Here is a 72,089-nt window from a genome sequence, read left to right on the forward strand (position 1 = left end):
ATAAAACTTGAACAGTGTATCTAGATCATGGTTGCCATGGTTGCCTTGACACAATGAACATCTGTATCAAGATCATATTTTCTTGGTGGGACAGAGAGAAGCACAAGGCGGGACTCACATTTACAGTAATCCTTGTTTTCCAGGGAGCATACAACCCAGTTTGTCCAGAGCTGTTCATCTTAAGTTTGTTATCCCACCATAATTATAAATAGAACCTCCTTTTTCTCTCAAGAATATCCCACTTTGGATGATAATTTCTGTGACTACCCATTAAGAATATTTAATAACTATAGAAAACTGCTTCTCTATATTTTTTGTATGTTTGAAACATTTTATAACAAAAATATCTTTAAAGTTATCACCTACACAGAACATAGCTGCCAAATGCTCCTACTCTGCTGTTCTAACCATGAATCCCTCTGGGGCCCCTTCCTCCTACGGCGCTTGTGAGGATGAAATGAAATAAGCTCTATGAAGTGCCCAACAGTGACCAACACTGAATAAAATACAGCCACCATAGGTGGCCTTCCCTTATGTTCACCAAACTCCTGATAAGTTATTCGGTGATGTTTTAATCTTAATATTTTATGTAGATTATACATTCATCCGATTCAAAATGCAAAAGGTACAAAAGCGTATACCGTTAAAAGTTTCCCAACCCACTACCAATTATCTCCCTGGAGGCAACTGTTTCCAGATTTTTGAATATCCTTAAAGAATATCATATGTATGGAAAAGAAAGATTATATATTTATATGCATCTGTGTATGCATTTTCCTATGAGAGGCTCACAAAGTCTCCTTGAAGAGATATCATTATTACAAATACCCCTCAATTTACAATGGGGTTATATTCCAATAAACTTATGAAAATATTGTAAGCTGAAAATGCATTTAATACACTTAACCTACTAAACATCATAGCTTAGCTCGGCCTACCTTAAACACTCACATTAACCTACAGTTAGGCAAAATCATCTAACAGAAAGCCCATTTTATAATAAAGTGGGCTTTGAATATCTCATGTAATATAATGAATACTGTACTGAAAGTGGAAAACAGAATGGTTGTATGAGTACTCAAAGTACAGCTTCTGCTGAATGTGTATTGCTTTCAAACTAGCTTAAAGTTGAAAAATCATAAGTCAAAATATTCTAAGTCAGGGATTGTTTGTACTTCTACTTTACATGATGAAATTGAGCCTTGAAAAGATTAAGTGACTCGCCCAAGGTCACACTGGCAGTTAAATAGTGAAACTTGGATCCAAATTGTTCAGTCACTACATGTATTGTCTTGAAATTTGAAAAAGAGGAAGAGGAATTAAACTACTAAATTGAAGGACTATTTTAGGCATAGAAGAAGCAGATGCCTTCATGTCCAAGTGATTGTAAAAAGCCCACTTGCCCCAAAATATGTCTCCTGGTCATATGAAATTCCACCATTTCAGATTTTTACCTGGGGATTTAGAGTAATCTGCTGTTTTCCTAGAGCTCCCCTAAAATAGAAATAGAAAATTTTGGAAGGCTAAATATATGCTAACATTGGAAAACTCATTTTCTCCCCTTCGTAAGGCAAGGTACTGAAGGAGGGGGCCCTACGGGCTGTGCAGGGACATCCTGGAGGCATGGGGAGAAAAAACTGAAAGGCAAGTTTGTATGGAACAAAGAATACCGATCTCAGGATTCTCCCTTGAACCTGCCCTAACTTTGTTCAAATAGACTTAGCCACTGACCTGCTGTCAAAAGACCACAGCCAATCTGACTTGTTTTCAATATAATGATGAATATTGATTTGGTCCCTTCATCCAACATTCTCAGCTGGATCTTTTTTGACCAAGGATATACATTACTAGGTGAGTACAGGCAGTTAATTCTTCCACACGGGACTTCGGAGTTTCTGAGTTAACCAGAATCACCCACCTTAACATCTGCCAGTTTATACCCCAAGTCCTGACCAGTGCCCCCTACCTGCTATGCCTCGTGCTTTCAATAGAGCATAAAATCAGAAATGAAAGATGAAACATCATAGCCAATATCACAGAACTACAAAGGATCCTAAGAAACTGCTAGGTATAATTACACACTAACTAATTGGATCATCTAGAAGAAATAGATAAATTCCCAGACACATAAAACCTACCAAGATTGACTCATGAAGAAATTTAAAAATCTGAACAGACTAATAGCAAGCAAGGAGGTTGAATCAGTAAGAAAATGTCTCCTATCAATGAAAAACCCAAAACCAGATGGCTTCCCAGGTTAATTCTACCAAATATTTTAAGAAGAACTAATACCAGTCCTTCTCAAACTCTTCCAAAAAGCTGCAGTGGAGGGAATACTTCCAAACTCATCTTACAGGGCCAGCATTACCCTGATTCCAAAGCCAGACAAGAACACTACAAGAAAGGAAAATGACAGGCCAATATCCTTGATCTACATAGATGCAAAAATCCTCAACAAAATCCTAGCAAACCAAATTCAATAGCACATTGAAAGAATCATTCACCATGATCATGTCATGGTTCAACATAAGCAAATCAATACATATAATATACCATATTAGAAAAATAAAGGATAGAAACTATATGGCCATCACAATAGATATAGAAAAAGCTTTTGACAAAATTCGAAACCCTTTCATGGTGAAAAAAAAAACACCCAACAGATCACGTATTGAGGGACTGTATCCCAATAAAATAAAGGCCATATATGACAAACCCATAGCTAACACCATAATCAATGGTGAAAAGTTGAAACTTTTCCTCTACCATCAGGAACAAGACAAGGATGCCCACAGACACCACTTCTCAGGGTAATTAGGCAAAAGAAAGAAATAAAAGGCATCCTAATAGGAAAGGAAGAAGTGAAACTGTCTCTACTGACGGCATGATCTTGTTATATATAGAAAACCCTACAAACTTCACTAAAAAAAGGTTAGAACTCAACACAAAGAAGGGAACAATAGACACTGGGGGACTCCAAAGTTGGGAGGGAAGGATGGTGGGAGCAAGGGTTGAAAAACTACCTATCGATTACTATGCTCACAGCTTGGGTGGTGGGATCATTAGAAGCCCAAACCTCAGCACCATGCAATATACCTGTTTAAGAAACCTGTACATCTACCCTCCTGACTCTAAAATGAAACATACAATATTTAAAAAACAAAAACAAATAAATACAATTTGAAAACTGTTAGAAATGAACGGATAGGTGAAATCAGTAACGTTGTAGGATACAAAATCAACATGTAGAGCCTTGAACACAGCAACATCCAGCTGTCTGACACGAAAGTCTCAGGGGCAAGAAAACCTCTATATGAACTCAGAAACAATGAGCTAAGTTGTGTTTATGTCTGAAAGGATGTTAAGAACTTCATTCATGTTACATCAGAGCCAACAGAAAGAACCAACAGGAAACCTGTACCCAACAAACAGAAATGACAAGATGAAGGGAAAGCACAGGTAAGGGCTTACCTTAGAAAGGGCAAGTGATTAGCTCAATATGCAATACAATGTTTGCTCCTGAGCCAAAAATTTGTACAATAATTTGGACATTACTTGCACAACCAGAAAAATCAGCCACTCGTTAGGAAAATGTGTTTCTGTATAAGTCTTAGGACTCAGCTATCTATAATAACATGAAAAGACAATATTTTCATCCAAAATGAGTATTTTTGTTTGTCTTGGCTTGTTATTCTAACGTCAACAGCCTCTAAATAAACTGTTGAAGTACATGATATAACCACCTCTTTCTCCATCTTTCCCATTGCTCCCATAGGGTTTCAGTTGTGCAATTTCACCATTAGCAAAGCTTTTCGCTGAAATCTGGCTTTTCAAAGGGAGAGTATCCAGAAACAGAAGATGCTGATCTGGGAGGCTCTTCCTAATAGAACTGCTGCTTCAGTTTAACTTGAAAAAGCCCACACCCAGTTCCTAATGACAAACATCTGAACACCGGGTCTTCCCATGAGCAAGACCATGCTATGCCTCCTGCTCGCTCTGTTCTATAAGCAACCCACAGATTGCTCCCTGTGAAGAGGAGCCTGCCAGGGGAGCAGCATTCCACCAGACCCTGATCTAGCAAGACATTTCCGTATCAATCCCCCAACCAGCTGGAAGTCCTCCACTGCTCTTGTGTAAAAATCTAACTCATCTCGCTGAATTTCCTGATTTAAAAGTCTAATTCATTTTACCAAAAGTGTGACAGAAGGAAACCAAGTACACCATCTCTCTCTTACCAAACCAAAGCTATTGCATGTGCATTCTGGGGGAAAAACATGGTCCAAATATGTTATGGAGGGGGTGCCAGCCCAGTGTCATCCTCTTACTATTGCCATAGGATCTTGGCTGATGGCATCAGAGGAAAAACAAGTTTATCGATTACTTTCAACCATTAAGCTCACTCCTCCATGAAAAATACGTCACATGTCCAATGTCTCTTATTAAAATAAGCATTGCAAAATATAAAGGAGTCACAGTTTTAAAATGGGACACACGTTCTCTAAGCGGTGAACCACGTTAGAGGTGCACTGTTTACATTGTATAAAGTCCCCTGGAGCCAGGGTTAGGAAGCGCATCTGTTCTTTGGTGTTCTGGGATGAAGGAGAAAGGAAAATGTGCTGCCAGAAGTGAGTGGGAAGGAGCCCATGAGATAAAGGAAGTAAATCCATTTGTTGATTGCAATAATAATGGTAATACACGAAGCTATACATACATACATACATACATACATACATACATGCAAACTTTCACATTTTTTTAAAAAAAGAACTTAAGGCTTCCACTCATGTAATCAGCCCATATGAACTCTCCTGATTAGCTGCAAGGAAAATCTTCCTTTCTCCTTTTTCCTGCACCATCCTGGGCTCCCTTTTGACTTTTTTTTTTTTTAACTTATAAACGATCAGCTCATATTCTGAAGTTTGTAGTCCCCTACCGCCCCCTCTCTCTCTATACGGCTCATTTACATTGGCAGCTGTCGTGCTGCTGGGCATCCTCAAACCCACCAGTTTCCCTTTAATGTTTGAGCAGACAAACATGATCATGCACTAGGCATCACTGTGCCACTCAAAATGCTTTTTTGTTTTTTTTTATTGCATCTGAGAGAAATCTCAAGGTTGCAAACCTGGAGTCAGAATTGTCTCCATGTGTCTCAGTTGGAAGAGTATCGTGTGAAGAAACAAGTTGATTCTACTAATCAAAAGGATTTTTTTTTGATATCAGGTCATCCTCCGAATGAATTTATATTACCGAGTGGAGGGTCACATGAAGAAAATGGTCAAACAGCACCACCTAGAGCAAGAGCTGAGAAGTGCAGCGGAGACGGGCTGTGTCAGGAAAGCAAAGCAAGCTGGGGCCTGGCTTAGCGCTCTCCCCTCTGCTCCTGTCTGCACGGAAAGATTAGGATGACAGTGGCAGGAAGCCTGTGCACCTAGTATGCATCACTTGAAGGGAACACACAGATTCCAGTAAACAGTTGGAAGGAAATGTTAATACCAGGCTCTGCTAAACAATATGAAATGACTCCTAGATGAGACAAGCGACTTTCATCAAAGTTTCCTGATACCTGAAAAGACAGCCCAGGGGATCCTGCACTACATGTGGTGTATGTAAATTAAGCGGGTTTTTTTTCCCCTTTGTAATCAAGGCTCATACACAAACAAAATCACATTTTAGAAACGGCCTATTTCAACTTGTAACTAGCTTGCTTTCAGGGGCTCCAGGTCAAAAAGAAATAGAGCACAAAGACGCTTTCTCCTTAGGGATCATACACAAATTCACTCTGTCCGTTTCTTTCCCACATGGAGCAACAAAGCCATCAGTCCTCTCCATCCACCCATCGGGTCCTTCCTGATTAAAGTGAGATAAATCACAGCCCTCTCTCTCCAGTTGGCAGGCGACAAGAGGGGGATGCTTGCCTCAAGAAGTCCTCCCCATCCCTCTACATTCATGCAAGCCCGAGCGGAGAGATGCAAGAAATTACGGATGCATTTTAATTCCCCAGACCCTGCAATTAAAAATGGAAATTTTTTGGCCACGCGTGTTGGCTCACGCCTGTAATCCCAGCACTTTCAGAGGCCGAGGTCGGCGGATCACCTGGGGTCAGGAGTTCGAGACCAGCCTGGCCAACATGGTGAAACCCTGTCTCTACTAAAACTACAAAAATTAGCTAGGAATGGTGGTGGGCGCCTGCAGTCCCAGCTACTCGGGAGGATGAGGCAGGAGAATCACTTGAACCCGGGAGGCAAAGTTTGCAGTGAGCCAAGATCGCACCACTGCACTCCACTCTGGGTGACAAAGGAAGACTTCATCTCAAAAAATGTTTTTAAAAAATGGAAGTGTTGTTCTTTCATTTGTAAATGTGTTTTGGTAAAAGAGGGGCAGTTTAAGCAACCCTTTCTATTGTCTACATTGTTAAAATTCATCCGACGTGGACTCTTGACTCCGTTTTGCCTGGGCAGACCCAATTCAAGCATTTACAACAGCTATAACCTCCTCAAATCAAAAAGAGGAATCAGCATTATTGCTAAGTTCAAATAAGGTCTTGTTTTATTTCATTTTTATTTTTGAATGCAGCCATTCCTCCAGGTGCTGTCATCAGGTAAGATTGTCAGTCCTGATTAGGTAAAGGTATTATTACAAAATGCAATTCTTAAAAATTCAGTGTCTAACTACACTTTTAATAAGCCTTTCCCCCTCCCCTATGTATTCTCCCTTAGACACCCCTTCTCAAATTTAAAATCACAGAAACTAAAATATGATGCCTAAAGAGAGCCTAGCGACTGCCCAGTCCTCTAATTTGATGAGTGGGAGTACTGAAGCCCAGAGGAGGTCAAGTAATTTGTTCCCAATGTCTTAGATAAGAAGAAAATGACCAGCTGGGAAATCCCACTCATGTCAAGGCAGAGGCACAGGGCCACAGACTGTGGTTGAATTGTGCCACACTCCTACATCCTTCTTTAGGAATCACAGAACATTCCTGTGTTGAGTCGGAGTCACTGACTTCCTTTTCAGGCTGATTGAGTTCTGTCCTTACGGGCTGCGACAAGAAGTTTTGGTATTATGCTACACCAAGACCATTTATCTAGTTCAAGAAATGAGCACAGTCCTTAGAGCCCAGCAACTTTCCCCATGTCCAGTAAATGTAGCTTCTCCATTAGAAGCTGTCAGAATGGAGCCTTCTGGCTCATCTTGATTTTGATTTGTGCAAGAATGAATGGTTGTGCTAAGACAGCTTTCCTAGCTGATAGAGAGCGAAACTTTTTTCTCATAATCTATAAAAAATTAAATTAGAACTTTTTTCTCATAATCTGTGAAAAAATATTAAATTAAATCTGGCTCGTCTTGATTTTGATTTGTGCAAGAATGAATGGTTGGGCTAAGACAGCTTTCCTAGCTGATAGTGAGCAAAACTTTTTTCTCATAATCTATAAAAAAATATTAAATTAGAAGCATAGAGTTTATTTCATGACTTTTATCTTCCTGCAATTTTCTTGTGGGCATAAATGATTTGTTTTTATCCTGCCTGCCCCCCAATCCCTTTTCCAAGCGACTAAAAGAGTATCTAGTGCAAAGTAGAGACTCAAATATTTTTTAATAAACAGTGATCCCAGCCACCCAGTGCATGTGGCCAAATGCCAACCCCATAAATGATCAAACACATCATCTCATTCAGCCAATCAAAATCAAGTGCTACCTATTTTTTTGAGTTTTCATAGCCCTTGGGCATCTGCTTTCTCAGCATTTCCCAAACTTGAGTCATTCTCATCCTGCCTTCCTAATTTTGCTCTGTCAATTATCTCTACTATTATTTATTTCATATATTTTTAAATAGCCCCACTTTTGAAACTTAAATACATGCCTTTTAAAAGGAAGCTTTCTTACTCCTATATATCAAAAGCCATTATTACTTGTTCTAAGTACTCATAACAACATGTTCACAACTATTAAAATTTACTAATGTGCATCCACATACTCTCTAAATTCATGGAGCATCTGCACACACTTTAAGAAACAATTCTGCATTACTCACTCAATTTTCTTGACATCCTTCTGAGGCAGGACAAACCTTGGGCCCAAAGAATTGAGGTAGGAGTCCAAGCAAGTTGCCAGCCACATAAAGGCAAACCTTGGCTCGGAAGTCAGGACTACCAGCCCCTAGGTTATGGTTCATGCTCTTTCCTCTGCTCTCCAGAACCTCCTATCTCCAAGTGTAGTTAGCAGCCCAGATACAGCAGCATCCTCTAGAGACTTGTTAAAAATGCAGAAGCTCAGGCTCCACCCCAGGCCTATGCAGACTGAATCTGCATTTTAACAAGGTCCAGGTAATTCACGTGCACATTAAGTTTGAAAAGGCCTGGTCTAGATCAGCGGTTCTCTAACTTAGCAGCACATTAGAACCATCTGTAGAGACTTTAAAAATACCAGTGCCTGGGCTTCACCTCCCAGAGAATCTGACTTAAGTGTCTGGGGTTTGCCCTGAGTCTAGGTATTTTTAAAATCTCCTCAGCTTATACAAAGCTGGCAGGGCTGGGCACAGTGGCTCATGCCTATAATCGCAGCACTTCGTGAGGCCAAAGTGGGCAGATTGCTTGAGTCCAGGAGTTTGAGACTAGCCTGGGCTAAAACCCCATCCCTACAAAAAAAAATAAAATACAAAAAGTAGTTGGGCATGGTGGTGGCACATACCTGTAGTCCCTGCTACTCAGGAGGCTGAGTCCTCACTTGAACTCAGGAGGTCACGGTCTGGTCAACAGAGCAAGACCCTGTATCAAAACAAACAAACAAACAAACAAAAAACGCTAGCAGCTTACCAGCTAGGGAGGCCTGTAGAGCCAAGTTTTCCAAATGGGGCTACATAGTTGTTCCAGAACTTTAGCTACATCAAAACCACCTGGATGGCTTGTTCAGCTACAGCGGGTCTGGCCATGCCCCTAGAGTTTCCAGCTGAGGGTCTGGAATGAGGCCCGATGATTTGCATTTCTAACAATCTCCAGGTGATGTTGATGCTGTGGGTCCCAGGACCACATTTTGAGAATCTATGCTAAATGAATCGGAGAAGACCAAAGCTCAAACTTATTTCAAGAACTTTTCAAGGCCCACCTGCAAGTTGTAGTGGAAGTAAGCATCTAAGGGTGCAAAAAAGTTTCACTGTAGACTAAGGCCTTTTACCTGAGCTCTCAAATGTTCACATTTCTCTTCTCAACCTAAATAACAAACAGAGAGAGGCTCTCCACAAGAAAAAGATATTCGTTTGGAAACAGAGCCTTGCAATAGAAACAGGCAAGCCAGAGTAAACTATATGCATATTCACGCAGGTAAAGGAAGACAAAAGAAAAAATGAGGAAGATTATATGATCATTTGGAAATGATTATCCTTGGCTACAAAGATCAATAACAAAGGTGATGCCAGGCCCAGGTTGGACAGGCAGTTGTTGGGCAAATATCCTTCAGAAGCATTGTTGTGTGCAAAGTTGCAATGGGCTTTGTGCAAGATTGTGTTTTTTGCAGTCTTCTGTGATAAGTTTTTGTTATCAGGCATACAAGCCCAAGAATCCTTTTTTGCATGGCCTTCCCTGGCTCTATTTGTCAGGGTTTTGGTTAGGGGAGGGGTATTTTTAACACTCTCAATGTAAAAAATGCCATAAGGTAGGTACCCCAATTGCTTGTTTCGTCTTCATAAAATAACTTTTCCACCCGAACAAAGTCTACACATAAATTGTAAAAATACACTGGCATGCAGTCCCTGGAAAAGTCTGGAGTCATTCTCGGGGTTCCCACCCAGGTGGGCAAGCGTAGCCACCACAGATAAACCCAAAGTAGGGGTGCCCGCTGGGGTTCGGCGGCAGGCAGTGGCCCTGGTTCTGATATTTGGCTGAAAACACAGCTCCTCTTTGTCACCCTCAGGACATTTCAGCTATTTCCTAGATAATAATCTCACTTCACCCAGCACAAAACAGGCACATGATCATGTCACTCTGACCTGGTTTGAGTCCAAGGAGACTTTTGTTTTTAAAATAATTTAGGTTAGTAATTAAAATATGAACTTTGGGCCAGGAGTGGTGGCTCATGCCTATAATCCCAGCATGTCGTGAGGCCAAAGTGGGCAGATTTCTTGAGTCCAGGAGTTTGAGACTAGCCTGGGCTAAAACTCCATCCCTACAAATAAAATAAAATACAAAAAGTAGTTGGGCATGGTGGTGGCACATACCTGTAGTCCCAGCTACACAGGAGGCTGAGTCCTTGCTTGAACCCAGGAGGTCACGGTCTGGTCAACAGAGCAAGACTCTGTATCAAAACAAACAAACAAACAAACAAAAATGCTAGCAGCTTACCTGCTAGGGAGGCCTGTAGAGCCAAGTTTTCCAAATGGGGCTACATAGTTGTTCCAGAACTTTAGCTGCATCAAAACCACCTGGAAGACTTGTTCAGCTACAGAGGGTCTGGCCATGCCCCTAGAGTTTCCAGCTGAGGGTCTGGAATGAGGCCCGATGATTTGCATTTCTAAAAATCTACAGGTGATGCTGATGCTGTGGGTCCCGGGACCACATTTTGAGAATCTATGCTAAATGAATCGGAGAAGACCAAAGCTCAAACTTATTCCAAGAACTTTTCAAGGCCCACCTGCAAGTTGTAGTGGAAGTAAGCATCTAAGGGTGCAAAAATTTCACTGTAGACTAAGGCCTTTTACCTGAGCTCTCAAATGTTCACATTTCTCTTCTCAACCTAAATAACAAACAGAGAGAGGCTCTCCACAAGAAAAAGATATTCGTTTGGAAACAGAGCCTTGCAATAGAAACAGGCAAGCCAGAGTAAACTATATGCATATTCACGCAGGTAAAGGAAGACAAAAGAAAAAATGAGGAAGATTATATGATCATTTGGAAATGATTATCCTTGGCTACAAAGATCAATAACAAAGGTGATGCCAGGCCCAGGTTGGACAGGCAGTTGTTGGGCAAATATCCTTCAGAAGCATTGTTGTGTGCAAAGTTGCAATGGGCTTTGTGCAAGATTGTGTTTTTTGCAGTCTTCTGTGATAAGTTTTTGTTATCAGGCATACAAGCCCAAGAATCCTTTTATGCATGGCCTTCCCTGGCTCTATTTGTCAGGGTTTTGGTTAGGGGAGGGGTATTTTTAACACTCTCAATGTAAAAAATGCCATAAGGTAGGTAACCCAATTACTTCTTTCATCTTCATAAAATAATTTTTCATAAAATCTCTGTAAACGTGGAAATGTCTACACAGATTTCTGTATAAACGTGGAAATATCTACACCGCTATCTCTGTAAAACTGTAAACATTTACAATGATATCTGTATAAACATGGAAGTATTTACACTGCCGTCTCTATAAACATGGAAATATCTACAATGCTATCTCTATGAAGATGGAAATATCTACAACGTAATCTCTATAAACATGGAAATATCTACACCGCTATCTCCATAAACATGGAAATCCTTACACCGCTATCTGTGTAAACATGAAAATAGTTACACCGCTATCTGAATAAATATGGAAATATATACACCGCTATCTCTATAAACATGGAAATATCTGCACCGCTATCTGTATAAACATGGAAATATCTACATCGCTATCTCTATAAACATGGAAATATCGACACCACTATCTCTGTAAACATGGAAATATCTACACCGCTGTCTGTATCAACATGAAAATATCTGCATCGCTATCTCTATAAACATAGAAATATCTACACCGCTGTCTGTATAAACATGGAAATATCTACACCGCTATCTCTATAAACATGCAAATATCTACACCGCTGTCTCTATAAACATGGAAATATCTCCACTGCTATCTGTATAAACATGAAAATATGTACACTGCTGTCTGTATAAACATGAAAATAACTACAACACTATCTCTATAAACATGAAAATATTTACACTGCTATCAATATAAACATGGAAATATTTACACCGCTATCTTTATAAACCTGGAAATATTTACACCTATATCTCTATAAACATAGAAATATCTACACCACTATCTCTATAAACATGGAAATATCTACACCGCTATCTCTAAAAACATGGAAATATCCACTCCGCTGTCTGTATAAACATGAAAATACCTACACCGCTATCTCTATAAACATAGAAATATCTACACCGCTGTCTGTATAAACATGGAAATATCTACACCGCTATCTGTTTAAACATGGAAATATATACACAGCTGTCTCTATAAACATGGAAATATCTACACCGCTATCTCTATAAACGTGGAAATATCTACACCACAATCTAAACGTGGAAATATCTACACCGCTATCCATATAAACTTGGAAATACCGGCACCACTATCTCTATAAGCGTGAAAGTATCTACACCGCAAAGGGCATGAACGTGGAAATAACTACACCGCTATCTCTGTAAATGTACAAAAATCTACATCGCTTTCTGAATAAACGTGGAAATCTCTACACCGCTATCTCTGTAAACGTGTAAACATTTACACTGCTCTCTATATAAACATGGAAATATTTACACAGCCATCTTTATAAACATGGAAATATCTACACGGCTCTCTCTATAAACATGGAAATAACTACACCACAATCTCTATAAACATGGAAATATCTACACCACAATCTGTATAAACATGGAAATATCAACACAGCTATCTGAATAAACATGGAAATATCTACACCGCTGTCTCTATAAGCGTGAAAATATCTACACCGCAAACTGTATGAACGTGGAAATATCTACACCGCTATCTCTGTAAATGTAGAAAAATCTACATCGCTATATGTATAAACGTGGAAATGTCTACACCGCTATCTCTGTAAACGTGTAAACATTTACACTGCTCTCTGTATAAACATGGAAATATTAACAATGCCATCTTTATAAACATGGAAATAACTACACTGCTCTCTCTATAAACATGGAAATATCTACACCGCTATCTCTATAAACATGGAAATATTTACACTACAATCTGTATAAACATGGAAATATCTACACAGCAATCTGAATACACATGGAAATATCTACACCGCCGACTGTATAGACATGGAAATATCTACAGAGCTATCTGTTTAAACATGGAAATATCTACACCGCTATCTCTATAAACATGGAAATAACTACACCGGTATCTCTATAAACATGGAAATATCTACACCGCAATCTCTATAAACATGGAAATATCTACAACGCTGCCTCTATAAACATGGAAATATCTTCACCGCTATCTGCATAACCCTGGAAATATCTACACCACTATTTCTATAAACATGGAAATATGTACACTGCTATCTGTATAAACATGGAAATATCTTCACTGCTATCTGTATAAACATGGAAATGTCTTCACCACTATCTGTAAAAACATGGAAATATCTACACCGCTATCTGTATAAACATGGAAGTATCTTCACTGCTATCTCTATAAACATGGAAATATCTTCACCGCTATCTGTATAAACATGAAAATATCTACACCGCTATCTCTATAAACACGGAAATTACTACAGCGCCATCTGTAGGAACATGGAAATATCTACACAGATATCTATATAAACATGGAAATATCTACACCGCCATTTGTATAAACATGGAAATAGCTACACTTCTATCTGTGTAAACGTGGAAATATCTACACCGCTATCTCTAAAAACGTGTAAACATTTACACGGCTATCTTCATAAACCTGGAAATATTTACACCACTATCTCTTTAAACATGGAAATGTTTACACCGATATCTGCATAAACATGGAAATATTAATAATGCTATCTCTATAAACATGGAAATATTTACACCAATATCTCTATAAACATGGAAATATCTACATCGATATCTCTATAAACATGGAAATATCTACACTGCTATGTCTATAAACATAGAAATATCTTCACCGCTGTCTGTATAAACATGGAAACATCTACACCGCTATCTGTATAAACATGGAAATATCTACAACGCAGTCTCCATAAACATGGAAATATCTACCCCGCTATCTGTATATACATGAAAATATCTACACCCCTGTCTCTATAAACATGGAAATACCTACACTGCTATCTCTATAAACATGCCAATATCTACACCGCTGTCTCTATAAACATGGAGATATCTACACCGCTATCCCTATAAACATGAAAATATCTACCCTGCTGTCTCTATAAACATGGAAATATCTACAATGCTATCTCTATAAACGAGGAAATATCTACACCGGAGTCTCTGTAAACATGGAATTATCTACACTGCTATCTCTGTAAACGTGGAAATATCTACACCGCTGTCTGTATAAACATGAAAATATCTAAACCGCTATTTCTATAAACATAGAAATACCTTCACCGCTGTCTGAATAAACATGGAAACGTCTACACTGCTATCTGTATAAACATGGAAATATCTACACTGCTGTCTCATTTAACATGGAAATAACTACATCGCTATCTGTATAAACATGGAAATATCTACATTTTTGTCTCTATAAACATGGAAATATCTACACCGCTATCTCTATAAACATGCAAATATCTACAACACTGTCTCTATAAACATGGAATTATCTACACCGCTATCTCTATAAACATGGAAATATCTACACAACTGTCTGTATAAACATGAAAATATCTATACTGCTATCTCTATAAACATAGAAATATATACACCACTGTCTGTATAAACATGGAAATATCTACACCGGTATCTGTATAAGCATGGAAATATCTACACCGCTGTCTCTATAAACATGGAAATATCTACACCGCTATCTGTATAAACATGGAAATATCTACACCGATGTCTCTATAAACATGGAAATATCTACACCGGTGTTTCTATAAACATGGAAATATCTACACAGTCATCTGTATGAATATGGAAATATCTACACCACCATCTCTATAAACATGGAAATATCTACACTGCCATCTGTATACACATGGAAATATCTACACAGCCATCTGTATAAACATGGAAATATCTACACCGCTATCTCTATACACAGGGAAATGCCTACACCGCTATATCTATAAACATGGAAATAACTACAACACAATCTGTGTAAACATGGAAATATCTACACCGCTACCTGTATAAACATGGAAATATCTACACCGCTATCTCTATAAACATGGAAATGTCTACGCCGCCATCTCTATAAACATGGAAATATCTATACCGCCATCTCTATAAAAATGAAAACATCTGCACCGCCGTGTCCATAAATATGGAACTGTCTTCACTGCCGTCTCTGTAAACATGGAAATATCTACACCGCTATCTGTATAAACATGGAAATATCTACACTGCCATCTGTATAAAGCTGTAAATATCTACACCGCCATCACCATAAACATGGAAATATCTGCACCGCCATCTGTATAAACATGGAAATATCTACACCACCATCTCTATAAACATAGAAATATCTACACTGCCATCTGTAGAAAGATGGAAAAGTCTGCACCGCAATCTGTATAAACAAGAAAGTATCTACACCGCCATCTGTATAAACATGGAAATATCTACATTGCCATCTGTATACATAGGGAAATATCTACACTGCCGTCTGTATAAACATGGAAATATCTACACAGCCGTCCTTATAAACATGGAAACATCTGCGCCGCTATCTCTATACACATGGAAATTCTTACACCGTTATCTCTATAAACATGTAAATATCTACATGGTAATCTCTATAAACATGGAAACAGCTACACCGCCATCTCCATAAACATGAAAATATCTACACCGCCATCTCCATAAACATCGAACTATCTACACCGCCATCTGTGTAAACATGGAATTATCTACACTGCTATCTCTATAAACATGGAAATATCTACACCGTCATCTGTATAAAGATGCAATTAACTACACCGTGAGCTGTATAAACATGGAAATATCTACACCGCCATCTCTGTAAACATGGAAATATCTACACCGCTATCTGTGCAAAGATGGAAATATCTACACTGTAATCGGTGCAAATATGGAAATATCTACACCGCTATCTCTATAAACATGGAAATATCTACCCTGCAATGTCTATAAATATGGCAATATCTCCACCGCAATCTCTATAAAAGTGATAATATCTACACCGCCATCTCCATAAACATGGAACTATCTACACCGCCGTCTGTGTAAACATGGAAATATCTACACCGCTATCTGTATAAACATGGAAATATCTACATTGCCATCTGTATAAACATGGAAATATCTACACTGCCATCTGTATAAAGATGGAAATATCTACACCGCGATCTGTATAAACATGGAAATATCTACACCGCTTTCTGTGCAAAGATGGAAATATCTACACCGCAATCTGTGCAAATATGGAAATTTCTACACCGCCATCTCTATAAAAATGGAAATATCTGCACAGCTATCTGTATAAACATGGAAATATATACACCTCTATCTGTATAAACATGGAAATATCTACACCGCTTTCTCTATAAACATGCAAAACCCTACACCGATCTCTGTATAAACATGGAAATATCTACACTGCCATCTGTGGAAAGATGGAAATATCTACAACACGATCTTTATAAACATGGAAATATCTACACCACCATCTGTATAAACATGGAAATATCTACACCTCCATTTGTATAAACATTGAAATATCTACACAGCCATCTGTATACACATGGAAATATCTATATCGCTATCTTTATAAACATGGAAATAGCTCCATCGCTATCTGTATAAACATGGAATTATCTCCACCGCTATCTATATAAACGTGGAAATATCTACACCGCTATCTGTATAAATATGGAAATATCTAAATCGCTATCTCTATAAACATGGAAATGTCTACACCACCATCTCTATTAACATGGAAATGTCTATACTGCCATAAGTATACACATGGAAATATCCACACAGCCATCAGTATAAGCATGGAATCTTCTGCACCGCTATCTCTATTCACATGGAAATACCTACACCGCTATCTCTATAATCATGGAAATATCTACACCACAATCTCTATAAAAATGGAAATATCTACACCGCCATCTCTATAAACATGGAAATATCTACACCGCCATCTCTATTAACATGGAAATATCTACACTGCCATTTCTATAAACATGAAAATATCTACAACGCCATCTCCATAAACATGGAACTATCTACATCGCCATCTGTGTAAACATGGAAATACCTACACAGCTATCTGTGTAAACATGGAAATATCTACACTTCTATCAGTGTAAGGATGGAAATATCTACACCGCAATCTGTGCAAAGATGGAAATATCTACACTGCTCTCTGTGTAAACATGGAAATATCTACACCGCTATCTGTATAAACATTGAAATATATACACCGCTATCTATAAAAACATGGAAATATCTACACCGCAATCTCTATAAACATGGAAATATCTACACCGCCATCTGTATAAACATGGAAATAGCTAAACCTCCATCTATATAAACATGGAAATATCTACACTGCCATCTGTATACACATGGAAATATCCACACAGCCATCTGTATAAACAAGGAATTATCTCCAAGGGTATCTGTATAAACATGGAAACATCTACACCGCTATCTGTATAAAAGTGGAAATATCTACACCACTATCTGTATAAACATGGAAAAATCTACAAAGCTTTCTCTGTAAACATGAAAATATCTACACCGCTATCAGTGTAAAAATGGAAATATCTACACCAAAGTCTGTGTAAAGATGGAAACATCTACATCGCAATCTCTGCAAATATGGAATTATCTACACCGCTATCTCTATAAACATGGAAATATCTGCACCGCTATCTGTATAAAGATGGAAATATCTACACCGCTATCTCTATAAACATGGAAATATCTACACCTCCATCTGAGTAAACATGGAAATATCTACACCGGTATCTGTATAAACTTGGAAATATCTACACCGCTATCTGTATAAACCTGGAAATATCTACACCGCTATATCTATAAACATGGTAATATATACACTGCCATCTCTACAAAGATGGAAAAATCTACACCGCCATCTACATAAACAAGGAAATATCTACATCGCCATCTATATAAACATGGAGATAAGTACACCACCATCTGTATAAACATGGAAATATCTGCACTGCCCTATGAAGAAAGATGGAAATATCTACTCCGCGATATGTATAAACATGGAAATATCAACCCCGCTATCTGAATAAACATGGAAGTATCTACAACGTTATGTGTATAAACATGGAAATATCTACACCATGATCTGTATAAATATGGAAATAGGCACACATTTCTCTGTATAAAGATGGAAATATCTACAACGCTATCTGTATAAACTTGGAAATATCTACACTGCTATCTGTATAAACATGAAAATACCTACATCGCTATCTGTATAAATATGGAAATATCAACAGAGCCATCGGTATAATAATGGAAATATTTAACCTGCTATCTGTATAAACATGGAAATATCTACACCGCTATCCCAATAAACATGAAAATATCAACACCGCTATCTGTATCAACATGGAAATATCTACACTGCTATCTATATAAACGTGGAAATATCTACACCGCTGTCACTATAAACATAGAATTACCTACAACGCTCTCTCTATAAACATGGAAATATATACACCGTCATCTCTATAAACTTGGAAATATCTACAGTGCCATCTGCATAAACATGGAAATATCTACATCGCCATCTTTATAAACATGGAAATATCTACACCGCCATCTGTTTAAACAAGGAAATATCTGCACTGCCATCTGTATAAACATGGAAATATCTACACCGCGATCTGTGTAAACATGGGAATATCTACACCGCTATCTGTATAAACATGGAATACCAACACCGCTATCTATAAAAACGTGGAAATATCTACACCGCTATCTGTATAAACATGGGAATATCTACACCGCTATCACTAGAAACATGGAAATAGCTACACCGCTATCTCTATAAACATGGAAACATCCACACCGCACTCTCTATAAACATGGAAACATCTACACTGCCATCTCCATAAACATGGAACTGTCTATACCGCCATCTGTATAAACATGGAAATATCTACAACGCTGTCTGTATAAACATGGAAATATCTACACCGCTATCTGTATAAACGTGGAAATAGCTACACCGCTATCTGCATAAATATGGAAATATCTACACCGCTATCTCTATAAACATAGAAATATCCTCAACGCTATCTGTATAAACATGGCAATATCTACAGCCCTATGTCTATAAACATGAAAATATCTACACCGCTATCAGTATAAACATGGAAATACCTACACCGCCTTCTCTATAAACATGAAAATAACTACACCGCCATCTGCATAACCATGGAAATATCTACACCGCTATCAGCATAAACATGGAAATATCTACACTGTCATCTGTAAAAACATGGAAATATCAACACCGCCATCTGTATAAACATGGAAATATCTACACCGCTATAGGTATAAACATGCAAATATGTACACCGCGCTCTGTATAAATATGAAAATATCTACACTGTTGTCTTTATAAACATGGAATTACCTACACCACGATCGGTATAAACATGGAAATAACTACACCACTATCTGTATAAACATGGAAATATATACAATGCTATCTCTATAAACATAGAAATATATTCACCGCTATCTGTATAAATATGAAAAGATCTCAACCGCCATCTTTATAAACATTGAAATATCTGCACTGCCATCTGTAGAAACATGGAAATATCTACACCGCGATCTGTATAAACATGGAAATATCTACAATGATGTCTGCGTAAACATGATAATATCTACACCATGATCTGTATAATCATGGAAATAGATACGGCGCCCTCTGTAAAAAGATGGAAATACATGGAAAGCTATCTGTATAAACCTGGAAATATCTACAACGCTATCAGTATAAATATGGAAATATTTACACCGCTATCTCTATAAACATGGAAATATCTACACCGCTATCTGCATAAACATGGAAATATCTACACTGCTATCTCTAAAAACATGGAAATATCTACACCGCTATGTGTATAAACATGGAAATATCTCCATTGCTATCTGTATAAACATAGGAATATCTACTCCCCTATCTGTATAAACATGGAAATACCTACAACGCTATCTGTATAAACATGGAAATATCTACAATGCTAACTGTGTAAACATGGAAATATCTACAACGATATTTGTGTAAACATGGAAATATCTACACCGCTATCTCTGTAAACATGAAAATATCTACACTGCCATCTCCATAAACATGGAACTATCTACACCGCCATTTGTATAAACATGGAAATATCTACACCACCATATGTATAAACATGGAAATATCTATACCGCTATCTGTATAAACATGGAAATATCTACACCGCTGTCTCTATAAACATGGAAATATCTACACCGCTATATCAGTAAACATGGAAATATCTACACAACCATCTATATAAACAAGGAAATATCTACACTGCCATCTATATAAACATGGAAATATCGACACAGTCATCTGTATTAACAAGGAAATATCTACAGTTCCATTTGCATAAACATGGAATATCTACACTGCCATCTATACACACATGTAAATATCTGCATCGCGTGCTGTATAAACATGGAAATATCTACACCGCTATCTGTATAAACATGGAAATACCAACACCGCTATCTATATAAACATGGTAATATCTACATCACTATCGGTATAAACATGGAAATATGTACTTCGCTATCTCTATAAACATGGAAATACCTTCACCGCTATCTCTATAAACATGGAAATACATACACCGCTATCTCTATTAACATGGAAATATCTACACCGACATCTCTATAAACATGGAAATATCTACACCGCCATCTACATAAACAAGGAAATACCTACACCGCCATCTATATAAACGTGAAAATATGTGCACCGATATCTCTATAAACATGGAAATATCAACACTGCCATCTGTAAAAACATGGAAATGTCTACAAAGTCATCTGTATAAACATGGAAGTATCTACACCACCATCTGTATAAACATGGAAATAACTACACTGATATCTGTATACACATGGAAATATCTACACAGCCATCTGTATAAACAAGGAAATATGTACACCGCTATCTCTATAAACATGGAAATAACTACACAGCTATCTCTATAAACATGGAAATATCTACACGGTGATCTCTATAAACATGGAAATATATACACCGCTATCCCTATAAACATGGAAATCTATACACCGCCATCTCTATAAACATGTAAATATCTACACCGACATCTACATAAACAAGGAAATATCTACACCGCCATCTACATAAACTTGGAAATATCTACACCGCCATCTGTATCAACATGGAAATAACTACAGCGCCATCTCTATAAACATGGAAATATATACTCCGCTATCTCCATAAACATGGAAATATCTACAACGCTATCTGTATAAACATGGAAATATCTACACCATGATCTGTATAAACATGGAAATATCTACACCGTTATCTGTATAAACATGGAAATATCTACAACGCTATCTGTTTAAACATGGACATATCTACACCGCGATCTGTATAAACATGGAAATATCAACACCGCGATCTCCATAAACATGGAAATATCTACACCGCCCTCTGTATAAACATTGAAATATCTACGCCGTTATCTCTATAAACATGGAAGTACCTACACTGCCATCTGTAAAACATGGCAATATATACACAGTCATCTGTATAAACATGGAAATATCTACACCACCATCTGTATAAACATGGAAATACCTACACTGCCTTCTGTATTCACCTGGAAATACCTACAAATCCATCTCTATAAACATGGAAATATCTACACCACTATCTATATAAACATGGAAATATCTACACCAATATCTCTATAAACATGGAAATATCTACACCGCCATGTCTATAAACATGAAAATATCTACACTGCCATCTCCATAAACATGGAACTATCAACACCGCCATCTGTATAAACAGGGAAATATCTACATTGCCCTCTGTATAAAGATGTAAATATCTACAACGCGACCTGTATAAACCTGGATATATCTACACCGCTATCCATATAAACATGGAAATACCAACACCGCTATCTGTACAAAAATGGAAATATCTACACTGCCATCTGTAAAACATGGCAATATATACACAGTCATCTGTATAAACATGGAAATATCTACACCACAATCTGTACAAACATGGAAATACCTACAGTGCCATCTGTATAAACATGGAAATATATACACCGTGATCTGTATAGACATGGAAATATCTACACCGCTATCTGTATAAACATGGAAATAACTACACCACTATCTGTATAAACACGGAAATATTTACAACGCTATCTGTGTAAACATGGAAATATCTACACCGCTATCTGTGTAAACATAGAAACATCTATACCGCTATCTGTGTATAGAGGTCAATATCTACACCGGTATCAGTGTAAAGATGGAAATGTCTACTCCGCTATCTGTGTAAAGATGGAAATATCTACACGGCTGTCAGTGTAAAGATGGAAATATCAACACCGCCACCTGTATAAATATGGAAATACCTTCACCGCCATCTGTATATACATGGAAACTTCTATACTGCCATCAGAATAAAGATAGAAATAACAACACCGCTATCTGTATAAACAAGGAACTATCTACACAGTCATCTGTATAAACAAGGAAATATCTTCACTGCCATCGGTAGAAAAATGGAAATATCTACACCGTGATCTGCATAAACATGGAAATATCCACACCGATATCTCTATAAACATGGAAATATCTACAAAGCTATCTGTATAAACATGGAAATATCTACACCATGATCTGTATAAACATGGAAATATCTACACCCCTATCTGTATAAACATGGAAATATCTACAACGCTATCTGTATAAACATGGAAATAACTACACTGAGATCTGCATAAGCATGGAAATATGTACACCGCTATCTGTATAAACATGGAAATATCTGCACCGCGATCTCCATAAACTTGGAAATATCTACACTGATCTGTATAAACATGGAAATATCTACGACTCTATCTCTATAAACATGGAAATACCTACGCTGCTATCTGTAAAAACATGGAAATATCTACAGATTCGTGTGTATAAACATGGAAATATCTACCCCATCATCTGTATAACCATGGAAATACCTACACTGCCTTCCGTATACACATGGAAATATCTACACAGCCATCTGTATAAACATGGAAATAACTACACCGCTATCTCTATAAACATGCAAATACCTACTCAGCTATCTCTATAAACATGGAAATATCTACACCGCCATCTGTGAAAACATGGAATTATCTACACCGCTATCTGTATAAGCGTGGAATTATGTACACCAGTGTCTGTATAAATAAGGAAATATCTACACCGGTATCTCTATAAACATGGAAATATCGACATCGTCATCTGTATAAACATGGAAATATCTACACCGGCATCTGCATAACCATGGAAATATCTACCACGCCATCGGTATAAACATGGAAATATCAACAAGGACATCTGTATAAACATGGAAATATCTACACCACGATCTGTATAAACCTGGAAATAACTACACCGCTATCTGTATAAACCTGGAAATATCAACACCGCTATCTCTATAAACATGGAAATATATAGACCGCTATCTGTATAAATATGGAAATATCTCAACCGCTATCTCTGTAAACATGGAAATATACACACCGCTATCTGTATAAATATGGAAATATCTCAATCGCTATCTCTATAAACATTGAAATAACTTCACTGCCATTTGTAGAAAGATGGAAATATCTACACCGCGATCTGTAGAAACATGGAAATATCTACACCGCTACATGTATAAACATAGAAATATCTGCACCGCTATCTTTATAAACATGGAAATATCTATACCACGATCTGTATAAACATGGAAATATTTACACCGCTCTCTGTATAAACATGGAAATATCTACACCGCTATCTCTATAGACATGGATATATGTACACTGCCATGTGTATGAACTTGGAAATACCTACACTGTCATCTGTATAAACATGGAAATATCTACAGCTTCTTCTGCATAAACATGGAAATATCTACAGCGCCATCTGTAAAACATGGAAATATCTACAGAGCCATCTGTATAAATATGGAAATATCTACACCGCTATATGTGTAAACATGGAAATAAATTCACCGCTATCCCTATAAACTTGGAAATGTCAACACCGCTATCTGTATAAACATGGAAATATCTACCACGCTATCTGTATAAACATGGAAATATCTACACCGCTGTCACTATAAACATGGAAATACCTACACAGCCATCTCTGTAAACATGGAAATATCTACACCGCCATCTCTATAAACATGGAAATATCTCCACCGCCATCTCTATAAACTTGGAAATATCTACATTTCCATCTACATAAACATGGAAATATCTACACCGCCATCTGTGTAAACATGGAAATATCTACACCGCCATCTGTGTAAACATGGAAATATCTACATTGCCATCTGTATAAACATGGAAATATCTACATTGCCATCTGTATAAACATGGAAATATATACACCGTGAGCTGTAAAAACATGGAAATATATACACCGCTATCTGTATAAACATGGAAATATCTACACCACTTTCTCTATAAACATGGAAATACCTGCACCGCTATGTGTATAAAGATGGAAATTTCTCCACTGTTATTTGTGTAAACATAGAAATATCTACACCGCTGTGTGTATAAACATGGAGATACCTACACCGCTAACTGTATAAACTTGGAAATATCTACACCACAATCTGTATAAATAAGGAAATATCTACACCGCTATCTCTATAAATATGGAAATATCTACACCGCTATCTGTGTAAACATGGAAATATCTACACCGCTATCTGTATAAACATGGAAATATCTACACCGTCATCTGTATAAACATGGAAATACCTACACCGCTATCTGTATAAACATGGAATTTCTACAACGCTATGTGTATATACATGGAAATATCTCCACTGCTATCTGTATAAACATAGAAATATCTACAGCACTTTCTGTATGACAATGGAGATACCTGCACCGCTATCTCTATAAACATGGAAATATGTACACCGCTATCTGTGTAAACATGGAAATATCTACAACTCTATCTCTATAAACATGGAAATTTATACACCACAATCTCTATAAACATAGAAATATCTACAGCACTATCTGTATGAACATGGAGATACCTGCACCGCTATCTGTATAAACATGGAAATACATACACAGTCATCTGTATAAACATGGAAATATCTACACCGCCATCTGTATAAACATTCAAATATCTACACTGCCATCTGTATAAACATGGAAATATCTACTCAGCCACCTCTATAAACATGGAAATAGCTACAACGCCACCTGTATAAAAATGGAAATACCCACACCGCTATCTGCATAAACAGGGAAATATGTACACTGCCATCTATAAAAACATGGAAATATCTACACAGTCATTTGTAAACATGGAAATATCTATAGAGCCATCTGTATAAATATGTAAATATCTACACCGCAATCTCTATAAACATGGAAATACCTACACCGCTATCTCTATAAACATGGAAATATCTACACTGTCATCTCTATAAACTTGGAAATATCTACAATGCCATCTCTATAAACATGGAAATATCTACACCGTCATTTGCATAACGATGGAAATATCTACACCGCAATCTGTATAAACATGGAAATATCTACACCGCTATCTGTAAACATGGAAATATATACACTGCGATCTGTATAAACATGGAAATATCTACACTGCTATCTGTATAAACATGGAAATAACTACACGGCAATCTGTATAAACTTGGAAATATCTCAACCGCTATCTCTATAAACATTGAAATATCTACACTGCCATCTGTAGAAAGATGGAATTATCTACACCGCGATCTGTATAAACATGGAAATATCTACACCGCTATCTGTGTAAACCTGGAAATATCTACAATGTTATCTGTATAAACATGGAAATATCTACAAAACGATCTGTATAAACATGGAAATATGTACAGCGCTCTATATATAAAGATGGAAATAACTACACGGCTATCTGTATAAACATGGAAATATCTACACGGCTATCTGTGTAAACATGGACATATCTACACAGTCATCTGTATAAACATGGAAATATCTACACTGCCATCTGTATTAACATGGAAATATCTACAGAGCCCTCTGTATTAACATGGAAATAGCTGCACAGCCATCTGTATATACATGGAAATATCTACTGCGACATCTGTATAAACATGGAAATATCTACACCATGATCTGTATAAACATGGAAAAATCTACACCGCTATCTTTATAAACATGGAAACATCTACACCGCTATCTGTATAAACATGGAAATAGCTACACCGCGATCTATATAAACATGGAAATACGTACACTGCTATCTGCATAAACATGGAAATGCCTACACAGCGATCTGTATAAACATAGAAATAACTACACCGCTATCTGTATAAACATGGAAATATCTACACCGCTATCTCTATAAACATTGAAATATATACACCGCTACCTGTATAAACTGGGAAATATCTCAATCGCTATCTCTATAAACATTGAAATATCTACACTGCCATATGTAGAAAGATGGAAATATCTACACCGCGATCTGTATAAACATGGAAATATTTACACCGCTTTCTGTATTAACATGGAAATATCTTCAATGTTATTTGTATAAATATTGAAATATCTACACCATGATCTGTATAACCATGGAAATATGCACAGCGCTCTCTGTAAAGATGGAAATAACTACACGGCTATGTGTATAAACATGGAAATATCTACACGGCTATCTGTATAAACATGGAAATATCTACACTGCTATCTGTATAAATATGGAAATATTTACATCTCTATCTCTATAAACATGGAAATATCTACACAGCCATCTGTATTAAAATGGAAATATCTACACAGCCCTCTGTATTAACATGGAAATAGCTGCACAGACATGGAAATATCCACACCGCTATCTGTATAAACATGGAAATATCTATACGGCTATCTCTATAAACAACGCAATAGCTACAACGCTATGTGTATAAACATGGAAATATCTCCACTGCTATATGTATAAACATAGAAATATCTACTCCGCTATCTCTATAAACATTGAAATACCTACACCGCTATCTGTATAAACATGGAAATATCAACACCGCTATCTCTATAAACATGGAAATACCTACAACGCCATCTCTATAAACATGGAAATATCTACAACACTATCTCTATAAACATGGAAATATCTGCACCGCCATCTCTATAAACATGAAAATACCTACACCGCCGTCTCCATAAACATCTACCTATCTACACCGCCATCTGTGTAAACATGGGAATATCTACACTGCTATCTCTATAAACATGGAAATGTCTACACCGCTATCCATATAAACATGGAAATATCTGGATGGCTATCTCTAAAAAAATGGAAATATCTAAACAGCCATCTGTATAAACATGGAAATATGAACATCGCTATCTGTATAAACATCGGAAAATCTCCACCGCTATCTGAATAAACATGGAAACAAATACACCGCTATCTGTATAAACATGGAAATATCTACACCGCTATCTGTAAACATGGAAATATCTACAATGCTATCTGCATAAACATGGAAATATCTCCACCGATATCTGTATAAACTTGGAAATATCTACACCGCTATCTGCAAAAATATCTACACCACAATCTGTGCAAATATGGAAATATCTACACCGCTATCTCTATAAACATTGGAAAATCTGCACCGCTATCTGTATAAACATGGAAATACCTACACCGCCATCTGTATAAGCTTAGAAATATCTACACCGCCATCTGTAGAAAGATGGAAATGTCTACACCGTGATCTGTATAAACATGGAAATATCTCCACCGCTACCTATATAAACATGGATATATCTACACCGCTATCTGTATAAACATGGATATATCTACACCACGATCTGAATAAACATGGAAATATCTACAGTGCTACCTGTATAAACATGGAAATATCTACACCACTATCTGTAGAAACATGGAAATATCTACACCACCATCTCTATAAACATGGAAATATCTACACCGCTATCTGTATAAACTTGGAAATATCTACACAGCTATCTGCATAAACACGGAAATAGCTACACCGCTATCTGTAAAAATATGGAAATATCTACACCACGATCTGTATAAACATGGAAATATCTACTGCGCTACCTGTATAAACATGGAAATATCTACACCACTATCTGCAGAAACATGGAAATAACAACACCACGATCTCTATAAACATGGAAATATCTACACCACTATCTGTATAAACATGGAAATACCTACACTGCTGTCTGTATAAACACGGAAATATCTACATCGATATCTGTATAAGTATGGAAATATCTACACCACGATGTGTATAAACATGGAAATATCTGCACCGCTATCTGCATAAACATGGAAATATCTACAATGCTATCTGTATAAACATGGAAATATCTACACCGCTATCTGTATAAACATGGAAATATCATTATCGCTATCTCTATAAACATGGAAATATCTCCACCGATATCTGTGTAAACATGGAAATATCTACACCGCTCTCTCTATAAACATGGAAATGCCTACACCGCTATCTCTATAAACATGGATATACTTACACCGCTATCTGAAAAAACATGGAAATATATACACCGCTATCTCTATAAACATGGAAATACTTACACCGCTATCTGTATATACATGGAAATATCTACACAGTCATCTGTATAAACATGGAAATATCTACACTGCCATCTGTATACACGTGGAAATATCTATATCGCTGTCTCTATAAAAATGGAAATATCTACATCGCAATCTGTATAAACATGGAAATATCTCCACTGCTATCTGAATAAACATGGAAATAACTATACCGCTATCTGTATAAATATGGAAATATCTACACCGCTCTCTCTATAAACATGGAAATGTCTACACCGCTATCTCTGTAAACATGGAAATACCTACACTTCTATCTGTATAAACATGGAAATATCTACCCCGCTATCTGTATAAACTTGGAAATATCTACCCCGCTATCTGTGTAAAGATGGAAATGTCTAAACCGCATTCTGTACAAAGATGGAAATATCTACACCGCTATGTGTGTAAAAATGGAAATATCTACACCGCAATCTGTGGAAAGATGGAAATATCTACAACGCTCTCTGTGTAAACATGGAAATATCTAGAGAGGTATCTGTGTAAACATGGAAATATCTACACCACTAGTTGTGTGAAGATGGAAATATCTACACCGCAATCTCTGCAAACATGGAAATATCTCCACCGCTATCTCTGCAAACATGGAAATATCTGCACGGCTGTCTGTATAAACTTGGAAATATCTACACCGCTACCTCTATAAACATGGAAATATCTACACCACCATCTGTATAAACATGGAATTATCTACACAGTCGTCTGTATAAACATGGAAATATGTACACCAGCATCTCTATCAACATTGAAATATCTACACTGACATCTGTATACACATGGAAATACGTACACAGCCATCAGTATAAACATGGAAACATCTGCACCACTATCTCTATAAACATGGAATTACCTACAACCCTATCTCTATAAACAAGGAAATATCTACACCGCAATCTCTATAAAAATTAAAATATCTACAACGCCATCTCCATAAACATGGAAATATCTACAACGCCATCTGTGTAAACATGGAAATATCTACACCTATACCTGTATAAACATGGAAATATCTACACCGCTATCTGTATAAATATGGAAATACCTACACCGCTCTCTGCATAAAAATGGAAATGTCTACATCGCTATCTGAATGAACATGGAAATATCTACATGGCTATCTCTATAAACATGGAAATATCTACACCTCCATCTGTATAAACATGGAAATATCTACACTGCCATCTGTATGCACTTGGAAGTATCTACACAGCCATCTGTATAAACATGGAAATACCTACACCACTATCTCTATAAGCATGGAACTACCTACCCCGCTATCGCTATAAACATGGAAAAATCTACAACGCTATCTGTATAAACATGGAAATATCTGCACTGCTATCTGTATGAACTTGGAAATATATACACCACCATCTGTATAAAGACGGAAATATTTCCACCGTTATCTGTATAAACATGGACATATCTCCACGGCTATCTGTATAAACATGGGAATATCTACACCACTATCTGTTTAAACTTGGAAATATCTACAACACTATCTGTATAAACATGGAAATATCTACACCGCTATCTGTGTAAGGATGGAAATATGTACACCGCTATCTGTGTAAAGAAGGAAATATCTACACTGCAGTCTGTGCAAATATGGAAATATCTACACCGCTATCTCAGTAAACATGGAAATATCTACCCTGCTATCTGTATAAACATGGAAATACCTACACCGCTATCTGTACAAATATGGAAATAACTACACCACGATCTGTATAAACATGGAAATATCTACATGGCTATCTCTATAAACATGGAAATATCTACACCGCCATATGTATAACCATGGATATACCGACACAGTCATTTGTATAAACATGGAAATATCTACACCACTATCTGTATAAACATGGAAATATCTACACTGCCATCTGTATAAACATGGAATTACCTACATATCCATCTCTATAAACATGGAAATATCTACACCGCTATCTGTATAAACATGGAAATAGCCCCACCACTATCTGTATAAACATGGGAATGTCTACACCTCCATCTGTATAAACATGGAAATATCTACACTGCCTTCTGTATACACTTGGAAATATCTACACAGCCATCTGCATAAACATGGAAACATCTACACCGATATCTCTATAAATAAGGAAATATCTACACTGCTATCTCTATAAACATGGAAAATCTACACCGCTATCTCTATACAAATGGAAATACCTACACCCCTATCTGTATAAACATGGAAATATATAAACCGCCATTTGTATTAACATGGAAATATCTCCAACGCTATCTGTATAAAGATGGAAATATCTCCACCCCTATCTTTATAAGCAAGGAAGTATTTACACCGCTATGTGTATAAACATGGAAATATCTACAACGCTATCAGTATAAACATGGAAATATCTCCACCGATATCTGTATAAACATGAAAATATCTACATCGCTATCTGTATAAACATGGAAATATCTACCAAGCCATCTGTGTAAACATGGAAATATCTACACCGCTATGTCTATAAACATGGAAATAGCTACACCGCTATCTGTATAAACATGGAAATATCTACAGCGCTATCTGTATAAACATGGAAATATCTACACCGCTATCTGTATAAACATGCAAATATCTACAACGCTATCTGTATAAACTTGGAAATATCTTCACCGCTATCTGAATAAAAATGAAAATCTCTACACCGCCATTTGTATAAATGTGGAAATGTCTACATAGCCATCTGTATAAACACGGAAATATCTCCACTGCTATCGGTATAAAGATGGAAATCTCTGCACTGCCGTCTGTATAAAGATGGAAATATCTACACCGCGATACTAATAAACATGGAAATATCTACACCTCTACCTGTATAAACATGGAAATATCTACACTGCTATCTGTATAAGCATGGAAGTATCCGCACCGCTATCTGTATAAACATGGAAATATCTACACTGCTATCTCTATAAACATGGAAATATCTACAACGCCTTCTGTATAAACATGGAAATATCTACACAGTCATCTATATAAACATGGAGATATCTACACCACCATCTCTGTAAACATTGAAATATCTACACGGCCATCTGTATACACATGGAAATAACTAAACAGCCGTCAGTATAAACATGGAAACATCTGCACCGCTATCTCTATACACATGGAAATACCCACAACGCTATCTCTATAAACATGGAAATATCTACACCGCAATCTCTATAGAAATGGAAATATCTACAATGCCATCTGTATAAACATGAAAATATCAAAACCGTCATCTCCATAAACATGGAACTATCTACACTGCCATCTGTGTAAACATGGAAATATCTACACCGCTATCTATATAAACATGAAAATATCTACACTACCATCTGTATTAAGATGGAAATATCTACTCCGCGAGCTGAATAAAAATGGAAATATCTACACCGCTATCTGAATAAACATGGAAATACCAACACTGCTATCTGTATAAACATGGACATATGTATGCAGCTATCTGTATAAACATGGAAATATCTCCACCACTATCTCTGTAAACATGGAAATACCTACACCGCCATCTCTATAAACTTTGAATTATGTACACCGCTATCTCTATAAACATAGAAAAATCTACTCCGCCATCTGTATAAACATGGAAATATCTACACCGCCATCAGTATAAACATGGAAATATCTACACCACCATTTGTATAAACATAGAAATATCTACCCAGCCATCTCTATAAATATGGAAATATCTACACCTCTACCTGAAAAACATGGAAATATCAACACCGCTATCTGTATAAATTTGGAAATATCTACACTGCTATCTGTATAAACATGGACATATCTCCATCGCTATCTGTATAAACATGGGAATATCTACACCATTATCTGTATAAACTTGGAAATATCTACAACACTATCTGTGTAAACATGGAAATATCTAAACAGCTGTCTGTAAAAACCTGGAAATACCTACATGGCTATCTCTATAAACATGGAAATATCTACACTGCAATCTGTATAAACATGGAAATATCTACTCAGACATCTCTATAAACAAGGAAATATCTACACCGCTATCTGTATATACATGGGAATAGCCACACCGCTATCTGTATAAACATGGAAATATCTACACCGCCATCTGTAAAAACATGGAAATATCTACACAGTCATTTTTATAAAAATGGAAATATCTACACCTCCATCTGTATAAACATGGAAATATCTACACTGCCATCTGTATACACATGGAAATATCTACACTTCCATCTGTATAAACATGGAAATATCTACAATGCCATCTGTATACACATGGAAATATCTACACACCCATATGTATAAACATGGAAATATCTACACGCTATTTCTATAAACATGGAAATACCTACACCTCTATCTGTATAAACATGGAAATATCTACACCGCCATCTGTAAAAACATGGAAATATCTACACAGTCATTTGTATAAAAATGGAAATATCAACACCTCCATCTGTATAAACATGGAACTATCTACACTGCCATCTGTATACACATGGAAATAACTACCAAGCCATCTGTATAAACATGGAAATATCTACACCACTATCTCTATAAATATGGAAATACCTACACCGCTATCTGAATGAACATAGAAATATCTACACCGCTATCTGTATAAACATGCAAATATCTACAACGCTATCTGTATAAACTTGGAAATATCTTCACCGCTATGTGAATAAACATGGAAGTCTCTACACCGCCATTTGTATAAACGTGGAAATGTCTACATCGCCATCTGTATAAACACGGAAATGTCTCCACCGCTATCTTTATAAACATGGAAATCTCTGCACTGCTGTCTGTATAAAGATGGAAGTATCTACACCGCGATACTAATAAACATGGAAATATCTACACCTCTACCTGTAGAAACATGGAAGTATCTACACCGCTATCTGTAAAACATGGAAACATCTACACCACTATCTGTCTAAACTTTGAAATACGTTCACCGCTATCTGTATAAACATGGAAATATCTACACTGCCATCTGTATTAACATGGAAATACCTCCACTACTATCTGTATAAACATGGAGATATCTCCACCGCTATCTGTATAAACATGGAAATATCTACACAGCTATCTGTATAGACATGGAAATATCTCCACCGCTACCTGTAAAAACATGGAAACATGTACATCGCTATCTGTATAAACACCGAAATATCTACAACGCTATCTGTAAAGACATGCAAATATCTACAATGCTACGTATGTGAACATGGAAATATCTACACCGCTATCTTTGTAAACATGGAAATATCTACACCGCTATCTGTGTAAAGATGGAATTATCTACACCGCAATCTGTGCAAAGATGGAAATATCTACACCGCTATCTCTATCAACATGGAAATATCTGCACCACTACCTGTATAAACATGGAAGTATCTACACTGCTATCTCTATAAAGATGGAAATATCTACACCGCCATCTGTATAAAGATGGAAATATCTACACTGCCATCTCTAAAACATGGAAGTATCTACACAGCCATCTCTACAAACATGGAAATATCTACACCGCTATCTGTATAAACATGGAAATAGCCACCCCGCTATCTGTATAAACATGGAAATATCTACACCGCCATTTGTAAAAACATGGAAATATCTACACTGCCATGTGTATACACATGGAAATATCTACACAGCCATCTGTATAAACATGGAAATATCTACACCGCTATTTCTATAAACATGGCAATATCTACACCGCTATCTGTATAAACATGGAAATATCTACAGCGCTATCTCTATAAACATGGAAATATCTACACCGCTATCTGTATAAACATGGAAATATCTACACCGCTATCTGTATAAACTGGGAAATATCTTCACCGCTATCTGTATAAACACGGAAATATCTACACCGCCATCTGTATAAACGTGGAAATATCTACATCGCCATCTGTATAAACATGGAAATATCTCCACCGATATCTGTATAAACATGGAAATATCTGCACTGCTGTCAGTATAAAGATGGAAATATCTACACCACGATACGTATAAACTTGCAAATAGGTACACCTCTACCTGTATAAACATGGAAATATCTACACTTCTATCTGTATAAATATGGAAATATCTACACCGCTATCTCCCTAAACATGGAAATGTCTACATCGCTATCTGTATTAACATGGAAATATCTACATGGCTATCTCAATAAACATGGAAACATCTACACTGCCTTCTATATAAACATGGAAATAACTACACAGTCATCTGTATAAACATAGAAATATCTACAACAGTATCTGTATAAACATGGAAATATCTACACTGCCATCTGTATAAACATGGAAATATCTACACAGCCATCTCTATAAACTTGGAAATATCTACACCGCTATCTGCATATACATGGAAATAGCTACACCGCTATCTGTATAAACATGGAAATAACTACAACGCCATCTGTAAACTCATGGAAATATCTACACAGTCATCTGTATAAACATGTAAATATCTACACCTCCATCTGTATATACATGGAAATATCTACACTGCCCTCTGCATACTCATGGAATTATGTACACAGCCATCTGTATAAACATGGAAATATCTACACTGCCATTTGTATACACATGGAAATATCTATATCGTTATCTGTATAAACATGGAAATATCTACATCGCAATCTGTATAGACTTGGAAATATCTCCACCGCTATCTGTATAAACATATAAATATCTACACCGCTATCTACATAAATATGGAAATATCTACACCGCTATCTCTATAAACATGGAAAAGGCTACACCGCAGTCTCTATAAACATGGAAATACCTACAATTCTATCTGTATAAACATGGAAATATCTTCACCGCTATCTGTATAATCTTGGAAATATCTACATCGCTATCTGTGTAAAAACGGAAATGTCTACACCGGAATCTGTGCAAAGATGGAAATATCTACACCGCTATCTGCGTAAAGGTGGAAATAACTACACCGCAATCTGTGCAAAGATGGAAATATCTACACCGCTATCTGTGTAAACATGGTAATATCTACACCGCTATCTGTATAAACATGGGAATATATACACCGCTATGTGTATAAACATGGAAATATATACACCTCCATCTGTATAAACATGGAAATATCTACACCGCTATCTTAATAAACATGGAAATATCTACATCGCTATCTGTATAAATAGGGAAATATCTACACCAATACCTCTTTAAACATGGAAATGTCTACACCGCTATCTGTATAAACATGGAAATATCTCCACTGATATCTGTCTAAACATGGAAACATCTACACCCCTATCTGTATAAACATGGAAATATCTACACTGCTATCTGTATAAACATGGAAATATCTACAACGCTATCTGTGTAAACATGGGAATAACTACACAGCTATCTGTGTAAACATGGAAATATCTACACCACTAGCAGAGTAAAGATGGAAATATCTGCACCGCAATCTCTGCAAATAGGGAAATATCTACACCGCTATCTCTATAAACATGGAAATATCTGCACCGCTATCTGTATAAACATGGAAATATCTACACCACTATCTCTATAAAAATGGAAATATCTACACCGCCATCTGTATAAACATGGGAATATCTACACAGTCATCAGTATAAACATGGAAATATCTACACCACCATGTCTATAAACATGGAAATATCTACACTACCATCTGTATAAACATGGAAATATCTTCGCTGCTATCTCTATAAACTTGGAAATACCTACACCGCTATCTGTATAAACATGGGAATATCTACACTGCCATCTGTATAAACATGGAAATATCTACACAGCCATCAGTATAAACTTGGAAACACCTGCACCGCTTTCTCTATACACATGGAACTACCTACACCGCCGTCTCTATAAACATGGAAATATCTACATCGCAATCTGTATAAAAGTTAAAATATCTACACCGCCATGTCTATAAACATGAAAATATCTACAACGCCATCTTCATAAACATGGAACTATCTACACTGCCATCTGTGTAAACATGGAAATATCTACACCGCAATCTGTATAAACATGGAAATATCTACACAGCCATCTGTATACATTTGGAAATAACTACACCGCGAGCTGTATAAACATGGAAATATGTTCACCGCTAGCTGTATAAACATGGAAACCCCAACACCGCCATCTGTACAAACATGTAAATATCTACACAGTCATCTGTATAAACATGGAAATATCTACACTGACATCTGTATACACATGGAAATATCTATATCGCTAACTGTATAAACATGGAAATATCTACACCGACATCTGTATAAACATGTAAATATCTACACCGCCATGTGTATAAACAGAGAAATATCTACACTGCCATCAGTACAAACATGGAAATATCTACACCGCTGTCTGTATAAACTTGGAAATAACTACACCGCTATCTGTGTAAAGATGGAAATATCTACGCCGCAATCTGTGCAAAGGTGGAAATATCTACACTGCTATCTGTGTAAAGATGGAAATATCTACACCGCTATCTGTATAAACGTGGGAATAACTACACCACTATCTGTATAAATATGGAAATGTCTACACTGCCTTCTGTATAAATATGGAAATACTTACATAGCCATCTCTGTAAACATGGAATTGTCTACACCGCTATCTGCATAAACATGCAAATAGCCACACCTCTATCTGTATAAATATGGAAATATCTACTCCTCCAACTGTATAAACCTGGAAATATCTACACTGCCATCTGTATACATATGGAAATACGTACACAGCCATCTGCATAAACTTGGAAATATCTACACCGTTATCTCTATAAATATGGAAATATCTACACTGCTATCTGTATAAACATAGAAATATCTAAACCGCTATCTCTATAAACTTGGAAATATGTACACCGCTATCTGTATAAACATGGAAATATCTACACCGCCATCTGTATTTACATGGAAATATCTCCACCGCTATCTGTTTAAACATGGAAATATCTCCCCCGCTATCTGTATAAAAATGGAAATATTTACACCGCTATCTGTATAAACATGGAAATATCTACACCGCTATCAGTATAAACATGGAAATATCTCAACCGCCATCTGTATAAACATGGAAATATCTACACAGTCATCTGTATAAACATGGAAATAACTACAACCCCTTCTCTATTAACATGGAAATATCTACACTGCCATCTTTATACACATGGAAATATCTACACAGCCATCAGTATAAACATGGAAACATCTGCACCGCTATCTCTATACACATGGAAACACCTACACCGCTATCTCTATAAACATGGAAATATCTTCACCACAATATCTATAAAAATGGAAATATCTACACCACCATCTCTATAAACATGAAAATATCTACACTGCCATCTCCATAAACATGGAACTATCTACACCGGATCTGTGTAAACATGGAAATATCTACACCGCTATCTGTATAAACATGGAAATATCTACACCGCCATCTCTATAAAATGAAAATATCTACACCGCGAGCAGTATGAACATGGAAGTATCTTCACCGTTATCTGTATAAACATGGAAATACCAACACCGCTATCTGTATAAACATGGAAATATCTACAACACTATCTGTGTAAAGATGGAAATATCTACACGGCAATCTGTGCAAAGAAGGAAATATCTACACTGCTGTCCCTATAAACATGGAAATCACTGCACCGCTATCTGTATATTCATGGAAATATCTACACTGCCATCTGTATACACATGGAAATATCTACACAGTCATCTGTATAAACATGGAAATATCTACACCACCATCTCTATAAACATGGAAATATCTACACTGCATCTGTCTACATGGGGAAATATCTACACAGCCATCAGTATAAACATGGAAACATCTGCACCGCTCTATCTATACACATGGAAATATCTAAACCGCTATCTCTATAAACATGGAAATATCTACACCGCAATATCTATAAAAATGGAAATATCTACACCGCCATCTCTATAAACATGGAACTATCTACACCGCCATCTGTGTAAACATGGAAATATCTACAGCGCTATCTGGATAAACATGGAAATATCTGCACTGCCGTCTTTGTAAAGATGGAAATATCTACACCGCGAGCTGTATAAATACGGAAGTATCTACATCTCTACCTGTATAAACATGGAAATACCAACACTGCTATCTGTATAAATATGGAAATATGTACACCGCTGTCTCTATAAACATGGAAATGTCTACACCACTATCTATATAAACATGGAAATATCTACAACGCTATGTATATAAACATGGAAATATCTACATTGCTATCTACAAACATGGAAATATCTACACCGCCGTCTGTATAAACATGGAAATACCTACGCAGTCATCTTTATAAACATGGAAATATCTACACCACAATCTGTATAAACATGGAAATTTCTACACCACTACCTGTATAAACATGGAAATATCTGCACCGCTATCTCAATAAATATGGTAATATCTACACTGCTATCTCTATAAATATGGAAATGTCTACACCGCTATCTGTATAAACATGGAAATATCTAAACCACTATCTCTATAAACATGGAAATATCTAAAACGCTATCTGTGTAAACATGGAAATATCTACACCGCTATCTGTATGAACTTGGAAATATCTACACCACCATCTGGATAAACATGGAAATATCTCCACCGCTCTCTGTATAAACATGGAAATATCTCCACCGCTATCTGTATAAACAAGGAAATATCTCCACCGCTATCTGTATAAACATGGAAATACCTACACCAATATCTGTATGAACTTGGAAATATCTACACCACCATCTGGATAAACATGGAAATATCTCCACCGCTATCTCTATAAACATGGAAATATCTACACCACTATCAGTATAAACTTAGAAATATCTACAACACTCTCTGTGTAAACATGGAACTCTCTACATATCTATCTGTGTAAACATGGAAATATGTACACCGCTGTCTGTGTAAAGATTGAAATATCTAAACCACAGTCTGTGCAAATATGGAAATATCTACACCGCTTTCTCAGTAAACATGGAAATATATACCCCGCTAACTGTATAAACATGGAAATATCTACACCTCTATCTGTATAAACATGGAAATATCTACACCACGATCTGTATAAACATGGAAATATCTTACACCGATATCAGTATAAACATGGAAATATGTACACCGCCATTTGTATAAACGTGGAAGTATCTGCAACGCCATCTGTATAAACACGGAAATATCTCCACCGCTATCCGTATAAACATGGAAATATCTGCACTTCCGTCTGTATAAATATGGAAATATCTACACCGCGATACGCATAAACATGGAAATATCTACACCTCTACCTGTATAAACATGGAAATATCTACACCGCTATCTGTATAAATATGGAAATATCTACACTGCTATCTCCATAAACATGGGAATGTCTACATCGCTATCTGTATAAACATGGAAATATCTACACTGCCATTTTTATAAATTTGAAAATATCTACACCGCCATCTCCATAAACATGGAAATATCTACACCGCCATCTGTGTAAACATGGAAATATCTACAACGCTATCTCTATAAACATGGAAGTATCTACACTACCATCTCTATAAAGATGGAAATATCTACACCGTGAGTTTATAAACATGGAAATATATACACCGCTATCTGTATAAACATGGAATAGCAACACCGCTATCTGTATAAACATGGAAATATCTACACCGCTATCTGTATAAACATTTAAATATCTATGAGTCTCTCAGTGTAAATATGGAAATATCTACACTGCTATCTGTATAAACATGGAGATATCCACACCGCTATCTCTATAAACATGGAAATATCTACACCGCTATATCTATAAACATCAAAATATATACACCGCCATCTCTATAAACATGGAAAAATCTACACCGCCATCTACATAAACAAGGAAATACCTACACTGCCATCTATATAAACATGGAAATATCTACACTGCCATCTGCATGAACATGGAAATATCTACACTGCCATCTGTAGAAAGATGGAAATATCTACACTGCGATCAGTATAAACATGGAAATATCTACAACGTTATCTGTATAAACATTAAAATATCTACACTATGGTCTGTATAAACATGGAAATATGTACAGCACTCACTGTATAAAGATGGAAATATCTACACCGCTATCTGTATAAACAAGGAAATATCTACACCGCTATCAGTATAAATATTGATATATTTACACCGCTATCTCTATAAACATGGAAATAACTACACCGCTGTCTGTATAAACATGGAAATATCTACACCGCTATCTCTATAAACATGGAAATATCTACACCGCTGTCTGTATAAACATGGAAATATCTACTCCGCTATCTCTATAAACATGGAAATATCTACACCGCTATCTGCATAAACATTGAAATATCTACAAAGTCATCTGTATAAACAAGGAAATATCAATACTGCCATCTGTAAAAACATGGAAATGTCTACAAAGTCATCTGTAGGAACATGAAAGTATCTACACCACCATCTGTATAAAAATGGAAATATCTACACTGACATCAGTATACACATGGAAATACCTACACAGCCATGTGTATAAACATGGAAATACCTACACCGCTATCTCTATAAACATGGAAATAACTACACAGCTATCTCTATAAACATGGAAATATCTACACTGCGATCTCTATAAACATGGAAATATATACAATGCTATCCCTATAAACATGGAAATATATACACCGCTATCTCTATAAGCATGGAAATATCTACACCGCCATCTGTATCAACATGGACAAACCTACACCGCCATCTGTATAAACATGGAAATTTCTACACTGCCATCTGTAGAAAGATGGAAATATCTACACCGCGATCTGTATAAACTTGGAAATATCTACAAGGCTCTCTGTATATACAGGGAAATATCTACAACGCTATCTGTGTAAACATGGAAATATCTGCATCGATTTCTGTGTAAGCATGGAAGCATCTACACCGCTATCTTTGTAAAGATGGAAATATCTACAATGCAATCAGTGTGAAGATGGAAATATCTACACCGCTATCTGTGTAAACATGGAAATATCTTCACCGCTATCTGTGTAAACATGGAAATATCTACACCGCCATCTGTATAAACATGGAAATATCTACAACGCCATCTCTATAAACATGGAAATATCTACACAGCCATCTGTATAAACTTGGAAATATCTACGCCGCTATCTCTAAAAACATGGAAAAGCCTACACCGCTATCTGTATAAACATGGAAATATCTACAGCGCTATCTGTATAAACATGGAAATATCTATACCACTATCTGTATAAACATGGAAATATCTACACCACTATCTCTATAAACATGCAAATATCTACAACGCTATCTATGTAAACATCAAAATATCTGCACCGCAATCTGTGTAAACATGGAAATATCTACACCGCTATCTGTGTAAAGATGGAAATATCTACACTGCAATCTGTGAAAAGATGGAAATATCTACACCGCTATCTCTATAAACATTGAAATATCTGCGGCGCTATCTGTACAAACATGGAAATATCTACACTGCTATCTCTATAAACATGGAAATATCTACACCGCCATCTGTATACACATGGAAATATCTACACCGTCATCTGTATAAACATGGAAATATCTACACCACCGTCTCTATAAACATGGACATATCTGCACTGCCAGCTGTATACACATGGAAATATCTACACAGACATCAGTATAAACATGGAAACATCTGCACCGCTATCTCTTTACACATGGAAATACCTACAATGCTATCTCTATAAACATGGAAATATCTACATCGCAATCTCTATAAAAACGGAAATATCTACACCACCATCTCTATAACATGGAAGTATCTAGACCGCCAACCATGTAAACATGGAAATATCTACACCGCTATCTGTATAAACATGGAAGTATCTACACAGCCATCTCTATAAACATGGAAATATTTTCACTGCTATCTGTATAAACATTGAAAGAGTTACAGCGCTATCTGTATAAACATGGAAATATCTACACCGCCATCTGTAAAAACATGGAAATATCTACACAGTCATTTGTATAAATATGGAAATATCTACACCTCCATCTGTATAAACATGGAAATATCTACACCGCCATCAGTATAAACATGGAAATATCTACACCACCATTTGTATAAACATAGAAATATCTACCCAGCCATCTCTATAAATATGGAAATATCTACACCTCTACCTGAAAAACATGGAAATATCAACACTGCTATCTGTATAAATTTGGAAATATCTACACTGCTATCTGTCTAAACATGGACATATCTCCATCGCTATCTGTATAAACATGGGAATATCTACACCATTATCTGTATAAACTTGGAAATATCTACAACACTATCTGTGTAAACATGGAAATATCTAAACAGCTATCTGTATAAACCTGGAAATACCTACATGGCTATCTCTATAAACATGGAAATATCTACACTGCAATCTGTATAAACATGGAAATATCTACTCAGACATCTCTATAAACATGGAAATATCTACACCGCTATCTGTATATACATGGGAATAGCCACACCGCTATCTGTATAAACATGGAAATATCTACACCGCCATCTGTAAAAACATGGAAATATCTACACAGTCATTTTTATAAAAATGGAAATATCTACACCTCCATCTGTATAAACATGGAAATATCTACACTGCCATCTGTATACACATGGAAATATCTACACTTCCATCTGTATAAACATGGAAATATCTACAATGCCATCTGTATACACATGGAAATATCTACACACCCATATGTATAAACATGGAAATATCTACACGCTATCTCTATAAACATGGAAATACCTACACCGCTATCTGTATAAACATGGAAATATCTACACCGCCATCTGTAAAAACATGGAAATATCTACACAGTCATTTGTATAAAAATGGAAATATCAACACCTCCATCTGTATAAACATGGAACTATCTACACTGCCATCTGTATACACATGAAAATAACTACCAAGCCATCTGTATAAACATGGAAATATCTACACCACTATCTCTATAAATATGGAAATACCTACACCGCTATCTGAATGAACATAGAAATATCTACACCGCTATCTGTATAAACATGCAAATATCTACAACGCTATCTGTATAAACTTGGAAATATCTTCACCGCTATGTGAATAAACATGGAAATCTCTACACCGCCATTTGTATAAACGTGGAAATGTCTACATCGCCATCTGTATAAAAACGGAAATATCTCCACCGCTATCTGTATAAACATGGAAATCTCTGCACTGCTGTCTGTATAAAGATGGAAGTATCTACACCGCGATACTAATAAACAAGGAAATATCTACACCTCTACCTGTATAAACATGGAAATATCTACACCGCTATCTGTAAAACATGGAAACATCTACACCACTATCTGTCTAAACTTTGAAATACGTTCACCGCTATCTGTGTAAACATGGAAATATCTACACTGCCATCTGTATTAACATGGAAATACCTCCACTTCTATCTGTATAAACATGGAGATACCTCCACCGCTATCTGTATAAACATGGAAATATCTACACAGCTATCTATATAAACATGGAAATATCTACACAGCTATCTGTATAGACATGGAAATATCTCCACCGCTACCTGTAAAAACATGGAAACATGTACACTGCTATCTGTATAAACACCGAAATATCTACAACGCTATCTGTATAAACATGCAAATATCTACAATGCTATGTATGTAAACATGGAAATATCTACACCACTATCTTTGTAAACATGGAAATATCTAAACCGCTATCTGTGTAAAGATGGAATTATCTACACCGCAATCTGTGCAAAGATGGAAATATCTACACCGCTATCTCTATAAACATGGAAATATCTGCACCACTACCTGTATAAACATGGAAGTATCTACACTGCTATCTCTTTAAACATGGAAATATCTACACCGCTATCTGTGTAAAGATGGAATTATCTACACCGCAATCTGTGCAAAGATGGAAATATCTACACCGCTATCTCTATAAACATGGAAATATCTGCACCGCTATCTGTAAAAACATGGAAATATCTACACAGTCATTTCTATAAAAATGGAAATATCTACACCTCCATCTGTATAAACATGGAAATATCTACACTGCCATCTGTATACACATGGAAATATCTACACTTCCATCTGTATCAACATGGAAATATCTAAAATGCCATCTGTATACACATGGAAATATCTACACACCCATATGTATAAACATGGAAATATCTACATGCTATCTCTATAAACATGGAAATACCTACACCACTATCTGTATAAACATGGAAATATCTACACCGCCATCTGTAAAAACATGGAAATACCTACACAGTCATTTGTATAAAAATGGAAATATCAACACCTCCATCTGTATAAACATGGAACTATCTCACTGCCATCTGTATACACATGGAAATATCTACCAAGCCATCTGTATAAACATGGAAATATCTACACCGCTATCTCTATAAATATAGAAATACCTACACCGCTATCTGTATGAACATAGAAATATCTACACCTCTATCTATATAAACATGCAAATATCGACAACGCTATCTGTATAAACTTGGAAATATCTTCACCGCTATCTGAATAAACATGGAAATCTCTACACCGCCATTTGTATAAACATGGAAATGTCTACATCGCCATCTGTATAAACACGGAAATATCTCCACCGCTATCTGTATAAACATGGAAATCTCTGCACTGCTGTCTGTATAAAGATGGAAGTATCTACACCGCGATACTAATAAACATGGAAATATCTACACTTCTACCTGTAGAAACATGGAAGTATCTACACCGCTATCTGTAAAACATGGAAACATCTACACCACTATCTGTCTAAACTTTGAAATACGTTCACCGCTATCTGTATAAACATGGAAATATCTACACTGCCACCTGTATTAACATGGAAATACCTCCACTACTATCTGTATAAACATGGAGATATCTCCACCGCTATCTGTATAAACATGGAAATATCTACACAGCTATCTGTATAGACATGGAAATATCTCCACCGCTACCTGTAAAAACATGGAAACATGTACATCGCTATCTGTATAAACACCGAAATATCTACAACGCTATCTGTAAAGACATGCAAATATCTACAATGCTACGTATGTAAACATGGAAATATCTACACCGCTATCTTTGTAAACATGGAAATATCTACACCGCTATCTGTGTAAAGATGGAATTATCTACACCGCAATCTGTGCAAAGATGGAAATATCTACACCGCTATCTCTATCAACATGGAAATATCTGCACCACTACCTGTATAAACATGGAAGTATCTACACTGCTATCTCTATAAAGATGGAAATATCTACACCGCCATCTGTATAAAGATGGAAATATCTACACTGCCATCTCTAAAACATGGAAGTATCTACACAGCCATCTCTACAAACATGGAAATATCTACACCGCTATCTGTATAAACATGGAAATAGCCACCTCGCTATCTGTATAAACATGGAAATATCTACACCGCCATTTGTAAAAACATGGAAATATCTACACTGCCATGTGTATACACATGGAAATATCTACACAGCCATCTGTATAAACATGGAAATATCTACACCGCTATTTCTATAAACATGGCAATATCTACACCGCTATCTGTATAAACATGGAAATATCTACAGCGCTATGTCTATAAACATGGAAATATCTACACCGCTATCTGTATAAACATGGAAATATCTACACCGCTATCTGTATAAACTGGGAAATATCTTCACCGCTATCTGTATAAACACGGAAATATCTACACCGCCATTTGTATAAACGTGGAAATATCTACATGGCCATCTGTATAAACATGGAAATATCTCCACCGATATCTGTATAAACATGGAAATATCTGCACTGCTGTCCGTATAAAGATGGAAATATCTACACCACGATACGTATAAACTTGCAAATAGGTACACCTCTACCTGTATAAACATGGAAATATCTACACTTCTATCTGTATAAATATGGAAATATCTACACCGCTATCTCCCTAAACATGGAAATGTCTACATCGCTATCTGTATTAACATGGAAATATCTTCATGGCTATCTCAATAAACATGGAAACATCTACACTGCCTTCTATATAAACATGGAAATAACTACACAGTCATCTGTATAAACATAGAAATATCTACAACAGTATCTGTATAAACATGGAAATATCTACACTGCCATCTGTATAAACATGGAAATATCTACACAGCCACCTCTATAAACTTGGAAATATCTACACCGCTATCTGCATATACATGGAAATAGCTACACCGCTATCTGTATAAACATGGAAATAACTACAACGCCATCTGTAAACTCATGGAAATATCTACACAGTCATCTGTATAAACATGTAAATATCTACACCTCCATCTGTATATACATGGAAATATCTACACTGCCCTCTGCATACTCATGGAATTATCTACACAGCCATCTGTATAAACATGGAAATATCTACACTGCCATTTGTATACACATGGAAATATCTATATCGTTATCTGTATAAACATGGAAATATCTACATCGCAATCTGTATAGACTTGGAAATATCTCCACCGCTATCTGTATAAACATATAAATATCTACACCGCTATCTACATAAATATGGAAATATCTACACCGCTATCTCTATAAACATGGAAAAGGCTACACCGCAGTCTCTATAAACATGGAAATACCTACAATTCTATCTGTATAAACATGGAAATATCTTCACCGCTATCTGTATAATCTTGGAAATATCTACATCGCTATCTGTGTAAAAACGGAAATGTCTACACCGGAATCTGTGCAAAGATGGAAATATCTACACCGCTATCTGCGTAAAGATGGAAATAACTACACCGCAATCTGTGCAAAGATGGAAATATCTACACCGCTATCTGTGTAAACATGGTAATATCTACACCGCTATCTGTATAAACATGGGAATATATACACCGCTATGTGTATAAACATGGAAATATATACACCTCCATCTGTATAAACATGGAAATATCTACACCGCTATCTTAATAAACATGGAAATATCTACATCGCTATCTGTATAAATAGGGAAATATCTACACCAATACCTCTTTAAACATGGAAATGTCTACACCGCTATCTGTATAAACATGGAAATATCTCCACTGATATCTGTCTAAACATGGAAACATCTACACCCCTATCTGTATAAACATGGAAATATCTACACTGCTATCTGTATAAACATGGAAATATCTACAACGCTATCTGTGTAAACATGGGAATAACTACACAGCTATCTGTGTAAACATGGAAATATCTACACCACTAGCTGAGTAAAGATGGAAATATCTGCACCGCAATCTCTGCAAATATGGAAATATCTACACCGCTATCTCTATAAACATGGAAATATCTGCACCGCTATCTGTATAAACATGGAAATATCTACACCACTATCTCTATAAAAATGGAAATATCTACACCGCCATCTGTATAAACATGGGAATATCTACACAGTCATCAGTATAAACATGGAAATATCTACACCACCATGTCTATAAACATGGAAATATCTACACTACCATCTGTATAAACATGGAAATATCTTCGCTGCTATCTCTATAAACTTGGAAATACCTACACCGCTATCTGTATAAACATGGGAATATCTACACTGCCATCTGTATAAACATGGAAATATCTACACAGCCATCAGTATAAACTTGGAAACACCTGCACCGCTTTCTCTATACACATGGAACTACCTACACCGCCGTCTCTATAAACATGGAAATATCTACATCGCAATCTGTATAAAAGTTAAAATATCTACACCGCCATGTCTATAAACATGAAAATATCTACAACGCCATCTTCATAAACATGGAACTATCTACACTGCCATCTGTGTAAACATGGAAATATCTACACCGCAATCTGTATAAACATGGAAATATCTACACAGCCATCTGTATACATTTGGAAATAACTACACCGCGAGCTGTATAAACATGGAAATATGTTCACCGCTAGCTGTATAAACATGGAAACCCCAACACCGCCATCTGTACAAACATGTAAATATCTACACAGTCATCTGTATAAACATGGAAATATCTACACTGACATCTGTATACACATGGAAATATCTATATCGCTAACTGTATAAACATGGAAATATCTACACCGACATCTGTATAAACATGTAAATATCTACACCGCCATGTGTATAAACAGAGAAATATCTACACTGCAACCAGTACAAACATGGAAATATCTACACCGCTGTCTGTATAAACTTGGAAATAACTACACCGCTATCTGTGTAAAGATGGAAATATCTACGCCGCAATCTGTGCAAAGGTGGAAATATCTACACTGCTATCTGTGTAAAGATGGAAATATCTACACCGCTATCTGTATAAACGTGGGAATAACTACACCACTATCTGTATAAATATGGAAATGTCTACACTGCCTTCTGTATAAATATGGAAATACTTACATAGCCATCTCTGTAAACATGGAATTGTCTACACCGCTATCTGCATAAACATGCAAATAGCCACACCTCTATCTGTATAAATATGGAAATATCTACTCCTCCAACTGTATAAACCTGGAAATATCTACACTGCCATCTGTATACACATGGAAATACGTACACAGCCATCTGCATAAACTTGGAAATATCTACACCGTTATCTCTATAAATATGGAAATATCTACACTGCTATCTGTATAAACATAGAAATATCTAAACCGCTATCTCTATAAACTTGGAAATATGTACACCGCTATCTGTATAAACATGGAAATATCTACACCGCCATCTGTATTTACATGGAAATATCTCCACCGCTATCTGTTTAAACATGGAAATATCTCCCCCGCTATCTGTATAAAAATGGAAATATTTACACCGCTATCTGTATAAACATGGAAATATCTACACCGCTATCAGTATAAACATGGAAATATCTCAACCGCCATCTGTATAAACATGGAAATATCTACACAGTCATCTGTATAAACATGGAAATAACTACAACCCCTTCTCTATTAACATGGAAATATCTACACTGCCATCTTTATACACATGGAAATATCTACACAGCCATCAGTATAAACATGGAAACATCTGCACCGCTATCTCTATACACATGGAAACACCTACACCGCTATCTCTATAAACATGGAAATATCTTCACCGCAATATCTATAAAAATGGAAATATCTACACCACCATCTCTATAAACATGAAAATATCTACACTGCCATCTCCATAAACATGGAACTATCTACACCGGATCTGTGTAAACATGGAAATATCTACACCGCTATCTGTATAAACATGGAAATATCTACACCGCCATCTCTATAAAATGAAAATATCTACACCGCGAGCAGTATGAACATGGAAGTATCTTCACCGTTATCTGTATAAACATGGAAATACCAACACCGCTATCTGTATAAACATGGAAATATCTACAACACTATCTGTGTAAAGATGGAAATATCTACACGGCAATCTGTGCAAAGAAGGAAATATCTACACTGCTGTCCCTATAAAAATGGAAATCTCTGCACCGCTATCTGTATATTCATGGAAATATCTACACTGCCATCTGTATACACATGGAAATATCTACACAGTCATCTGTATAAACATGGAAATATCTACACCACCATCTCTATAAACATGGAAATATCTACACTGCCATCTGTCTACATGGGGAAATATCTACACAGCCATCAGTATAAACATGGAAACATCTGCACCGCTCTATCTATACACATGGAAATATCTAAACCGCTATCTCTATAAACGTGGAAATATCTATACCGCAATATCTATAAAAATGGAAATATCTACACCGCCATCTCTATAAACATGGAACTATCTACACCGCCATCTGTGTAAACATGGAAATATCTACATGCTATCTGGATAAACATGGAAATATCTGCACTGCCGTCTTTGTAAAGATGGAAATATCTACACCGCGAGCTGTATAAATACGGAAGTATCTACATCTCTACCTGTATAAACATGGAAATACCAACACTGCTATCTGTATAAATATGGAAATATGTACACCGCTGTCTCTATAAACATGGAAATGTCTACGCCACTATCTATATAAACATGGAAATATCTACAACGCTATGTATATAAACATGGAAATATCTACATTGCTATCTACAAACATGGAAATATCTACACCGCCGTCTGTATAAACATGGAAATACCTACGCAGTCATCTTTATAAACATGGAAATATCTTCACCACAATCTGTATAAACATGGAAATTTCTACACCACTACCTGTATAAACATGGAAATATCTAAACCGCTATCTGTATAAACATAGAAATAGCTACATGACGATCTGTATAAACACGGAAATATCTACACCGCTATCTGTATAAACATGGAAATATCTACACCGCTATCAGTATAAACATGGAAATATCTGCACCGCTATCTCAATAAATATGGTAATATCTACACTGCTATCTCTATAAATATGGAAATGTCTACACCGCTATCTGTATAAACATGGAAATATCTAAACCACTATCTCTATAAACATGGAAATATCTAAAACGCTATCTGTGTAAACATGGAAATATCTACACCGCTATCTGTATGAACTTGGAAATATCTACACCACCATCTGTATAAACATGGAAATATCTCCACCGCTCTCTGTATAAACATGGAAATATCTCCACCGCTATCTGTATAAACATGGAAATATCTCCACCGCTATCTGTATAAACATGGAAATACCTACACCAATATCTGTATGAACTTGGAAATATCTACACCACCATCTGGATAAACATGGAAATATCTCCACCGCTATCTCTATAAACATGGAAATATCTACACCACTATCAGTATAAACTTAGAAATATCGACAACACTCTCTGTGTAAACATGGAACTCTCTACATATCTATCTGTGTAAACATGGAAATATGTACACCGCTGTCTGTGTAAAGATTGAAATATCTAAACCACAGTCTGTGCAAATATGGAAATATCTACACCGCTTTCTCAGTAAACATGGAAATATATACCCCGCTAACTGTATAAACATGGAAATATCTACACCTCTATCTGTATAAACATGGAAATATCTACACCACGATCTGTATAAACATGGAAATATTTTACACCGATATCAGTATAAACATGGAAATATGTACACCGCCATTTGTATAAACGTGGAAGTATCTGCACCGACATCTGTATATACACGGAAATATCTCCACCGCTATCCGTATAAACATGGAAATATCTGCACTTCCGTCTGTATAAATATGGAAATATCTACACCGCGATACGCATAAACATGGAAATATCTACACCTCTACCTGTATAAACATGGAAATATCTACACCGCTATCTGTGTAAATATGGAAATATCTACACTGCTATCTCCATAAACATGGGAATGTCTACATCGCTATCTGTATAAACATGGAAATATCTACACTGCCATTTTTATAAATTTGAAAATATCTACACCGCCATCTCCATAAACATGGAAATATCTACACCGCCATCTGTGTAAACATGGAAATATCTACAACGCTATCTCTATAAACATGGAAGTATCTACACTACCATCTCTATAAAGATGGAAATATCTACACCGTGAGTTTATAAACATGGAAATATATACACCGCTATCTGTATAAACATGGAATTGCAACACCGCTGTCTGTATAAACATGGAAATATCTACACCGCTATCTGTATAAACATTTAAATATCTATGAGTCTCTCAGTGAAAATATGGAAATATCTACACTGCTATCTCTATAAACATGGAGATATCCACACCGCTATCTCTATAAACATGGAAATATCTACACCGCTATATCTATAAACATCAAAATATATACACCGCCATCTCTATAAACATGGAAAAATCTACACCGCCATCTACATAAACAAGGAAATACCTACACTGCCATCTATATAAACATGGAAATATCTACACTGCCATCTGCATGCACATGGAAATATCTACACTGCCATCTGTAGAAAGATGGAAATATCTACACTGCGATCAGTATAAACATGGAAATATCTACAACGTTATCTGTATAAACATTAAAATATCTACACTATGGTCTGTATAAACATGGAAATATGTACAGCACTCTCTGTATAAAGATGGAAATATCTACACCGCTATCTGTATAAACAAGGAAATATCTACACCGCTATCAGTATAAATATTGATATATTTACACCGCTATCTCTATAAACATGGAAATAACTACACCGCTGTCTGTATAAACATGGAAATATCTACACCGCTATCTCTATAAACATGGAAATATCTACACCGCTGTCTGTATAAACATGGAAATATCTACTCCGCTATCTCTATAAACATGGAAATATCTACACCGCTATCTGCATAAACATTGAAATATCTACAAAGTCATCTGTATAAACAAGGAAATATCAATACTGCCATCTGTAAAAACATGGAAATGTCTACAAAGTCATCTGTAGGAACATGAAAGTATCTACACCACCATCTGTATAAAAATGGAAATATCTACACTGACATCAGTATACACATGGAAATACCTACACAGCCATGTGTATAAACATGGAAATACCTACACCGCTATCTCTATAAACATGGAAATAACTACACAGCTATCTCTATAAACATGGAAATATCTACACTGCGATCTCTATAAACATGGAAATATATACAATGCTATCCCTATAAACATGGAAATATATACACCGCTATCTCTATAAGCATGGAAATATCTACACCGCCATCTGTATCAACATGGACAAACCTACACCGCCATCTGTATAAACATGGAAATTTCTACACTGCCATCTGTAGAAAGATGGAAATATCTACACCGCGATCTGTATAAACTTGGAAATATCTACAAGGCTCTCTGTATATACAGGGAAATATCTACAACGCTATCTGTGTAAACATGGAAATATCTGCATCGATTTCTGTGTAAGCATGGAAGCATCTACACCGCTATCTTTGTAAAGATGGAAATATCTACAATGCAATCAGTGTGAAGATGGAAATATCTACACCGCTATCTGTGTAAACATGGAAATATCTTCACCGCTATCTGTGTAAACATGGAAATATCTACACCGCCATCTGTATAAACATGGAAATATCTACAACGCCATCTCTATAAACATGGAAATATCTACACAGCCATCTGTATAAACTTGGAAATATCTACGCCGCTATCTCTAAAAACATGGAAAAGCCAACACCGCTATCTGTATAAACATGGAAATATCTACAGCGCTATCTGTATAAACATGGAAATATCTATACCACTATCTGTATAAACATGGAAATATCTACACCACTATCTCTATAAACATGCAAATATCTACAACGCTATCTATGTAAGCATCAAAATATCTGCACCGCAATCTGTGTAAACATGGAAATATCTACACCGCTATCTGTGTAAAGATTGAAATATCTACACCGCAATCTGTGAAAAGATGGAAATATCTACACCGCTATCTCTATAAACATTGAAATATCTGCGGCGCTATCTGTACAAACATGGAAATATCTACACTGCTATCTCTATAAACATGGAAATATCTACACCGCCATCTGTATACACATGGAAATATCTACACCGTCATCTGTATAAACATGGAAATATCTACACCACCGTCTCTATAAACATGGACATATCTGCACTGCCAGCTGTATACACATGGAAATATCTACACAGACATCAGTATAAACATGGAAACATCTGCACCGCTATCTCTTTACACATGGAAATACCTACAATGCTATCTCTATAAACATGGAAATATCTACATCGCAATCTCTATAAAAACGGAAATATCTACACCACCATCTCTATAACATGGATGTATCTAGACCGCCAACCATGTAAACATGGAAATATCTACACCGCTATCTGTATAAACATGGAAGTATCTACACAGCCATCTCTATAAACATGGAAATATTTTCACTGCTATCTGTATAAACATTGAAAGAGTTACAGCGCTATCTGTATAAACATGGAAATATCTACACCGCCATCTGTAAAAACATGGAAATATCTACACAGTCATTTGTATAAATATGGAAATATCTACACCTCCATCTGTATAAACATGGAAATATCTACACCGCCATCAGTATAAACATGGAAATATCTACACCACCATTTGTATAAACATAGAAATATCTACCCAGCCATTTCTATAAATATGGAAATATCTACACCTCTACCTGAAAAACATGGAAATATCAACACCGCTATCTGTATAAATTTGGAAATATCTACACTGCTATCTGTCTAAACATGGACATATCTCCATCGCTATCTGTATAAACATGGGAATATCTACACCATTATCTGTATAAACTTGGAAATATCTACAACACTATCTGTGTAAACATGGAAATATCTAAACAGCTATCTGTATAAACCTGGAAATACCTACATGGCTATCTCTATAAACATGGAAATATCTACACTGCAATCTGTATAAACATGGAAATATCTACTCAGACATCTCTATAAACATGGAAATATCTACACCGCTATCTGTATATACATGGGAATAGCCACACCGCTATCTGTATAAACATGGAAATACCTACACCGCCATCTGTAAAAACATGGAAATATCTACACAGTCATTTTTATAAAAATGGAAATATCTACACCTCCATCTGTATAAACATGGAAATATCTACACTGCCATCTGTATACACATGGAAATATCTACACTTCCATCTGTATAAACATGGAAATATCTACAATGCCATCTGTATACACATGGAAATATCTACACACCCATATGTATAAACATGGAAATATCTACACGCTATCTCTATAAACATGGAAATACCTACACCGCTATCTGTATAAACATGGAAATATCTACACCGCCATCTGTAAAAACATGGAAATATCTACACAGTCATTTGTATAAAAATGGAAATATCAACACCTCCATCTGTATAAACATGGAACTATCTACACTGCCATCTGTATACACATGGAAATAACTACCAAGCCATCTGTATAAACATGGAAATATCTACACCACTATCTCTATAAATATGGAAATACCTACACCGCTATCTGAATGAACATAGAAATATCTACACCGCTATCTGTATAAACATGCAAATATCTACAACGCTATCTGTATAAACTTGGAAATATCTTCACCGCTATGTGAATAAACATGGAAATCTCTACACCGCCATTTGTATAAACGTGGAAATGTCTACATCGCCATCTGTATAAACACGGAAATATCTCCACCGCTATCTGTATAAACATGGAAATCTCTGCACTGCTGTCTGTATAAAGATGGAAGTATCTACACCGCGATACTAATAAACAAGGAAATATCTACACCTCTACCTGTATAAACATGGAAATATCTACACCGCTATCTGTAAAACATGGAAACATCTACACCACTATCTGTCTAAACTTTGAAATACGTTCACCGCTATCTGTGTAAACATGGAAATATCTACACTGCCATCTGTATTAACATGGAAATACCTCCACTTCTATCTGTATAAACATGGAGATATCTCCACCGCTATCTGTATAAACATGGAAATATCTACACAGCTATCTATATAAACATGGAAATATCTACACAGCTATCTGTATAGACATGGAAATATCTCCACCGCTACCTGTAAAAACATGGAAACATGTACACTGCTATCTGTATAAACACCGAAATATCTACAACGCTATCTGTATAAACATGCAAATATCTACAATGCTATGTATGTAAACATGGAAATATCTACACCACTATCTTTGTAAACATGGAAATATCTACACCGCTATCTGTGTAAAGATGGAATTATCTACACCGCAATCTGTGCAAAGATGGAAATATCTACACCGCTATCTCTATAAACATGGAAATATCTGCACCACTACCTGTATAAACATGGAAGTATCTACACTGCTATCTCTTTAAACATGGAAATATCTACACCGCTATCTGTGTAAAGATGGAATTATCTACACCGCAATCTGTGCAAAGATGGAAATATCTACACCGCTATCTCTATAAACATGGAAATATCTGCACCGCTATCTGTAAAAACATGGAAATATCTACACAGTCATTTCTATAAAAACGGAAATATCTACACCTCCATCTGTATAAACATGGAAATATCTACACTGCCATCTGTATACACATGGAAATATCTACACTTCCATCTGTATCAACATGGAAATATCTAAAATGCCATCTGTATACACATGGAAATATCTACACACCCATATGTATAAACATGGAAATATCTACATGCTATCTCTATAAACATGGAAATACCTACACCACTATCTGTATAAACATGGAAATATCTACACCGCCATCTGTAAAAACATGGAAATACCTACACAGTCATTTGTATAAAAATGGAAATATCAACACCTCCATCTGTATAAACATGGAACTATCTCACTGCCATCTGTATACACATGGAAATATCTACCAAGCCATCTGTATAAACATGGAAATATCTACACCGCTATCTCTATAAATATAGAAATACCTACACCGCTATCTGTATGAACATAGAAATATCTACACCGCTATCTATATAAACATGCAAATATCGACAACGCTATCTGTATAAACTTGGAAATATCCTCACCGCTATCTGAATAAACATGGAAATCTCTACACCGCCATTTGTATAAACATGGAAATGTCTACATCGCCATCTGTATAAACACGGAAATATCTCCACCGCTATCTGTATAAACATGGAAATCTCTGCACTGCTGTCTGTATAAAGATGGAAGTATCTACACCGCGATACTAATAAACATGGAAATATCTACACCTCTACCTGTAGAAACATGGAAGTATCTACACCGCTATCTGTAAAACATGGAAACATCTACACCACTATCTGTCTAAACTTTGAAATACGTTCACCGCTATCTGTATAAACATGGAAATATCTACACTGCCATCTGTATTAACATGGAAATACCTCCACTACTATCTGTATAAACATGGAGATATCTCCACCGCTATCTGTATAAACATGGAAATATCTACACAGCTATCTGTATAGACATGGAAATATCTCCACCGCTACCTGTAAAAACATGGAAACATGTACATCGCTATCTGTATAAACACCGAAATATCTACAACGCTATCTGTAAAGACATGCAAATACCTACAATGCCACGTATGTAAACATGGAAATATCTACACCGCTATCTTTGTAAACATGGAAATATCTACACCGCTATCTGTGTAAAGATGGAATTATCTACACCGCAATCTGTGCAAAGATGGAAATATCTACACCGCTATCTCTATAAACATGGAAATATCTGCACCACTACCTGTATAAACATGGAAGTATCTACACTGCTATCTCTATAAAGATGGAAATATCTACACCGCCATCTGTATAAAGATGGAAATATCTACACTGCCATCTCTAAAACATGGAAGTATCTACACAGCCATCTCTACAAACATGGAAATATCTACACCGCTATCTGTATAAACATGGAAATAGCCACCCCGCTATCTGTATAAACATGGAAATATCTACACCGCCATTTGTAAAAACATGGAAATATCTACACTGCCATGTGTATACACATGGAAATATCTACACAGCCATCTGTATAAACATGGAAATATCTACACCGCTATTTCTATAAACATGGCAATATCTACACCGCTATCTGTATAAACATGGAAATATCTACAGCGCTATCTCTATAAACATGGAAATATCTACACCGCTATCTGTATAAACATGGAAATATCTACACCGCTATCTGTATAAACTGGGAAATATCTTCACCGCTATCTGTATAAACACGGAAATATCTACACCGCCATTTGTATAAACGTGGAAATATCTACATCGCCATCTGTATAAACATGGAAATATCTCCACCGATATCTGTATAAACATGGAAATATCTGCACTGCTGTCAGTATAAAGATGGAAATATCTACACCACGATACGTATAAACTTGCAAATAGGTACACCTCTACCTGTATAAACATGGAAATATCTACACTTCTATCTGTATAAATATGGAAATATCTACACCGCTATCTCCCTAAACATGGAAATGTCTACATCGCTATCTGTATTAACATGGAAATATCTACATGGCTATCTCAATAAACATGGAAACATCTACACTGCCTTCTATATAAACATGGAAATAAATACACAGTCATCTGTATAAACATAGAAATATCTACAACAGTATCTGTATAAACATGGAAATATCTACACTGCCATCTGTATAAACATGGAAATATCTACACAGCCATCTCTATAAACTTGGAAATATCTACACCGCTATCTGCATATACATGGAAATAGCTACACCGCTATCTGTATAAACATGGAAATAACTACAACGCCATCTGTAAACTCATGGAAATATCTACACAGTCATCTGTATAAACATGTAAATATCTACACCTCCATCTGTATATACATGGAAATATCTACACTGCCCTCTGCATACTCATGGAATTATCTACACAGCCATCTGTATAAACATGGAAATATCTACACTGCCATTTGTATACACATGGAAATATCTATATCGTTATCTGTATAAACATGGAAATATCTACATCGCAATCTGTATAGACTTGGAAATATCTCCACCGCTATCTGTATAAACATATAAATATCTACACCGCTATCTACATAAATATGGAAATATCTACACCGCTATCTCTATAAACATGGAAAAGGCTACACCGCAGTCTCTATAAACATGGAAATACCTACAATTCTATCTGTATAAACATGGAAATATCTTCACCGCTATCTGTATAATCTTGGAAATATCTACATCGCTATCTGTGTAAAAACGGAAATGTCTACACCGGAATCTGTGCAAAGATGGAAATATCTACACCGCTATCTGCGTAAAGATGGAAATATCTACACCGCAATCTGTGCAAAGATGGAAATATCTACACCGCTATCTGTGTAAACATGGTAATATCTACACCGCTATCTGTATAAACATGGGAATATATACACCGCTATGTGTATAAACATGGAAATATATACACCTCCATCTGTATAAACATGGAAATATCTACACCGCTATCTTAATAAACATGGAAATATCTACATCGCTATCTGTATAAATAGGGAAATATCTACACCAATACCTCTTTAAACATGGAAATGTCTACACCGCTATCTGTATAAACATGGAAATATCTCCACTGATATCTGTCTAAACATGGAAACATCTACACCCCTATCTGTATAAACATGGAAATATCTACACTGCTATCTGTATAAACATGGAAATATCTACAACGCTATCTGTGTAAACATGGGAATAACTACACAGCTATCTGTGTAAACATGGAAATATCTACACCACTAGCTGAGTAAAGATGGAAATATCTGCACCGCAATCTCTGCAAATATGGAAATATCTACACCGCTATCTCTATAAACATGGAAATATCTGCACCGCTATCTGTATAAACATGGAAATATCTACACCACTATCTCTATAAAAATGGAAATATCTACACCGCCATCTGTATAAACATGGGAATATCTACACAGTCATCAGTATAAACATGGAAATATCTACACCACCATGTCTATAAACATGGAAATATCTACACTACCATCTGTATAAACATGGAAATATCTTCGCTGCTATCTCTATAAACTTGGAAATACCTACACCGCTATCTGTATAAACATGGGAATATCTACACTGCCATCTGTATAAACATGGAAATATCTACACAGCCATCAGTATAAACTTGGAAACACCTGCACCGCTTTCTCTATACACATGGAACTACCTACACCGCCGTCTCTATAAACATGGAAATATCTACATCGCAATCTGTATAAAAGTTAAAATATCTACACCGCCATGTCTATAAACATGAAAATATCTACAACGCCATCTTCATAAACATGGAACTATCTACACTGCCATCTGTGTAAACATGGAAATATCTACACCGCAATCTGTATAAACATGGAAATATCTACACAGCCATCTGTATACATTTGGAAATAACTACACCGCGAGCTGTATAAACATGGAAATATGTTCACCGCTAGCTGTATAAACATGGAAACCCCAACACCGCCATCTGTACAAACATGTAAATATCTACACAGTCATCTGTATAAACATGGAAATATCTACACTGACATCTGTATACACATGGAAATATCTATATCGCTAACTGTATAAACATGGAAATATCTACACCGACATCTGTATAAACATGTAAATATCTACACCGCCATGTGTATAAACAGAGAAATATCTACACTGCAACCAGTACAAACATGGAAATATCTACACCGCTGTCTGTATAAACTTGGAAATAACTACACCGCTATCTGTGTAAAGATGGAAATATCTACGCCGCAATCTGTGCAAAGGTGGAAATATCTACACTGCTATCTGTGTAAAGATGGAAATATCTACACCGCTATCTGTATAAACGTGGGAATAACTACACCACTATCTGTATAAATATGGAAATGTCTACACTGCCTTCTGTATAAATATGGAAATACTTACATAGCCATCTCTGTAAACATGGAATTGTCTACACCGCTATCTGCATAAACATGCAAATAGCCACACCTCTATCTGTATAAATATGGAAATATCTACTCCTCCAACTGTATAAACCTGGAAATATCTACACTGCCATCTGTATACACATGGAAATACGTACACAGCCATCTGCATAAACTTGGAAATATCTACACCGTTATCTCTATAAATATGGAAATATCTACACTGCTATCTGTATAAACATAGAAATATCTAAACCGCTATCTCTATAAACTTGGAAATATGTACACCGCTATCTGTATAAACATGGAAATATCTACACCGCCATCTGTATTTACATGGAAATATCTCCACCGCTATCTGTTTAAACATGGAAATATCTCCCCCGCTATCTGTATAAAAATGGAAATATTTACACCGCTATCTGTATAAACATGGAAATATCTACACCGCTATCAGTATAAACATGGAAATATCTCAACCGCCATCTGTATAAACATGGAAATATCTACACAGTCATCTGTATAAACATGGAAATAACTACAACCCCTTCTCTATTAACATGGAAATATCTACACTGCCATCTTTATACACATGGAAATATCTACACAGCCATCAGTATAAACATGGAAACATCTGCACCGCTATCTCTATACACATGGAAACACCTACACCGCTATCTCTATAAACATGGAAATATCTTCACCGCAATATCTATAAAAATGGAAATATCTACACCACCATCTCTATAAACATGAAAATATCTACACTGCCATCTCCATAAACATGGAACTATCTACACCGGATCTGTGTAAACATGGAAATATCTACACCGCTATCTGTATAAACATGGAAATATCTACACCGCCATCTCTATAAAATGAAAATATCTACACCGCGAGCAGTATGAACATGGAAGTATCTTCACCGTTATCTGTATAAACATGGAAATACCAACACCGCTATCTGTATAAACGTGGAAATATCTACAACACTATCTGTGTAAAGATGGAAATATCTACACGGCAATCTGTGCAAAGAAGGAAATATCTACACTGCTGTCCCTATAAACATGGAAATCTCTGCACCGCTATCTGTATATTCATGGAAATATCTACACTGCCATCTGTATACACATGGAAATATCTACACAGTCATCTGTATAAACATGGAAATATCTACACCACCATCTCTATAAACATGGAAATATCTACACTGCCATCTGTCTACATGGGGAAATATCTACACAGCCATCAGTATAAACATGGAAACATCTGCACCGCTCTATCTATACACATGGAAATATCTAAACCGCTATCTCTATAAACGTGGAAATATCTACACCGCAATATCTATAAAAATGGAAATATCTACACCGCCATCTCTATAAACATGGAACTATCTACACCGCCATCTGTGTAAACATGGAAATATCTACAGCGCTATCTGGATAAACATGGAAATATCTGCACTGCCGTCTTTGTAAAGATGGAAATATCTACACCGCGAGCTGTATAAATACGGAAGTATCTACATCTCTACCTGTATAAACATGGAAATACCAACACTGCTATCTGTATAAATATGGAAATATGTACACCGCTGTCTCTATAAACATGGAAATGTCTACACCACTATCTATATAAACATGGAAATATCTACAACGCTATGTATATAAACATGGAAATATCTACATTGCTATCTACAAACATGGAAATATCTACACCGCCGTCTGTATAAACATGGAAATACCTACGCAGTCATCTTTAGAAACATGGAAATATCTACACCACAATCTGTATAAACATGGAAATTTCTACACCACTACCTGTATAAACATGGAAATATCTAAACCGCTATCTGTATAAACATAGAAATAGCTACATGACGATCTGTATAAACACGGAAATATCTACACCGCTATCTGTATAAACATGGAAATATCTACACCGCTATCAGTATAAACATGGAAATATCTGCACCGCTATCTCAATAAATATGGTAATATCTACACTGCTATCTCTATAAATATGGAAATGTCTACACCGCTATCTGTATAAACATGGAAATATCTAAACCACTATCTCTATAAACATGGAAATATCTAAAACGCTATCTGTGTAAACATGGAAATATCTACACCGCTATCTGTATGAACTTGGAAATATCTACACCACCATCTGTATAAACATGGAAATATCTCCACCGCTCTCTGTATAAACATGGAAATATCTCCACCGCTATCTGTATAAACATGGAAATATCTCCACCGCTATCTGTATAAACATGGAAATACCTACACCAATATCTGTATGAACTTGGAAATATCTACACCACCATCTGGATAAACATGGAAATATCTCCACCGCTATCTCTATAAACATGGAAATATCTACACCACTATCAGTATAAACTTAGAAATATCTACAACACTCTCTGTGTAAACATGGAACTCTCTACATATCTATCTGTGTAAACATGGAAATATGTACACCGCTGTCTGTGTAAAGATTGAAATATCTAAACCACAGTCTGTGCAAATATGGAAATATCTACACCGCTTTCTCAGTAAACATGGAAATATATACCCCGCTAACTGTATAAACATGGAAATATCTACACCTCTATCTGTATAAACATGGAAATATCTACACCACGATCTGTATAAACATGGAAATATCTTACACCGATATCAGTATAAACATGGAAATATGTACACCGCCATTTGTATAAACGTGGATGTATCTGCACCGACATCTGTATAAACACGGAAATATCTCCACCGCTATCCGTATAAACATGGAAATATCTGCACTTCCGTCTGTATAAATATGGAAATATCTACACCGCGATACGCATAAACATGGAAATATCTACACCTCTACCTGTATAAACATGGAAATATCTACACCGCTATCTGTGTAAATATGGAAATATCTACACTGCTATCTCCATAAACATGGGAATGTCTACATCGCTATCTGTATAAACATGGAAATATCTACACTGCCATTTTTATAAATTTGAAAATATCTACACCGCCATCTCCATAAACATGGAAATATCTACACCGCCATCTGTGTAAACATGGAAATATCTACAACGCTATCTCTATAAACATGGAAGTATCTACACTACCATCTCTATAAAGATGGAAATATCTACACCGTGAGTTTATAAACATGGAAATATATACACCGCTATTTGTATAAACATGGAATTGCAACACCGCTATCTGTATAAACATGGAAATATCTACACCGCTATCTGTATAAACATTTAAATATCTATGAGTCTCTCAGTGTAAATATGGAAATATCTACACTGCTATCTCTATAAACATGGAGATATCCACACCGCTATCTCTATAAACATGGAAATATCTACACCGCTATATCTATAAACATCAAAATATATACACCGCCATCTCTATAAACATGGAAAAATCTACACCGCCATCTACATAAACAAGGAAATACCTACACTGCCATCTATATAAACATGGAAATATCTACACTGCCATCTGCATGAACATGGAAATATCTACACTGCCATCTGTAGAAAGATGGAAATATCTACACTGCGATCAGTATAAACATGGAAATAACTACAACGTTATCTGTATAAACATTAAAATATCTACACTATGGTCTGTATAAACATGGAAATATGTACAGCACTCTCTGTATAAAGATGGAAATATCTACACCGCTATCTGTATAAACAAGGAAATATCTACACCGCTATCAGTATAAATATTGATATATTTACACCGCTATCTCTATAAACATGGAAATAACTACACCGCTGTCTGTATAAACATGGAAATATCTACACCGCTATCTCTATAAACATGGAAACATCTACACCGCTGTCTGCATAAACATGGAAATATCTACTCCGCTATCTCTATAAACATGGAAATATCTACACCGCTATCTGCATAAACATTGAAATATCTACAAAGTCATCTGTATAAACAAGGAAATATCAATACTGCCATCTGTAAAAACATGGAAATGTCTACAAAGTCATCTGTAGGAACATGAAAGTATCTACACCACCATCTGTATAAAAATGGAAATATCTACACTGACATCAGTATACACATGGAAATACCTACACAGCCATGTGTATAAACATGGAAATACCTACACCGCTATCTCTATAAACATGGAAATAACTACACAGCTATCTCTATAAACATGGAAATATCTACACTGCGATCTCTATAAACATGGAAATATATACAATGCTATCCCTATAAACATGGAAATATATACACCGCTATCTCTATAAGCATGGAAATATCTACACCGCCATCTGTATCAACATGGACAAACCTACACCGCCATCTGTATAAACATGGAAATTTCTACACCGCCATCTGTAGAAAGATGGAAATATCTACACCGCGATCTGTATAAACTTGGAAATATCTACAAGGCTCTCTGTATATACAGGGAAATATCTACAACGCTATCTGTGTAAACATGGAAATATCTGCATCGATTTCTGTGTAAGCATGGAAGCATCTACACCGCTTTCTTTGTAAAGATGGAAATATCTACAATGCAATCAGTGTGAAGATGGAAATATCTACACCGCTATCTGTGTAAACATGGAAATAGCTTCACCGCTATCTGTGTAAACATGGAAATATCTACACCGCCATCTGTGTAAACATGGAAATATCTACAACGCCGTCTCTATAAACATGGAAATATCTACACAGCCATCTGTATAAACTTGGAAATATCTACGCCGCTATCTCTGAAAACATGGAAAAGCCTACACCGCTATCTGTATAAACATGGAAATATCTACAGCGCTATCTGTATAAACATGGAAATATCTATACCACTATCTGTATAAACATGGAAATATCTACACCGCTATCTCTATAAACATACAAATATTTACAACGCTATCTATGTAAACATCAAAATATCTGCACCGCAATCTGTGTAAACATGGAAATATCTACACCGCTATCTGTGTAAAGATGGAAATATCTACACCGCAATCTGTGAAAAGATGGAAATATCTACACCGCTATCTCTATAAACATTGAAATATCTGCGGCGCTATCTGTACAAACATGGAAATATCTACACTGCTATCTCTATAAACATGGAAATATCTACACCGCCATCTGTATACACATGGAAATATCTACACCGTCATCTGTATAAACATGGAAATATCTACACCACCGTCTCTATAAACATGGACATATCTGCACTGCCAGCTGTATACACATGGAAATATCTACACAGACATCAGTATAAACATGGAAACATCTGCACCGCTATCTCTTTACACATGGAAATACCTACAATGCTATCTCTATAAACATGGAAATATCTACATCGCAATCTCTATAAAAACGGAAATATCTACACCACCATCTCTATAACATGGAAGTATCTAGACCGCCAACCATGTAAACATGGAAATATCTACACCGCTATCTGTATAAACATGGAAGTATCTACACAGCCATCTCTATAAACATGGAAATATTTTCACTGCTATCTGTATAAACATTGAAAGAGTTACAGCGCTATCTGTATAAACATGGAAATATCTACACCGCCATCTGTAAAAACATGGAAATATCTACACAGTCATTTGTATAAATATGGAAATATCTACACCTCCATCTGTATAAACATGGAAATATCTACACTGACATCTGTATACACATGGAAATACCTACACATCCATCTGTATAAACATGGAAATATCTACACCGCTATCTCTATAAACATGGAAAAGCCTACATCGCTATCTGTATAAACATGGAAATATCTACAGCGCTAACTGTATAAACATGGAAATATCTACACCGCTATCTATAAACATGGAAATATCTACACCGCTATCTGTATAAACATTTAAATATCTATGAGTCTCTCAGTGTAAATATGGAAATATCTACACTGCTATCTCTATAAACATGGAGATATCCACACCGCTATCTCTATAAACATGGAAATATCTACACCGCTATATCTATAAACATCAAAATATATACACCGCCATCTCTATAAACATGGAAAAATCTACACCGCCATCTACATAAACAAGGAAATACCTACACTGCCATCTATATAAACATGGAAATATCTACACTGCCATCTGCATGAACATGGAAATATCTACACTGCCATCTGTAGAAAGATGGAAATATCTACACTGCGATCAGTATAAACATGGAAATAACTACAACGTTATCTGTATAAACATTAAAATATCTACACTATGGTCTGTATAAACATGGAAATATGTACAGCACTCTCTGTATAAAGATGGAAATATCTACACCGCTATCTGTATAAACAAGGAAATATCTACACCGCTATCAGTATAAATATTGATATATTTACACCGCTATCTCTATAAACATGGAAATAACTACACCGCTGTCTGTATAAACATGGAAATATCTACACCGCTATCTCTATAAACATGGAAACATCTACACCGCTGTCTGCATAAACATGGAAATATCTACTCCGCTATCTCTATAAACATGGAAATATCTACACCGCTATCTGCATAAACATTGAAATATCTACAAAGTCATCTGTATAAACAAGGAAATATCAATACTGCCATCTGTAAAAACATGGAAATGTCTACAAAGTCATCTGTAGGAACATGAAAGTATCTACACCACCATCTGTATAAAAATGGAAATATCTACACTGACATCAGTATACACATGGAAATACCTACACAGCCATGTGTATAAACATGGAAATACCTACACCGCTATCTCTATAAACATGGAAATAACTACACAGCTATCTCTATAAACATGGAAATATCTACACTGCGATCTCTATAAACATGGAAATATATACAATGCTATCCCTATAAACATGGAAATATATACACCGCTATCTCTATAAGCATGGAAATATCTACACCGCCATCTGTATCAACATGGACAAACCTACACCGCCATCTGTATAAACATGGAAATTTCTACACCGCCATCTGTAGAAAGATGGAAATATCTACACCGCGATCTGTATAAACTTGGAAATATCTACAAGGCTCTCTGTATATACAGGGAAATATCTACAACGCTATCTGTGTAAACATGGAAATATCTGCATCGATTTCTGTGTAAGCATGGAAGCATCTACACCGCTTTCTTTGTAAAGATGGAAATATCTACAATGCAATCAGTGTGAAGATGGAAATATCTACACCGCTATCTGTGTAAACATGGAAATAGCTTCACCGCTATCTGTGTAAACATGGAAATATCTACACCGCCATCTGTATAAACATGGAAATATCTACAACGCCATCTCTATAAACATGGAAATATCTACACAGCCATCTGTATAAACTTGGAAATATCTACGCCGCTATCTCTGAAAACATGGAAAAGCCTACACCGCTATCTGTATAAACATGGAAATATCTACAGCGCTATCTGTATAAACATGGAAATATCTATACCACTATCTGTATAAACATGGAAATATCTACACCGCTATCTCTATAAACATACAAATATTTACAACGCTATCTATGTAAACATCAAAATATCTGCACCGCAATCTGTGTAAACATGGAAATATCTACACCGCTATCTGTGTAAAGATGGAAATATCTACACCGCAATCTGTGAAAAGATGGAAATATCTACACCGCTATCTCTATAAACATTGAAATATCTGCGGCGCTATCTGTACAAACATGGAAATATCTACACTGCTATCTCTATAAACATGGAAATATCTACACCGCCATCTGTATACACATGGAAATATCTACACCGTCATCTGTATAAACATGGAAATATCTACACCACCGTCTCTATAAACATGGACATATCTGCACTGCCAGCTGTATACACATGGAAATATCTACACAGACATCAGTATAAACATGGAAACATCTGCACCGCTATCTCTTTACACATGGAAATACCTACAATGCTATCTCTATAAACATGGAAATATCTACATCGCAATCTCTATAAAAACGGAAATATCTACACCACCATCTCTATAACATGGAAGTATCTAGACCGCCAACCATGTAAACATGGAAATATCTACACCGCTATCTGTATAAACATGGAAGTATCTACACAGCCATCTCTATAAACATGGAAATATTTTCACTGCTATCTGTATAAACATTGAAAGAGTTACAGCGCTATCTGTATAAACATGGAAATATCTACACCGCCATCTGTAAAAACATGGAAATATCTACACAGTCATTTGTATAAATATGGAAATATCTACACCTCCATCTGTATAAACATGGAAATATCTACACTGACATCTGTATACACATGGAAATACCTACACATCCATCTGTATAAACATGGAAATATCTACACCGCTATCTCTATAAACATGGAAAAGCCTACATCGCTATCTGTATAAACATGGAAATATCTACAGCGCTAACTGTATAAACATGGAAATATCTACACCGCTATCTATAAACATGGAAATATCTACACCGCTATCTGTATAAACTTGGAAATACCTTCACCGCTATCTATATCAACATGGAAATATCTACACCGCCATTTGTATAAACGTGGAAATATCCACATCGCCATCTTTATAAACATGGAAATATCTCCACCGCTATCTGTATAAACATGGAAATATCTGCACTGCCGTCTGTATAAAGATGGAGATATCTACACCACGTTACGTATAAAGATGGAAATATCTACACCTCTACCTTTATAAACATGGAAATATCTACACCGCTATCTGTATAAATATGGAAATATATATACAGCTATCTCCATAAACATGGAAATGTCTTCATCGCTATCTGTATAAACATGGAAATATCTACATGGCTATCTCTATAAACATGGAAATATCTACACAGCCATCTGTATAAACATGGAAATATCTTCACCTCCATCTGTAAGCATGGAAACATCTAAATGACATCTGTATACACATGGAAATATCAACATCCCTATTTGTATAAACATGGAAATATCTACATCGCTATCTGTATAAACATGGAAATATCTCCACCGCTATCGGTATAAACATGGAAATATCTACACCGCTATCTGTATAAATATGGAAATATCTACACCGCTATCTGTATAAACATGGAAATATTTACAACACTATCTGTGTAAACATGGAAATATCTACACCGCCATCTGTATAAACATGGATATATCTACACCGCCATCAGTATAAACATGGAAATATCTAAACCACCATCTCTATAAACATGGAAATATCTGCACTGCCATCTGTATACACATGGAAATATCTACACAGCCATCTACATAAACAAGGAAATATCTACACCACCATCTATATAAACATGGAAATATCGATACAGTCATCTGTATAAACATGGAAATATCTACAGCTCCATTTGTATAAACATGGAAATATCTACACTGCCATGTATATACACATGTAAATATCTGCAACGCGAGCTGTATAAACATGGTAATATCTACACCACTATCGTTATGACCATGGAAATATCTAATCCGCTATCTGTATAAACATGGAAATACCTACACCGCTATCTTTATAAACATGGAAATACCTACACCGCTATCTGTAAAAACATGGAAATATCTACACAATCATCTTTATAAAAATGGAAATACCTACACCTCCATCAGTGTAAGCATGGAAATATCTACAATGCCACCTGTATACACATGGATATATCTACACAGCCATCAGTATAAACATGGAAATATCTACACCGCTTTCTCTATAAACTGGAAATACCTACACCGCTATCTGTATAAACATGGAAATATCTCCACCGCTATATGTATAAATATGGAAGTATCTACATGGCTATCTATATAAACTTGGAAATATCTACAGTGCTATCTGTATAAACATGAAAATAACTACACCACCATCTCTATAGACATGGAAATATCTCCACCGCTATCTGAATAAACATGGAAATATGTCCACCGCTATCTGTATAAATATGGAAATAACTACACCGCTATCAGTATAAACATGAAAATATCTACACCGCTGTCTCTATAAACATGGAAATATCTACACCGCAATCTGTATAAACATGGAAATATCTACACCGCCATCTGTATAAAGATGGAAATATTTACACGGTGAGCTGTATAACATGGAAATATCTGCACCGCTATCTCTATGAACATGGAAATATCTACACCACCATCTGTAAAAACATGGAAATATCTACACAGTCATCTGTATAAACATGGAAATATCTACACCACCATCTCTATAAACATGGAAATATCTACACTGCCATCTGAATACACATGGAAATATCTACAACGCCATCAGTGTAAACATGGAAACATCTGCACCGCTGTCTCTAAACACATGGAAATACCTACACCGCTATGTCTATAAACATGGAAATATCTACACCGCTATCT

Source organism: Pan paniscus, chromosome 14 (assembly GCF_029289425.2).
Source record: "Pan paniscus chromosome 14, NHGRI_mPanPan1-v2.0_pri, whole genome shotgun sequence".
Classification (NCBI taxonomy): domain Eukaryota; kingdom Metazoa; phylum Chordata; class Mammalia; order Primates; family Hominidae; genus Pan; species Pan paniscus.